General features: G+C 56.1%; 3 protein-coding genes and 1 long non-coding RNA gene across 12 annotated transcripts in view; 2 read left to right on the top strand and 2 right to left on the bottom strand.

Moving 5' to 3' along the window:
• Positions 1 to 4,641, bottom strand: part of LOC132342432 (uncharacterized) — a 10,103-nt gene extending 5,462 nt beyond the window's left edge. For 2 of the 3 annotated variants that reach the window (XR_009490797.1, XR_009490798.1), the window contains exons 1-2: positions 4,501 to 4,641; positions 1,749 to 4,390 (exon numbers count right to left, since the gene is read on the bottom strand). This is a non-coding gene — a long non-coding RNA (uncharacterized lncRNA). The remainder of the gene's footprint in view (positions 1 to 1,748; positions 4,391 to 4,500) is intronic. The other variant, XR_009490799.1, reaches the window with a different exon arrangement.
• The window catches only part of REN (renin), an 11,036-nt gene extending 4,928 nt beyond the window's left edge, over positions 1 to 6,108 (top strand). For 2 of the 4 annotated variants that reach the window (XM_059875215.1, XM_059875214.1), the window contains exons 3-9: positions 163 to 286; positions 805 to 923; positions 1,723 to 1,919; positions 4,148 to 4,267; positions 4,640 to 4,784; positions 5,069 to 5,167; positions 5,762 to 6,108. In XM_059875215.1, coding sequence (XP_059731198.1) covers positions 163 to 286; positions 805 to 923; positions 1,723 to 1,919; positions 4,148 to 4,267; positions 4,640 to 4,784; positions 5,069 to 5,167; positions 5,762 to 5,923 — 966 coding nt within the window. In that variant the 3' untranslated portion in view covers positions 5,924 to 6,108. The remainder of the gene's footprint in view (positions 1 to 162; positions 287 to 804; positions 924 to 1,722; positions 1,920 to 4,147; positions 4,268 to 4,639; positions 4,785 to 5,068; positions 5,168 to 5,761) is intronic. The other 2 variants (NM_001206509.1, XM_024976001.2) reach the window with 2 other exon arrangements.
• Positions 6,109 to 7,970: 1,862 nt separating this feature from the next.
• ETNK2 (ethanolamine kinase 2) lies at positions 7,971 to 26,344 on the top strand. Of its 3 annotated transcripts, none has more exons than XM_024976618.2 (8): positions 7,971 to 8,173; positions 9,857 to 10,116; positions 12,938 to 13,060; positions 17,839 to 17,981; positions 18,524 to 18,607; positions 21,355 to 21,500; positions 23,042 to 23,115; positions 24,711 to 26,344. In XM_024976618.2, the coding sequence occupies exons 1-8, from the start codon at positions 8,006 to 8,008 to the stop codon at positions 24,781 to 24,783; spliced, it is 1,071 nt and encodes a 356-aa protein (XP_024832386.1). In that variant the 5' UTR covers positions 7,971 to 8,005; the 3' UTR covers positions 24,784 to 26,344. The 3 variants fall into 3 exon arrangements, with proteins under 3 accessions (XP_024832386.1, XP_059731616.1, XP_024832387.1); XM_024976619.2 differs by lacking the exon at positions 7,971 to 8,173 and adding an exon at positions 8,826 to 9,624; XM_059875633.1 differs by lacking the exon at positions 12,938 to 13,060.
• Positions 26,345 to 29,689: 3,345 nt separating this feature from the next.
• SOX13 (SRY-box transcription factor 13) lies at positions 29,690 to 60,605 on the bottom strand. Of its 2 annotated transcripts, none has more exons than XM_005216694.5 (14): positions 59,615 to 60,605; positions 42,505 to 42,703; positions 41,083 to 41,224; positions 40,854 to 40,940; positions 39,571 to 39,743; positions 38,886 to 38,954; positions 38,375 to 38,489; positions 35,824 to 35,909; positions 35,504 to 35,666; positions 35,036 to 35,145; positions 34,815 to 34,911; positions 33,534 to 33,677; positions 32,506 to 32,722; positions 29,690 to 31,481 (listed from the first exon to the last, which is right to left on the bottom strand). In XM_005216694.5, exons 1-14 carry the CDS (start codon positions 59,734 to 59,736, stop codon positions 31,205 to 31,207), a joined length of 2,001 nt encoding a protein of 666 aa, XP_005216751.1. In that variant the 5' UTR covers positions 59,737 to 60,605; the 3' UTR covers positions 29,690 to 31,204. The 2 variants fall into 2 exon arrangements, with proteins under 2 accessions (XP_005216751.1, XP_005216752.1); XM_005216695.5 differs by having other exon boundaries at positions 38,375 to 38,486.
• Positions 60,606 to 67,881: the final 7,276 nt, after the last annotated feature.

Raw genomic sequence — 67,881 nt, 5'->3', positions numbered from 1 at the left:
TCATGAAACACTGCTAAGCCTCTGACTCCATCCCTGCTGAAAATGGAAGCCCAGAGAGGCTACGTGGTCTGCCTCATCTCACCCCAAGTTCCAAAGAGCGTATCAGGCAAGACCCCAAGGCTCCCCAAGCCCTTCAGGCCACCTCTCTCCTTTGCCCTGCAGACCCAATACTACGGTGAGATCGGCATCGGCACCCCACCGCAGACCTTCAAAGTCGTCTTTGACACAGGCTCCGCCAACCTCTGGGTGCCGTCCACCAAGTGCAGCCCCCTCTACACGGCCTGTGGTGAGACCAGGGGCCTGGGTGCCTCCCCACGCCGCTCCCCTGTCAGGCCTCAGCCCCAGCTCAGTACCTCCTGATGCCCCCTGAGCTTCCTCCTGTCTGCCTCTGTGCCCCCTGCCCCTGAGAGGAGAGGAGAGAATGTCTCCCATTGTTCTGACATGACCACCAAGTAAAAAGCAGGCTCCAGAAGGACTGAATTCTCAGACCCATTCAGAGCATGGGCTCTGTCCTCCTTAACCTCAGGGAACCACTGAGTGCTTCTGGGGACCAGAGTCCTCTCGCCATCCTAGGATCAGCAATTACTTTAAGACACTTCATCTGAGACAAAATTCTCAGAGACATGAGCACATTACAGGGGCCCAAGAAATACAGACCTTGATTGATTAACCACATTTTTCAAGCCTCCCAACTCAGGGCCGCCCCGTCTTTGCACTCAGGCCTCAACACACGGGCCCCACCCAGCACCTGCCTCCAACCCCTTCCCTGTGTTTCTCGGCCTTGAGCCTTTGTCTTCCCGCCAGAGATTCACAGCCTCTACGACTCCCTGGAATCCTCCAGCTATGTGGAGAATGGGACGGAGTTCACCATCCACTATGGATCCGGGAAGGTCAAAGGTTTCCTGAGCCAGGACCTGGTGACTGTAAGTGAGGCTGTCTCAGGTCATCTGCCCTCCTAGTCCCCAGACCTCCTCTGCCACCCTAGCGCCCGCGGTTGGGGATGGTGCAGCCCAGCCCACCTTGGAGGAGCACCCTCCTCTGCGACTGCTCCCTGGAGCTGCAAGCACCTGGGGCAGAGCAGAGCTGAATTCTGGGCACTACCCAAGTGATCTGTGAGGGCCTCTGCAGCTACGGCATTCGTGGAGTTTGTCCTGAGCCCAGTCTCCAATCGAGGAACCTGCTTGGGGTCATCCGGCTCTGACTGAGCTCTTAACCAGACCCTAGACTGAAATCCCGAGTCAGGGTCAGGGTCAAGGGTACCATCAGCCTTATGGTCAGGATCATTTTGGAGTTAGGCACAGGTTCTAAGCTCACAGCTGAATTCAGAGTTTGGAATTAGGGTCAGTCCTGGTTCACACTGTCACTTGGTCTGTGTCTGACCCGCCTCCATCTCTAGGCTTCTCCATTCCCTGCTCTGGCAGAGTTAGGGTAGGGGTACCCATGGAACTGGGAGGAAATCAGTGTGAGCCCATGAAATAGGGGAAAGGGGGCGTGAAGGGCAGGCCTGACTGTGGTGCTGCCTTCTGCCTCTGCCCCTCCTTGTCCCTCTGGACCCCCAGCCCAGACGTGTGTTAGGAGGGCTGCTGTGCACGTGGGGTTGATGAAGTGGTCACACCCTGGCGCGGTGTGTCCCTGGGGCCCTTCGTGCAGAGGCCTGGACCGGACTCTGGCCAGGGGATGGGCCCCGGGCTTGGTCTCCCCTGGTGCTTCGTCCTTCCACAGGTGGGTGGGATCACAGTCACACAGACCTTTGGCGAGGTCACGGAGCTGCCCCTGCTGCCCTTCATGCTGGCCAAATTTGACGGCGTCCTGGGCATGGGCTTCCCCGCCCAGGCCGTTGGCGGCGTCACGCCGGTCTTTGACCACATCCTCGCCCAGCGGGTGCTGACGGACGACGTCTTCTCCGTCTACTACAGCAGGTGGGCCAGCCGGGGCGGGGCCGGGGCGGGGCCGGGGCAAGAGGAGGCGGTCCGAGCAGGACTGTGCTGTGTTCAGGATCAGCCGGTGTTCACTCCATATCCAGAGGGATACGATCCAACATGGAAGCCAGCGCTTAAATGAAAAGGAAATAAAGTCAGGCACTCAAATCCTCAGTCGTACTGTACCTTTCAAGTACTCAGTGGCCACAGTGACTAACGGCTCCCACACTGGACTGTACAAGTACAGCACGTTTCCATCTTGGCAGACGAGTCTTTTACTTACAGTTTAGTTCAGCAGTGCTCTAGAGCAAGAGAAGAAAGCAGAGTGGGGGTGATGGGAAGTGAGGCATTGCCATGACCGCTGGACCTCCTGTGAGGGCCTGGCTCCTCTCATGTGGACTGCTGACTTTATTCATTAGTCCCTTCACTTATCTGCTCAGTCCCTAACTCCAATCACTGGACACGGACATGACAAGCACTGTGCAAGGCTCTAGGGGTACAACCATGAACGCAGTGTACAAGACAGAGTTCCAGCCCTCACAGAGCTTACAGTCCAGCAGGGAAGACAAGAAACATTACAATATGATGAGCAAAACAGGGGACACGAGGTTGAAACCCTGTGCTTTCAACTCCAGGCCAAACTTGCATGCAGCATAGCCAGGCTTGGGGAAGCGGCCACCAGCTGTGGAGCAGAGCTGTGATATGCCCTGAGCTGCTGGGCACGAGCTGGAGACAGGGGGTCAGGCGTGAGAACTGCAGGCCAGAAGCAATGAGGACAGAGGGGAAGGTCAGCGCCCAGAAACATCGCACAGATAAACGGAAAGGAGTGTCTGGTTTGGCGAGAGAAAGAGAGTGGCTGAGAAAAGGCCACCAACTGGCGGGCAGGGCAGTCTTGGGAGGAGCTGCTGCAGAAGTCGGGCAAGGGCTTCCGTAGGCAGTGCAGAGGCAGGTGCGGGTGTCAGGAAGGGAAAGGCCCACCCTGAGAAGTCTGCCTGGGGACGGACGCAGACACAGCTGCGCAGAGAAGCAGGGAGAGACATGCAGGTGTTTGTAAATGCTGGAGGGTGCCCGAGGACGGGCAGGTGGGAAAAGCAGCCAGCAGAAGGTGAGCAACGGAGAAGGCGGGAAAAGAGGAGACAATTGAGGGCAGGAGCCGAGAGGCCACGGGATGGAGGGGAATCCCAGCAAAGAGGCCTTGTTGAGGAGAGACCTGCCTCTTCCTTTACTCTGGGATGAGAAGGAGGAAACGTCCAGAGAGATCATGAAGTGTTGGGAGAGATGTAAGGGGAACTTGTCTAGCCCAGGTGCACATGTGCTGGATTTATAATGATGCAATTAATGCACTCGCACCAATAACGTGTGTGACCTACGTGCTTCAACGTGCACACACACATGCCTCCTACTAAGAGTGCTGGGAAACCCCATCTCTCTCTCTTAAATACACACACACACACACACATATCCACACACATAGGAAACCATCCCTAAGGTAGACCCTCACTTGTGGGAGGCATCATGCCATCTGGAGGAGAGGAAAGCAAGAGGCATCAGCTTCGGATGGGGCACCAGAGGTCCTGGCTCCAGTCCCCCACTCACTGCCAGGGTGGCTTCAGTGACTTACCTCCTGGTGATTCCACTGCCTGTAGGGTAAAAAGAGTGTGTAATACCACCTTGCCAAACAACGGGCTGGTGGGGCTCATCTGAAACAAAAGCTTCCTTTCTGCTGTCTCTTTCTCTGCAGAGATTCCAAGTAAGGAGATGGAAAGCCCTCACTTGGCCCTGACCCTCCAGAACGCCTGGCCCAGAATCACACATGCCATCTGCCCCAAACTCAATGTAGCGGGCCAGGCGCCACTGATGCCCAAGCTCCCCACCCACCCCCACCTTCCTCATGCCCCTGCCCACCACCCAAGCAGCTCCCCGGGGTCCATCCCAGGTCCCCCACTGCTCAGGCCCCAGTGAGGTGGGAGCGATCTGCGTCTTGCACGCATTCTGCCCTGTCCTGTCTGCTCCTCTGTGACCTCTCTGGGGAGGCTTTACTGGGTGCTGCTGCTGGGCCACCCTGGAACCCCCAGACTGAGCTTTGGGGACGGGCAGAGGTGAAGCGGCCTCCATGTCGCGCCCCAGCCTTGCCGCCGACCCTGAGCCTGGGCCCAGCCTCCCTGGTGGCCGGGGTTACTGAGTCCTGGAGGCTGTGGGTGTCCACGCTACTCTAATCTTCCCTTTAGGAATTCCCACTTGCTAGGGGGCGAGATCGTGCTGGGAGGCAGTGACCCCCAGTATTACCAAGAGAATTTCCACTACGTGAGCATCAGCAAGCCTGGCTCCTGGCAGATAAGAATGAAAGGGTCAGGACCTTCCACCCTCTTCCCTCTGAAAGTGCTGCTGCTGCTGTGGGTGGGCCTGCAAGGGGGCCGGGCTGCCGTCCTGCCCTCTCTCCGAATGCAGCCCTTGCTCTCTGCTTGCTTGGTCTGGGGAAGGGACATGGAGATGATGGGTCAGGGGGAGGGGGCAACAAGAAGAGGCGGAGGGTCACTAAGCCATGTGCTGGGGTGGGCAGCATTCTCCTCTTCCAGCTCACGTGTCACGCATCCCTCTCCGCGTCACCGGACCTCCAGCATGGCCTCTTATCACCTGCCCGCACTCAGGAAAGCTGTGCAGCTTGGTGGTGCCCCTCAGCCTTCTGTCCAGCTGTCTGTCTGACGCTGTGGCCTCCCCAGGGTGTCTGTGAGGTCGACTACCTTGCTCTGTGAGGAGGGCTGCATGGTCATAGTGGATACTGGTGCATCTTACATCTCGGGCCCCACCAGCTCCCTGAGACTGCTCATGGAAGCCTTGGGGGCCAAGGAGCTGAGCATAGATAAAGTAAGGAGCTGGGGGGCGGGCACCAGGGAGGAGGGCTCACCAACTGGCCCAGGCCCCCAGATCACCCCAGGATGCTTTGGTTCTGAAGGGGACCGTTTCTGGCCTTCCCCTCCTGCCTCTCACACTCTTCCACATGTGGCCCGGGCCCTGGGAGGGGGGGCTTGGGAAGCTGGGGGCTGTGCCCACCCCTCTCCGGCAGAGGGGCCAGGCCACAAGCACAGGGTTGCGTCTCCTGGGGTACCTCCCACACTCAAAGGGGCTCCTGTGACCCTACCCGCTGCCAGTATGTCGTGAACTGTAACCAGATGCCCACACTCCCCGACATCTCCTTCCACCTTGGAGGCAAAGCCTACACACTCACCAGTGCGGACTATGTGTTACAGGTGAGGCTCCAGTCTGCTCCTTGGTGGCAGGGAGGAAGAGGGGGCAGGGGCCCTCAAAAACAGACATGTCATTATGCACAGATTACCTGCTAGACCAGCGGTTCTCAAACTTGGCTGCACATTAGGGTTACCTGGGAGCTTTTAGAAATCCCAGTAACAAGCCACATTCCCATACCAACTGATACCTCTGGGGGTAACTGGGCAACCATGTTTACCAAACTCCCCAGGTAATTGCAGCGTGCAGCCAGATTTGGAAATCACTGTGCTCATCTCCTGATCTCCATTCTGATCAAATGTCCCCAGTAATGCTATCTGCTTTTTATACTCAGTATGTTTAGAGGTGTTAATAGTTTGTCTAGGACCAGAAGCTCTGCCAGACTGTGAGCTCCTGAAGGCAGCGCTGTGCCCGATGCGTTGTTAGCAGCATCTGGCTTAGTGCCTGCCTCTGGGAGGGGTGTGACCCATGATGGCTCAAAGGGCCAAGATGTGATGGAGGCCCAGTGCAGATGGGGCACAGGTGGGCAGATGCTGCTGAGGAGTCTGGCAAGGTGGTTATGTGCCAGGCAGTGGAGGAACCCTTCTACTTCCTGCCAGGATCCCTACAATAATGATGATCTGTGCACACTGGCCCTCCATGGTATGGACATCCCACCACCCACTGGACCAGTCTGGGTCCTGGGTGCCACCTTCATCCGCAAGTTCTACACGGAGTTTGATCGGCGTAACAATCGCATCGGCTTTGCCCTGGCCCGCTGAGGCCCTCTGCTGCCCTGCCCTGGCCCGGAACTAGAGCACTCTCTGGGACCACCCCCCAACCCCTGCCTGCGCCCTCACTCAGCGGGGTGGAACTCCCCCCCAGATGTGTGCCCTGCCCCCAGCACTGGCTCTTCCCTTCTTTGAGGACCACAGAATAAAGACTTCATGTTCCCAACCCCACTGCACCTGGGTTCTCAAGGATTTGAAACAGGGAAGAACAGTGTGTGATCTCGTGCAGACAGAACGTGACACAATGAGAAGCTCACAAGCACACAAGCACAGGTTCCTGCACGCAGGGCTGATGCCACCCGTGCAATGTCGGCAGGGTTCGGATGGAGTTGCTCACACTGCCCTGGGCGGGAAGTTTGCAGAGAGCCAGCCCCTGGGGAACCAAAGCTAACGCTGTGGCAGACCATAGACAGAAAGACACCCCAGGCTCATGGAGCTTAGCCGCCAACTCAGGCTCCGTGCCTCCTCACACAGCCATGTAACATGCCATCGAAGGCACTGACACCTAAAACATAGAACCACAGAGGTCTGCCTAATACTCCCTTTGTACATGAGGATAAACTGAGCCTCAGAGAGTGACAGCATTTGGCCAGGGTTGCTCAGTGACATGTGAAAAACCACAACTAGAAGGCTGCCCATCGGACTCAGACCTTGGGCGCTTCCCACCTTCCCACATACAGGTGACCTCCACAGGTTCAGAGCTTCCGCCACCCCGGTACGGGCCCAGGTGCACAAGCACACAGATCTTCCACATCACAAGACCTGGGGCTCAGGTCGAGGTCTGCTCCCACTCCGACGCCTTGGACTGTCTGTGGGAGACGTGTAGCTCGGGGAATAAGACACCGTATCCGCCCGAATGAAGCCACTGACACTGTCCCTCTTCGTGACAGCTGCTCACCCCTCTTTTGACTGAAAGGAGTGAGGCACAGAGGGGCTCACCCAGGCCCCAGCAAACCTCATACCTCGAGAATTACCACCTGTTGGGATTGTATTGGAACCCCAGGACCTCTCCCTGGCAGCATTCCCACATCTGTGACATCCCTGTGCAGAGCCAGGAGCATGACTCTCTGAGTCTTCTTGCCTGCTTAGCTGTATTTCCTTGCTGCAGGAAGGCTTGGAGTCACGGTCCTTTCCCAACATCCTGGATTCCGTGACCTTAAGTAGCACACCCCCCCCATCCCCAACATCTTCTAGTCCTATTCTATAAGACAGCCATATACGGCTGTTTACATTAGACATAAAATTAAACTAAATGTCACACTAGCCCCATTTCAGTCGCTGGACAATTACATGTGGCTGGTAGCCACAGCCCTGGACAAGACAGAAACAGAACACTCATCAGCCCAGAAGTTCTGCGGGGCAGAGCGGGATTCTGGGCAGCGATGAGGACAGGGGCCTTGCGGTTGGGAGGTTCCCGAAGAAGTGAAAGGGGCCACGTGGGGAAACAGGCACTTTCCTGGGTGGCGCCGCGAGCGCTCTCCCAAGCCGGCTGGTGACTGAGGTCCCCACGGGCACGGCCGCCCACAAAATGCATCTCCCCAGTCCCCTCGCCATCCCAAAAGGCCTACTCCAGCGGAGCCTCTTGCAGGAGTCCAGGGACTGGGGGCTCAGGTGGTGCCGCCCAAGCTGACCACCTGGGGGCGGCGGAACCTCCACACCTCCGGGCGGACTCGGGGCGCGGGGGGCGCTTTCCCCGGGCCCCGTCCCGGTTATCCGGGGGCGCGGCCTCCGGCGGGGCTGGAGGGAGGAGGCCTCTCGCGGCCTCGGAAATCGGGGAGCGAACCGGAGCTGCCCCATCCGCGCGCGGGCAGCCAAGGGTGCAGGAGGCGGTGCCGCCCCGGCCGGCGGCACGTGACGTCGCGGCCGCAGGCGCCCGGCCCCGCCCCCGCCGCGCCCGCGCCCCGGCCCGCGCCGCGCTCCGGCCCCGCCCCCGCCGCACCCCGGCCCCGCCCCCGCCGCGCCCCCGTCCGCGCGGCGCTCCGGGGGCGGGGCTGCAGGGGCCGGCCGTGGCCCGGCTGCCCGGCCCGCCCTCCTACCTGAGGGCCGGGGCCACCCCCGCGGCGCGCATGGGGCATGGAGGCGGCGGCCGGCGCCGGCCGCGGGGCGCCCCCGGGACCCCCGAGAGCCGCCGCCGTCCCATGTTTCGGCATTTCGGTGGACCAGGACGACATCCTCCCGGGCGCCCTGCGCCTCATCCGGGAGCTGCGGCCGCGCTGGAAGCCCGAACGAGTCCGGACCAAGGTAAGCCGAGCAGGCGGGCCGCCGGGGACGCGGCCCCGCGGGGCTGCAGCTGGGCTGCCCGCGCGTCTGGCCAGGCATCCCTTCGGGTGTGGGTCTCAGGGGTGCGCGCCGCTGCTGCACGCGAGGGGGTGCGCCGGCGGCGTGCCTGGGTCCTTCTTTCTCTGTCTCGGTCCCTGAGCACAGCCAGGCTCCCCGCTCTCTCGGCCCTGCACACGCACCCCTCCTCTCGGGGCCCGGGCGCGCCAGAGGGCCACCTGCCCACTGTCAGCGCGCCGCGCGTGCGGGCCCCACCCCCGGGCGCTGTGCGCGCGTGTCCCCCCTGCCCAGAAGCCGGTGCCCACCCGGCTCTGAAAGCTGCGGAGGCAGGAACTTTTAAGGGCGCCCCCCACACTCTCACGTCTCACATCAGTGCCCCCGCTGCAGCCCAGAGTGGGAGCGAAGTCTGCGGGCTCTGAGCTGCTCCTGCTGCTCCCAAGGAGCCACCCTGTGGAACTCGAGCTAGCCCCCAGCCCCGCGCCCGGTGGAAAGCCTCTCTACTGCCTTGAGCTCTGGCTCAGCACCCCCTACACAGGGCACCTCCCTGTTCCGCTGGGCACAGGCGTAGGGACACAGACGCGGGCAGTCTCTCCCTGAGCAGCCCCAGGCTGACTCCCCAGCAGACCTCGGGAGAGGGTCCTCAGCTGCCCCAGCCTGTCCGGGAGCTGCCTGTGGGGGCTGCTGCCTTGAGTGGGGACCTGCGGCTTGTACTAGAGCAGCAGGGGCTCCGCGCTGCTGGGGCTGCCGGTGGGGAGAGGGAGGTTCAGGACCTGGGAAGGCTTACAGACCCTTTCGGGAGAGGGGGAGGGGTAACCTTTTCACAGTAAAAGACCACCTTGGTGTAAAATTGTCAGGCCATCAAGCAGGCCTGAGGTTAATTCTAGCACTGGCCTAACATGTTGCCTTCCAGTCCCTCCATTCTCTGCGCCTCAGCTTCCCCACCTTTTCTTGCTTCAGATGTCCCCTAAGGCCCCTTCCACCCCTCTCACTCTGTACCCCATAAACTCCGTGGTTCATTCCCCCTTGTCACCCTGCTCAGAGAACCTGCTCTCCCAGCCCAGGATCTTCTGTCTGTCTCTCCTGGCCATAAGGAGCTGTGACCACCTGGCCCTGGGGCGGGTGCCAATCTCAGTACCCTCCTGTACTGCTGCCGCTGGGTGGGGCAAGAGGGATGGCAAGGGGCCCTCGGTCTGGCAGGCAGAGAGATAAGAGGTGAGTCAGGTCAGGCTGCCCCCATCCTGGGCAACTCCTTGCCCCCTCTGTGGCACTCTGGCCCATGGAGGTTTCTTTTAGGGCCTGATAGGACCTGGGGGTAGGGAGTGGTGGGGCAGGCTTCTGCCCACTAAGTGGTGTGAAAATTCTTCAGCAGCCAAATCCCATTCACCAGAGGCAGACCCAGGAGAAGTGTGTCTGGGGTGAGCCCAAGCTCCTGTTTCTTTCTTGAACTCTCTGGTCTGTCTCAAGCGTTGGGAAAGGGTGGAGGGTTAAGAGCAATGCTGAGCTCTTCACTAAATGAGAGGGCTAAAGGATGTGGGTACTGTGTGATTGCGCTCAGCATTCAAACCAGCAGCACCTGCTGGAGCTGGGGCAGCACGGGGTGCCTTGCCTGCCCCACACACCCCTGCACTGCCCTCTCCCCTGTGCCAGCGCTTCACTGACGGCATCACCAACAAGCTGGTGGCCTGCTACGTGGAGGAGGACATGCGGGACTGTGTGCTGGTCCGAGTCTATGGGGAGCGGACGGAGCTGCTGGTGGACCGTGAGAGCGAGGTCCGGAACTTCCAGCTGCTGCGGGCTCACGGCTGTGCACCGAAACTCTACTGCACCTTCCAGAATGGTCTGTGCTATGAGTACATGAGGGGCGTGGCCCTGGGGCCAGAGCACATCCGTGAGCCCCGACTCTTCAGGTAAGGAGGGCACCCGGGGTACTGTTCATCTCCAGGATTCCACAGGCCCTGGGCTTTGAAGTCGTTGGCCAGCTTCCCTGGTGGAGCCGAGTCCGTGAAAGAGTCTTAAGATCTATGAACTCCTTGAAATTGCATGAAACGTGTGTGTGTGCCTTGCTCTGTGGAGAGCAGCTGTCGTTTTGTCTCGATATTCAGTGAGGTCTGCTAAAAAGATGTGTTCTTGGGGAGGCAAGTGAGAATTTTGCTGAACGTGAAACCAAAGGGGATCTGCTTCCTGGCCCATGCCTCAGTCCTCTGCCCACCCCACATCTGACCGGGAAACATCGCGTAGCCTTGGAAGTGAAACCTGAGCCAAATCCCCAGAGCGCTCAAGGTTTCCTGCTTCCCTCCTCCTGCCAAGAGCCCAGGGACTCCTGGAGAACAGGCCTTACCCGGGCTGAGTGTGGCTGTCCCCTCCCAGAAGGTGCCAGCCCTCTCCCCATACGAGCTCTTTCTGTTCTTCCTGACAGGGTGGGAGCCCAGGTTCGGAGACTGCTGAGGCTTCCTTCCAGAGATTCCTAAGCACCTATACCCCTTAGGGATCACCTCCTATTCAATGCCTGGATGTGTAGGACCCAGGAACTAGACTTAACCTGTGGATGCTTCTGTTGGGGGTCTGGAAGGGGGAGAACAAAAGAAGAGCCCTCTGATGCTCTCCTCTTACCATGCTGGGCAGGGAGGTTGGGCAGGATTCTCCTTCTTGCCACGCCCACGGGCAGGGCGCTCAGACCGCAGGGAGGCTTGAGGCAGGCTGAAATTTACCCCAGACACCCCCGATAGCAGCACAGGGGTCTGCTTGAGATCCGTGGGATCTGTCCTGTCTCCCCTAAGGGGAAGAAGCTTTTCAGCTCTCGAGGGGAAACAGGAAAGCCCACTTAGGGAGTAGACCAAGAAGCATCTTTGCTCCGTCATCTTGAGGTTACCCAGCTAACCCCAAGTTAGTTAGTGCCCCTGCCCCATTTGCAGCGAAGCCCTAGCAGGCCCTCTGGGGACGTGGAAGAAGGGACTCTGAGAGCACTGCCTTTCGGGCTGGTTGGGCCCCAGGATATTCACGTGCAGTTGCGTGTGTGGGGTGGGTAAGGATGGAATGTGCACCCCCGTGAGAGGGTTTTCTCAGGCTGCAGGTCCATACGCACCCAGCTGGAGACATGAGGTCAGAGTGGGCTGCAGCGGGGCGGACCCCATCCTGACTCCTCCCATAGTCCCCCCCCAGCTCCCCCTCAGCCTTGTGCCAAGAAGTTCACAGATCCTCCCCACCCCCGTTCTCCCACGGATACTGCCCGGCATCCTCCCGTGGAAACAGTTACCACTGTCAGGAATATTGCAGATGGATTTAGGTTTGATAAGAAGAAGAACTTTACACTTAGGGGAGAGTCAGAACTTGGGATAGAGGCAGGAAGCAGACGCTTCCTCCATGATTCCCAGGATGGACCATTGTCCTTTTGGTGAAGGTGGATCTCTGGGGGAAAGGCAGGGGGGAGGCGCAGGAGCTACTTCCCCAGGTGTCCCTGAACCTCACCTCCCAACCTCCGCGTGATGCTTTCATGCTCTGCAGCATAAAAATGCTGTGTTAAGGTTACTTTCTTTGCTATTCCAGACAACAACCCTGTTGATATTCAGGAAAACGCTCTGTTTAGGCTCTTTGCTTTGGAATCTTCCCTGGAGTAGGGGAGCCCCGGGTTTCAGGTCTGCATCCCCACCTTGCCCAGGCTCTGGTGGGCTCACTCCTGCCCTAGGGCCTCTCTCTCGCCCCTGAGAGGACAGGCTTCCTCTCTCACCCACTTGGCTGCTACCTCGCCTCCTGCCCCTCCACCCTTTAAAGGTGAGAGCCTTGGGGGCTTCTCGGGGAGCCCCTGGTCTGTCCAGCTCTCCTGGTGGGTGATGGCTGCTCCTTGCCAGGACCTGGCAAGTGGAGGGGTTGTCCCTAGAACAACTTAGTAACAAGGTTTCAAACAGCCAATGCTCTTGTTGTCTTTCCCAGCGATTATTATTTGAGCAGCAGGCAGGGGCGAAGGAAGCTTGAATGTTGGAGGCTCGCAGCTGGGTGGGGGTGGGGCTGCAGGAGGGGGAGCTGGCAGGGGGCGGGGGAGCCCGCGGGGGTGAGGGCCTCAGACGCTGGGCTCCTTATCAGGGCCTTCCCTCTCTGAGCAACCCGTCCTCTGTCCACTCCCGCCCTCTCTCAGCAACCTCCCCAGCTCTGCTTTCTCCCCTCCCACCACCCCCTGCTTCCCTCCTGGGACCTTGGATAATGTCCACGGGAGAACTTGAAAATAGAACGCTGGTTTGTTTTGCGTCCTTGGCACCCAGCCGCCAGCATCGCCTCCTTGCTGCAGAGGAAGGGGCTGCCCAGGGCCGGCCTGCCTCCCTCCCCACCTTGGCCAGGCTGATAAGAGATGTGCACTGCTCCTCTGCTTGGCATCACCACCCTGATTCCTTGGGGCCGGGCATCTACCTCATTCTGATGGCATGGGTCTGAGTCTAGATGGGCGGGGTGGGGCGGTGGGAGGGGTTCCGCCCCCACGCCCAGGTGACCCCTCTGTCCTCGGGGTTTGCCGTGGTTACTCAACCTTGTGGTGGGGCAAGGTCCTTGACCTGTGGCCACAGCTCACTGCTTTGCCCTTTCGCTCCCTGATGCTGTCCCAGCTGCTGGGCTGAAGGCCTTATCTTTTTCACGTCCTGAAGGTCCCAAGACTTTCCTTCTGCAGGACCCAGAGCTCCTGACTTGTGATAGTCCCACACTGGCCCCACTCTCAGACTCTGCCCTCCCTCTTTTCTGCTGCAGGCTAATCGCCTTAGAAATGGCCAAGATCCACACCATCCATGCCAACGGCAGCCTGCCTAAGCCCACCCTCTGGCACAAGATACACAATTACTTCGCCCTCGTGAAGAACGAGATCAACCCCAGGTACGAGTATCTCAGAGAGCCCGAGGCTTCCGCTGTCGCTGCAGCCTTAGCATGGCCCCCGGCCCAGCCTGCTCGACAGAAGGTTTAGCTTCAGTCCCGATTCCTGGGCCTCTCTCTCCACGCAGAGTGCGGCCAGTCCGTGAAATCTCAGGAACTTGTTCCCACAGTTTTGTCCTTATGAGCTTATTTCTCCTTCAGTTTTTGGTTATGGCAGGTACTAGGGTTGAGGACAATGTTTCCCCATTTCACTTGAAGGATACTGAGCTCAGAGACGAGGCTTTTCCTGGGGTCCCAGGGCTAGTCCGAGGCAGGGCTCTTGTTTCTGCAGGACCCTTTCTCCCTGAGCTGGCTCCGAGCCCTGGGAAGGGATGGCCTGGCCCTCTTGAGAGAACAGTATGGGGCTCAGCTCACCAGCTGACAAGCCCTTGGGACGTCAAGATTCCTGCTACTTGCCCGGACACCTCTTGCCCCCACACGGCTCCAGGACCCCACTCCCCCACCTTGTTCAAACTGACAGCTGCTGCTACCTCACTGCTCTTCCCAGGGAGGGCGTGCTCTGCCCCTCCTGACACTGCCTTTTCCCGGGTGAGATGGAGTTCCCTGGACCTTTCCTTATGCTCTCTGGCCAGCAACCTGAGATCCTTCTAGCCTTCAGATCCCTGATTCCCCAGCCTACCCTTGAACAGGTAGACTGAAGTCATCCCTGCCCCTGGAAAAGGCAATGGCACCCCACTCCAGTACTCTTGCCTGGAAAATCCCATGGACGGAGGAGCCTGGTAGGCTGCAGTCCATGGGGTCACTAGGAGTCAGACACGACTGAGCGACTTCACTTTCACTTTTCACTTTGTGCATTGGAGAAGGAAATGGCAACCCACTCCAGTGTTCTTGCCTGGAGAATCCCAGTGACAGGGGAGCCTGGTGGGCTGCCGTCTATGGGGTTGCACAGGGTTGGACACAACTGAAGCTACTTAGCAGCAGCAGCATCCCTGCCCCCTCAAAAGGCCATAGTGCGTCTCCGATCTCTCCATGTTCCCCACTGAGGTTGAGCATCACTCTTTTCCAAATGTTCATAGGGGCAGGGTACAGAAGAGGTCTGATGGAAGGGTGTCATGTCCCCTCTGAGATAAGACAGTAATTATCCATCCCTGTCACACGCATGCACTCATGACCGTATCGGGGTCTTCCCTCTCACTGATTATTAAGCACCACTTGGGGACTGTTTGTCTCGGATGGCCCGTGTTCACACCTTCCACGTCAGTGTCTCTGGGACAAGAACCGCCTTCCCTCTAGGAAGGGACTAGGACTTGTTCTAGGACTTGAGCAGCACACAGAGAGCAAGACCCTCTGATCAGCCAGCCTCCCACTTTCACTTGGCAGATGGAAAAACTGAAGCCCAGAGGAGAGATGGGCTTGCCCACCTGATCAATGGCCATTCAAGGACTGGAGCCCAGGCTCGATGTTCAGGCACGACTCTTGTTCCTGCTGCTTCTTTTGACTGTACTGTCACTGTGTAATCTTAAGAGGGTGACCTTGTTGAGAGGGGCGTGCTCTTTGAAGAAGAGCTGGCCGAATTCTTTTTCTTTCATCACACCTTTGACTTTGGGCAAATCAAGCTGCTTAAGTTGAGCCTCTTTAGGGGATGGACCCTGCCCTAAGCTGGGTCTAACCTGCCACAAGCAGGACAGCGACGAACAATCACTTGGATGAGACTTGGAAGCACTTGAGTTCCCGTCGTTGCCTAATAACCCTGACTTAGGGTTCATCTCACAAACACTGATTGGACTTTAAAACAATAAAAATACCTGAGGGAGAAGTGGCCCTGCCCTCAAGGAGCTTAGAAGTCATCCATGTAAATAGGACCCGCCTGTGCAGCGTATGTGAGCATGAGAGGGAGCATCAGGGAACGTCTTCTTGGCAGAGGTAGATGGCAGCGATGAGAAGGGAGGCCTCCGGCTGGAGGAGAGGCTTGTTTATGGATGATGAGTGGATGAGGTGGCTGGAGCCAGTCTTAGGAGGGACTGGGGGCAGGTCGTGGGAGATGGGACCGCAGAGGGGAGTTGGAGCTAGATTGTGAGGGGCCTTCATGGTGGGTAAAGGAGCCCAGATTAATTTAGCAGGCAGTGGAGAGTCACTGTGAAAGTGTTAGACACCTTCACCTTGTAAGGAGCTCATTGTAAAGGGCAGACTTGGGTGGGAGTTGGGGGCTTTGAGGCAGGGAGGCCAGTGGGGGGAGTGTTGTAATCTGATGGGCAACATCTAAGCCTCGGGTCCCTAAGCTGGAGCATGAGGTCCCCCTGGGTTCTTGCATGTGTAGATTCTGAGCCTAACCCTGGAGGTTGATTGGGAGGTCTTACATGAGACCCTGGGAATCTGCATGTTGACAGGCTCCCTGGGTGTTCTGGGCGGGGGATCAGGGAGCTGCCTTCCGAGGAACATTGCCATGGCAGCTTTCCGGGGAGACGGAGGACAGGGGGACGAGGCAGGCCCGGCGGGATGGGCATGGTGGTCTGGTGCCAGGTGGGGGCCTGGAGGGGCCCAGCGTGGTGGGGACGGGCTGATCACTGCTCAGGGGGCAGCAGGAGGCGGTGTGCATGGCTTGATTGGTACATACGTGTGAACACTTAGAAAGCCCTTTCTCCAGGGAGACAGTACCCCACCCCCCCACACCAGCGCACCTGGATCTGAGAGCTCGGTGGACATCCCCAGGTTTCCCTGAGGGGGCCCCCAGCCCTGTCACCCGCTCCCACTGCCTCTGAGGGACAGAGGAGTCGGAGGAGCTGTCTGCTCGGGGGGTGGGAGTTTCTGTGACGCGGCAGTGGTTACTGCTCTGCCATCCGCTCAGCCTTGAGAGACGTCAGGGCTGAAGGCAGCAAAGCTGGCGCTCTTTCCGGAGCTCAGCAGAGGGAAGCAGGGCAGCGCACGGAGGAGGCAGGTCTGGGCTGCTCCTGCAGTATAACGAGCAGCGTGGCCTTGGGGTGGCCAGTGGAGGGTCAGACAGGGGTCAGGGCCTGGGCGGCTGGCATCGTGGATGGCAGAGACAGGCTTCTCAGGCTAAGACCTGGGCAAGCCAAAGGAAGCTCCTAATGCTTATCTTGGGATGGTCAGTTCAAGGCGGGAGGCGGGAAGGAATCTGGGAAGAAAAGGGAGCCTCTAAGGAAAGCCAAGATTGAAATGCACTTTGTGCAGGCCTGTCGACACAGAGACATTGCTGCGAGAGTGAGGGGCGGCCTCCCCAGCCCGGCCCCTAACGGACCCGCAGACTCAGAGTGGGCAGTGCAGAGCCTGAGGGCGCTGACACCCTCTCAGGGCAGAGGCTCGGCTTGGGTTTGGATTCTTGCACACGCCAAGGACTGCTCTCCTTAGGTGAGGGAGTAGAGTGTCCAGGTGTGTAAGACTCTGGAGGTGGGAGGAAGCCTCTGCCCTGAGCCTCTGTTTCCCCCTGGAGCTGGACTGGAGGCCTCAGATGCTCTTTAGCTCTGACCCTCTTAAAGCCTGGGGGAAGCCTCCTGCTCGTCCTTTTACAGGGCTGTGTGAAGGTGCCTCAGCCACTTGAATACTCTACATTCTGGCTTCTGGGCTGGGTGAGGGCCAGTGGGGCATCCTATGGGAGAGTCAACGAGGACACGTCTCATTCTCAGCCTCCTGCATGTATCCCAGCTGCCCTGGACAAGAAAGCAAATAGGAGTCACATGAATGGAGATAAAACCCCAGAACCACCAGTGGGTGGAGGGGAGGAGGCTAGGTGTTTAAGGGCTCTGCTAACTATTTAGTTTTGCAGTGTACACAGACCTGAGTGCTTTGCAGGACCAAAGTTCAGGACACTGGTGCCAGAGCACCCGCATCAGCCTCCCCATGGCCTCTGAGAGCCTCGTTGACTGACCCGTTCATTCATTCATCAACGTGTGTCTTTAGCAGAAGTGCTTCCCATGGGCCGCAGGGTGGGGTGGGCTGAGGGACAGGTGGGTCGCGCATCCACAGGTATACATCTTCACTCCTACTCTGGACTTGCCCTCACACACGCAGGGGGCCGGGGCAGGGTCACACACCCACAGTTCAAGCAGGAAGAGGTGAGTTACTGAGGCGCAAGAGAAGTGTCTTTCTACCGAGAGGCCCTCGTTTTGCCTTGGCCTTGTAGACGTGGGGCTAAGAAGCATTTTTTTTGGCTTTCTTATGTGGACCCGAGTGGTCTCTCTGTGCAGTGGGAAGCTAGTCGAAATGCTCTCGGGTCCTTTCTGACCATGTCAGCAGCTGCCAGGGCAGGAGGGAGACACACCCAGACGTCTCTCTGCCTGCTCAAGAGGGCCTCAGTGCTCCAGCCACTTCCAGGGCTCCGTCCCTCGCCCACGGGAGGAGTTCTGGGCTCTTCTTTAAGGGAGCTACATCTCGCCCTCAGAACTGTTCTGAGGAGGTCTGTTGCATCTCTCCCCTGCCGCCCTTCTCCTTTCTGGGATAACTGAGTTTGGATGTTTGTTCTCTCCTCCCTGACGCCTCCTGAGCCTCTCCTATCTCCTGCTGCCTTTGAAGAAGCAGGACACTGTTCACTCAGGGACTTGTATGCTTCGCAAAGTGCTCCCGTGCCCATGTGTTAAACAGCTTCTCAGAGTAACCACAGAAAGTCAGAAGGACAGGAAAGCCTTAGTGCCCTTTTACACGCGACTGAAGTGAGGGCTCGAAAGGCCGACCGCCTGTCCAGGGTCCCTGTGCAGTGAGAGGCGGGCTGGGGGCCGGGCCCGCCCGCCCTCAGCCCCTCACCGGCCGCCTTTCTTGCCGCCGTGCAGCCTGTCCGCGGACGTCCCTGAGGTCGGCGTGCTGGAGCGGGAGCTGGTCTGGCTGAAGGAGCACCTGCCTCCGCTGGACTCCCCGGTGGTGTTCTGTCACAACGACCTGCTCTGCAAAAACATCATCTACGACAGCAGCAAAGGTACTGTGTCCGGCCCGGGGCGGCAGGGCTGCCGCGGCCCCGTCAGCAGCTGCAGGGCGACCCTCCTCAGGCTGGCACTGGGCAAGCAAAGGGAGACCGTCTGCTGTGGGTCTCAAGTTGATTAGTAGGAGAGAAGTGAGAAAGAAACAAATTCCTGGTTAGAAAACTTCACCGCAAAAGAACTCAAAATTACGGTTTGTGGAGCCATCCTCCCTGACAGTGAGGACGCCCCGGCTGCCCTGAGCCTTCACGGAGAGCAACCTCCCTGAGTTCCTGACCACAGCTTCGCCCCCACAGAGGCCTTAGCCTTGTTTTCTGGTCCTCAGCTGAGGGCCCAGCTGGGTGAGAGGGGGAGCTGGAGCTGGGCAAATGGACAGACGGAAGGAAGCAGCTTAGAAGGTGGCCACTGAGACGCTGGGTTAGGCTGGGTTGCTGCAGAGCCCGTGAGCGTCAGCGGGGGCACTCCTGAGTCTGGAACAGCCTGACTAAACCCTGTGTCCAGCTCTGGGGCCAACCCTCCCTGCCTTTCCTCTACCTCACAGGTCATGTACGGTTCATTGACTATGAATATGCTGGCTACAACTACCAAGCTTTTGACATTGGCAACCATTTCAATGAGTTTGCAGGTGAGAAGGGTGTTGCTCTTCAGCCTATGTCCAAGACGTCCTTGAGATGGGGGGCCAGGTCTGGGGGAACTGCGGGAGGGGGTTCGGTTTATGGGGAAGGGAGGCTGGACACGCCTGTCCTCAAGATATCACAACTCAGCGGAGGGGCGGGCACAGCCTGCTTGAGGAGGCCCCAGGTCTCAAGGTAGGGTGGGGAGTGGGCGGGTCCGTATACACAGCGAGCCCCTGCTAGCCCGTGTGGCACTTTGGTACACATTCGGAAAACATGCCCTCTGTGGGATCCCTGAGGACGCTCAGCTTGACGGGTAAGATAGAAAGAGATCCCTTCCTCTGGGCAGACATAGCCCACCCGCTGCTCCAGCGAAGCTTGATGTCAGCTGCCAGTCACCCCCGTCTGGGCTGCTTTGGGCCCAGTGCAGCCCATGTAAATGGGGGCCCTGCAGGCAGAGAAGGCAGAAGCAGCAAGTAGCTATTGGCCTGGTGGCCCGATGAGATTAACTGTGGTGGAACTGGTTCAAAGTGTGTACCCCAACATGACTCCCCCAGTTCACTTTTTGGCTTTGTTGCTGACTAGCTGTATGACCCTTAAGGCAAGTTCCTTACATTCTCTGTGCCTCTCTAAGATGGAGAAGATAGCGCCTGCTTCATGGTTTTGATGCGTGACACACACACCAGCGTGGCACACACTAAGCCCCAAGCCTGCTGGCATCAGTCAGGGGAGCGCTCAAGGGAGGCTGGAGCAGCTTGGAAGAGGTTAGATGAGGGGTATGCCCCGGTGTAGGCTGTCCTTCCATAAAGGCAGGTGTGTACAATGGAATCGTTTGTGTAGAAGAAGCAGGGCAGGTTTTTCCAGCTTGGGGGCTTAATTGTTAAACAATTTGATGGGGCTAAAGAGGTGACTGGTGGTTGAAGGTGGGCACTGGGGTGGGAGGGACATCCCCAGGCTGGCAGTGTGGGGTGCTGGGGTGATGTGACCAGTCCCCGTGGCTTCGGAGAGGGAAGGCACCCGCTCCAGCCAACCGGGCCAATTCTTCCCCTTCTGGAATCCCAGGTGACCAGGGCTGTCAAGCTCTGTACCTGAGGGTGTGACTCCCCGGGGTGCCACCAGCAGCACCCAGAAACCCACAGGGTGGTGGGGCCTCAGCTGGACAGAGCAGCTGAACTGTGGGGTGTGGCCTGGAGCAGAGGCTGGCACCGCTGAGCACTGGGCCTGTGATTGCTCGGTTGCCAAACCCACCAGCCTTTCCAAAGGGGTAACTGTCAAGCATCTTAAGTCCTTCTCACCCACCACACAGAGCAGAGTCCAGCTGGACTTTCTCCAAGGGGCCAAGATCGTATCCTGCTTCCAAGTTGAGAATGAAGGCCAGGAACCTAGGATGGGGGGATGGGGAGAGCAGTGGAGGAGAGGCACCTCCTGGGTTCTTAGGAGCAGGGAGTGTACAGGGAGACCCTGCTAGGAAGGGGAGCTAAGAACCAGACTCTAACTGGCTTTGTGACCTTGAACAACTGTCTTCTCTCTGGGCCTTCGAGTGTAGGTCTGTGCCAGCAGCTTCTTTTCCAGCCGTACTCTTGGGGGCCCAGAAGACTGTGTGTTTCTCCAGGAACACAAGGAAGCTTGGGAAAGATAGGGAGAAAAGAGAGGGAGGAGGAGACAAGGGAAAGTAGCCCAGTCCTGGTCCTGTCTTTAACAAACCGCTTCTTCCTGTGCCGGCTCTGCAGTCAGCCTCTCTGCCACCGTGCCCGGGATGTGGCTGGTGTGTATTGGGCTGGCAGCTTGAGGACTCAAGAAAGGGCAGAACTAGAAGGCATTGAGGCTGCTTAGCTCAGGGCTCCCAAGCATGGCTGTGTGTCCACATCATCTGGAGAGCGGGACAGGGGGGGTCCCTGGCAGTCTGTATCTTTGCCAAGCACTCCAGGTGATGTTTTTAGGCAACTGGTTCAACACTGGTTGCCTAAAAAGGAGGCGGGGCTTCAGATATTGATACACTGCATCCAGTTCCTCTGCTTTATAAATAAGATTCAGGCCGCTGAAAAGGAAGGGCTTGTTCAAAGTTAACTGGAGGTTAGCGTCAGATCTGGGAGAAGGCACTGGCACCCCACTCCAGGACTCTTGCCTGGAAAATCCCATGGATGGAGGAGCCTGGTAGGCTGCAGTCCATGGAGTCACGAAGAGTCGGACAGGACTGAACGACTTCACTTTCACTTTTCTCTTTCATGCATTGGAGAAGGAAATGGCAACCCACTCCAGTGTTCTTGCCTGGAGAATCCCAGGGACGGGGGAGCCTGGTGGGCTGCCATCTATGGGGTCTCACAGAGTCGGACACGACTGAAGTGACTTAGCAGCAGCAGCAGCAGCAGCGTCAGATCTAAGACAACTAGACTCCTGATTCGGGGCTTTGGCCCAGCGCCTCCTATGTGCTGTGGTTTTGTGTAGGGTTCAGGGATGCAGTGGTGCTGTCTTAGGGGGACCCCCGTCACTTGCAGGACAGTGCCTTGCCCCTCAACAAATCTGCCTCCCTCTGTCCTTTCCTCCGGCTCAGCTGAAAGCAGTGCCCTCAGCTGGGATGGGGGTCGGCTCTCCATACATTAGAGTTTTTTGGTGGTCAAAGCAGCAGGTTTCTTTGGCACAGCCCCCCAGGGCAAAGGAGATGGAGGTTTTGAGGGCAGCGGGGAACACCTGCTGAGCTGGAGGAGACCCCCAGTGGGCCCGTCTCCCAGCAGCTTCTGAGCGGCCGCGTCGCCCTCAGGTGTGAACGAGGTCGATTACTCTCGGTACCCGGCGCGCGAGACCCAGCTGCTGTGGCTGCGCTACTACCTGCAGGCCCAGAACGGGACAGCTGTGACCCCCAGAGAGGTGGAGAGGCTCTACGTGCAAGTCAACAAGTTTGCTCTGGTGAGTGCTGGGGGCAGGGAGGGAGGAGCCGGGAGGAGGACTCACCCTCAGCTCCTTGCCCTCACAGCCCTGTGATCAGAGGAAGCAGAGCCCAGGGTCAGGGCTGAGGTCCAGAGCATTCCAGCCTTGAGGCGGAGTCTGGGAAGAGCCATCTTGGACTTAATACTAAGATGCCCTGTTCTCTGCTTTCCACCCATTCATTCCATCAAGTCCAGGTTCTCTCTCCTTCCTGGAGAACTATTTCCAAGGAAGATCCCCGCTTCCTGTTTTAGCAGTTCTCTCATTTGGACAAGTTCTTTCTAGTGTCTAACCTTAGCCTTTCATGCTACAATTAAATGCATCCCATTTTTTTTTTTTTTTTTTTTTTTTAGCCTTTGGAAAAAGTAGAGAGTGTCAGTTCTAAAAAATCCTCCTTGTTGACTGTCCCCGCTGACTTACTCAGAACTCTGTCAGCCTTTCCCATCAGGCTCTTTCTTCTGAAATTACTGTGCTGTCAGTTCTGTTTTGAGCACTGCTTACCCGAGGTACATGCTTCATCCGGTCTCCACTGATAGTGCCAAGGGGATTGCTAGCTAGCCTTTCTAATGTCAGTCATGCATGAGCAAGAAGACACATCAGCTGACCTGAGCTTCACAATGCATTATAGAGCGTAAATAAAATCTTTAATCTCATGTAATTTTGAATCGCCTATTCTATTTCCTTATTGGTATAAAAGTGATTCTTGTCAGGTTCTTCCTCCTCTTTAAAAATATTTATTTTATTGAAGCATAGTTGATTTACAATGTTATGTTAATTTCTGCTGTACAACCAAGTGACTCTTTTTAAGGTTCTTCGCCCATGCCTTCCTTTGGCTAAATTTTTAGTAACCATTCCTACTTGCTAATTGATCTAAGTCGAGACAAGAGAGGTACTGCAGAGCCAACCGCAGAGTGGGCAGGACTCGGGGTGGAGAGGGAGATCATGGGAGCGGGCCCTGGCCTGGGCCACCCGGCAGCAGGGACCCCAGCGCTCTGGCTTCTGGAGCCTGGGGTGGCCTGGGCAGCAGATGGACCCCTGCTCGGTGGCCTGGCTCCTGTCTGTGTTTATTTCCTAGCCCACCCACCTCATGATAGGAGAGAGGGCAGTGTAGAGGCCTTCCTGTGACTCGATCTCTGATGCCCTTGTGGCCAGGGCACTGTGGACGGGGTGCCAGCCCCCCACTAGCAAGCAGGCCTGAGCTCTGCCTTTGGGATTTCTCTTCCTAGGGGTTTTCCTGGGTAGCGGGGAGGCCAGGGCTGGAGTTCAGGTCCAGCTGAAGCTGGGGAACAAGCTGAAGGTCTGTGTAAGCCTGAGGGCAGGGAGAACCTACCCTGCTTGCCTTCTGCTAGCACGAGTGGAGGCCCCGAGCGCCATGCAGTGACCCCGGACTCCCCCCCACCCGTGTGTTTCTGCCAGCGTGTTGGCTCTGTGTGTCTTCCACGGCGACTGTGTCCTTCCAGCTGTCAGGGTCCATGACAGGTTTGGGGGGCTCACCACACTGATCTTCTCTGACCTGTTTTCAGGCATCTCACTTCCTCTGGGCACTCTGGGCCCTCATCCAGAACCAGTTCTCCACCATCGACTTTGATTTCCTCAGGTGAGTGCGGGGAGCAAGCTGGGAGTTACTGGGGGAACAGGGGTGGGGGGTGGGGGGAGGAAGAGCCTTGAGCCCAGGGTGTGGGAGTGAAGGACACCCCGAACAGACCGCCCAGGATGCGTGCTTCTGCTCCGTTCACCGCCCCCATTCCCGCCAGCCCTCCCGAGGAGGGCTGCTGCTGCCTGGACGCCTGCAGAGTACATGTGCCCAGGACCCCTCTCTAAGGGGTCAGAAGCCTCTCACCCCGCCTCCTGCCGAGCTGCTTCCTCCTCCTCTGTTGTAGCCTGCTGTCTGCTCCACTGGCTGGCTCTTCCCCACACAGCCTGGCGCTGATGGAAATTGCTGGAAACTAGTCTAAGATCATGAGTGCAACCCTCATTTGATAGCAGAAGGGACAGAGGTCCAGAGGGTGGATGTCTGGCAAGGTCGTTCAGTGGCTGGTGCTCCATGCATGGGGTCCTGGACCCAAGTGCTCCTTTAAGGGCCCCTAGTGACCCATCAGGGGCTGTCCTGAGAGTGTAGTGAGTACTGACCACTCAGGTGGCCCTGACGTGTGAGATGTGGCCCCGAAGGACCAGGAATCATTTTGCCTTCCATTCTGGTCCAGTCTCTGTCTTTATCGTCCCTACCCACCCTCAGCTGAAAAGGAATCACAATGCTGGCTTCAAAGTGTTCCCCCAAATTAGAAAAATGCAAGTCGAACCCCCAGTCACCCCTGCCTCACACCCACTAGGATGGCTGCTTTTAAAATACACAGAAAATAACACGTGTTGGTGAGGACGTGGAGGCATGGGAACCCTGGGCTCTGCTGTTGGGACCGTGAAATGGTGTAACTTCTGTGCAGAAGAATACGGTCCTTCCTCCAAGAGTGAACGTAGAATTACTGTATGATCCAGCAGCCTTAACTGCTGGGTCTGTGTACTCAAAAGAAGTGAGAGCAGGGTCTCAAACAGATATTTGCAGAACCGTGTTCACAGTAGCATTATTCACAGTAACCAACAGGTGAAAGCAACCCCAAGGGTCCATTGATGGGTGAGGGGATAAGCAAAACGCGGTCTGTACACACAGGGAATGGTATTCAGCCTCTGAAGAGGAAGGAAATTATGCCACATAATACAACACAGATGAACCTTAGGAGCATTGTGCTAAGTGAAATAAGCCAGTCACAAGAAGACGAATGCTGTGTGATCCCACTTAGATGAGCTAACTAAATAGTCACATCCGTAGGGACGGAAGTAGAATGGTGGGTGCTGGGGGCCGGGCACTTGCTGTGTCGGGGAGAGTCCAGGTTTACAGAATGGCAAGTCCTGGAGCTCTGTTGCTCAACAAGGCGAACATACTAACCACACTGAGCTGTAAAGAATCAACAAACAAACATGTCTGGGGAGAAGCTGCTCCAGTCTGATCTAAGAAAAAAAAAATTATAGTTGAAGTCAAAACAAAATGAACAAAAAACCCCAACCTGGGCTGGGGTCCATTTATCCAGACCTAGATGGGCTGAGCTGGTGAGAAATTGTCCCCATGGTGTGAGTGCCCCCAACAGGGCTCACCTGGCCTCCCTTCTCACGCAAGTTCCCTTTCCTGTGTTCTGGCAGGTATGCAGTGATCCGATTCAACCAGTATTTCAAGGTGAAGCCTCAAGTGGCGGCCCTGGAGATGCCAAAGTGACCACCCTTCCCAGTCCTCCCCCGTCTGCCTGGCCAGACCTGCTCTCCAGGGCCCGGCTCTGCTCTGGGGTCTGCACCTTGGACAAGGTGGGCAAGGGGCCGGGGGGTGTCCCTGAAGAGCGCTCTGCCCCTGTCCCCAGCCCTGAGAGATGCTTCTGGTGACCGATTTTGTTTGGATGGGCTGGTAGAACCCAGCCCTGAGGGTCCTCTCCACCTCGCCAGACTTGGTAATGGGGAGTGCCTGAAGCCAGGCAGGGCTGGGACTGCAGCCACCCTGGGAGGCCCAGTCTTCCCACCCCGGCCATCCTGAGTCTGGGCTCAGACCTCAACCATCCTGGGAGGCCCAGCCTTCCCATCCCGGCCATCCTGAGTCTGGGCTCAGACCTCAACCACCCTGGGAGGCCCAGCCTTCCCATCCCGGCCATCCTGAGTCTGGGCTCAGACCTCAACCATCCTGGGAGGCCCAGCCTTCCCATCCTGGCCATCCTGAGTCTGGGCTGGGACTCAACCACCCTGGGAGGCCCAGCTTTCCCATCCCAGCCATCCTGAGTCTGGGCTGGAACTCAACCGCCCTGGGAAGCCCAGCCTTCCCATCCCAGCCATCCTGGAGTCAGGGCTGCCCTGGGAAGCCCAGCCTTCCCATCCCAGCTATCCTGAGTCTGGGCTGGGATCAATCACCTTGGGAAGCCCAGCCTTCCCATCCCAGGCCATCCTGAGTCTGGGCTCAGACCTCAACCACCCTGGGAGGCCCAGCCTTCCCACCCCGGCCATCCCGAGTCTGGGCTGCCTTCGTGTGTTTGACCTTCCTGGCCTGGGGAAAGGGGAGGGTGGAAGGGCTCCTTTCTACCTCCAGGGCCCCGAGCCTCCAGCCTGTCTACCCCTGCGTGCCCCATGTGGGAGGTGCTGGGTCCAGACGAGTATCCTGCCAACTCTGACCGATGGATGTATGGATGCTGGGGGAGGCGTCTAGAGTCAGGTTTGATGGCTCCCCCAGCAGCCGCCTCCTCTGAGATCCCTCCCTTTCTCCAAAGCAGATCCAGCCAGATAAACCCTTCCCATCCTGAGGACACGTGCTTTTCCCCCAGTGCCCCTTCTGCCCCAGGCCTGTGCTCGGTCCCTCTGCCACCTGCCGGGAGGAAAGGGAGGGGATGAGCCGAAGGCTTGCTAGGGTTCACGCTGCCTCAGCTGGAGGGGCCGCAGCCCAGAGTGGGCGGCTGCACGGTGGCCAGCATCCTGTCCCCTCCCTCCTTGCCCTCCAGACCCTCACTTCCCGGGAACAGTCTTCTGTCCTGAGGTTGACCCACGGTCTTCCCCCTGGGGAGTGCCTAGTGGGAGTCGGAGGGCGGGGGCCACGGATGGCCAGGGCTCGCCCGGTGTGCAGGGGCCTGGGTGGGATCGGCTGTGAAGGTGCTTGGGAGCTGCTTCCCCAGCTCCCAGTGGCCTCTCCCTCCTCCTTCACTGCCTTTCGGGTCCTCCTGGCTCTGGCTGATAAAATGATTCATTTGTAAATGATCATCATTTCCTGCATTAAAATGGTCACGTATGGGCCAACCTGACAGCCACTAGTGAGGATTTGACCTGGATCCCGTGATGTGCTCTGTGGTGGCGTGGAGGGGGTGTGGCCCCTCCTCTCTGGGGTCCTTCGGGGTGCACTTCTGGCACCACGTGCCTGGTTCAGAATTGGTGGTCTCACAGCTCCGCTGCTTTTGAAGTTGACCCTGAGGGGGCGGAGCCTAGAGGGAAGTAGGCGTGGATGCCTGCCCAAGTGATGGGCCAGAAGACCCCACACGCAAGTGCTCAGGACTTCCTTGGTGCTCGCTCGCCGCTAGCTGTTAAGAGTTGAGCGGGGAGTTGCTGAGAGCAGGCCAGGGTGACTTCTGGATCCACACTGTCGCCTCAGTAGGCCAGAGGGAGAGAGAACAGAAGCTCAGAGCTGGGTGGGCACCTCCGAGCAGCCCAGGCTGCACTCCGAGGGCCAGCCTTGAGGCCCCCAGAAGTACCTGGTGCCCTTAGGAGTAGCACCTGCAGCAGCAGCGGCTGCCTGCCAGGGGGACTCTGGCTTGTGCTTGCAGAAGTACCCGTGAGCTGTGGCAACCTCTGGAGTCGAGCTGGCGCTGGAAGCTGGGGCCTTGTTCAAGGTCCTGACCCAGGATCTTGGTCCAGGTGGCCAGGCCCCTGGCGGGCAGCAGTGTCACACCTAGGAGGGATGTTAGTGGAGGACGTGGTGAAGCCCTGCCCCAGCAGAGGGCGGGTGCCAGGGCTGGGCACCTCGGACCTCTGGGGATCATCTCTGGGGCCAGGGGTCATGGGCACTGCCTTCCTGGGGACTGAATGGCAGTGCCAACCCTCCCTGTTCCCCTCAGATCATCCACCTCTGGAGCTGAGGGAGCCACTATGAAGGCAGCTTTGTTCTCAGACTCCTGGGGCCTTGGTGTCCACTTCCCAGGTGGCTCAGTGGTAAAGAATCCGCCTGCCAGTGCAGGAGATGCAGGAAATGTGGGTTTGATCCCTGGGTGGGGAAGATCCTCAGCAGGAAATGGCAACCCACTCCAGTGTTCTTGCCTGGGAAATCCCTTGGACAGAGGAGCCTGCAGTCCACAGGGTCACAAAGAGTTGGGTACAATTGAGTGACTGAGCACAGTGCACCCTGATGGACTGGAATGGTGTGGTACAGTGGTGAGCAGGCAGTGGCTGGCACAGAGCCCCCAGTATCCTGTATCCCCCTGGCCGGGCCACCATCTGTACCAGAGTTCATCTGAGTCTCTATTCCACTTTCTCCTTGAGAAATGATTCTCATCCCTCCAGTTCCCTAGGGGGTGGGCTGGGTGATGGGAGGTTTGGGCACACCGCTCCCAAACAAAACCTGGAGTCTCACCGTGTCTCCTTGCGCTGCCCCTGGCACTGACCAGCTCCCCTGTCCACAGGGCTTAGCACCAGGCCTTCCAGACTCTGGGGTGGCCTGGGATGCTCCCTCAGGCCCCTTCCTGACACCGAGCAGGTGTTCCGGGCAAAGCACTCCCGGGCACACGTTCATCTCTGCTCTGCCCCTTACCCTCCAGAGAGGCACCCAGGGGGCAGAGAACAAGGTGTGCCCCAGCTTCCTAGGAGTGTCCAGGCACTTCCCAGCCATCTGACCCTGTGCTGCCTCTCCTGGGGCCAGCAGGCGGGGCTTCAGGGCCCCAACCATAGGTTCCCGGGCATGGTTTTCCTGCCCTTAGAGGATGTGGGTGTGCGACTCTGTCCGTAGTTGGGAGCAGGACAGGACAAGGGTTGCTGGAGTGGGAGCTGGGTAGTATTGGCCTCAGGCTCCAGAGACCACGGGGGCCCTGGGAGTAGGGAAGTGAGGGGAGCTCAGGATTGGCTGCGGGTAAGGGTGAGCCTTGCTGGGCATGTGCTGACGACTGTCCAGTTTGGATTGGAACAGTGAGGGGCAGTTGGTGGGGGACGGACAGTGAGGTGGAAATGAGCGACTCTCCCGTGTGGCCACTAGGGGGCGGGCGCCACAGTCAGCCTTCCCAAGGTCTGCCTGTCACTGCCCTGCTGGTGACCTGGGGCGGGAGGGCAGGAGAGAGGAGGCTCCAAGCTCTGGGAGTCTGGGCTGGGCAAAACCAGCGAAGGCTGGCAGCCAGGATGCTCCCTAGATCAAAAGACCGGGGCCCTAATTCTTGGCTTTGTGGCCCCGGAATCACCGTATCTACCTTCTCTCACCACTAGCCATCTCTAACTTAGAAATCCGTTTTCCAGCATTCAAGAACTCTCCTGTTTGGGGAAGCTCACTACCACTTTTGGCCATCTTTGTCAACAAGTTTTTTATGTTAAGCCAAAAACGCAGGCCCTTGAGACTTTCATCAAAAGGCCAGGCTAGTGCTACCTTGGGGGCTGTGTCAAATACCTGTGTTGCCCAGCTGACAGCCTTAAAGAGAGCAATCTTGTTCTTTCCACCCTACCCTAACCTCCTCTTTGCTGGACCAAACACCCCTGGCCCTCCCAACCATTCCTTGAAAGTCATGTCCATCCACCGGGCTCCCTCCAACCCTCTGAATAGGATGCCTGCCTCTGGGCCCCTCCAGTGAGAGAATGGCCTTTTCTGTTGAAGGGCCTCAGGCTGCCACGACGCACCTGAGATGGGGAATGTGGTGCACACTGGCTCCTCACCTCCCTGGTCAGCACACACTTCTGTTAATCCAACCCAAGTCTAACTGACACAGCACTGTTCTGCTTTGCTGCCCCAATTTCATATTAATGGGATTAATATTTCAGCTACAGGAATTGGTCTTTTCATCAGCTCTTCTTGCACTTGGAGCGTTTCAGTATCTAGCTCTTTTAGGGACTGTTACTTCCCTTACTGTGATACATAGATATTTGGAATCCTCATTTCAGAGTGTAAGGTCACAGAGCCCTGAAGTACATAAATAGAGACCCTGCTTCGTTAATCAGTATCCTGGGGGGCTCATGGTGTCTACGTGAGCCCTTTTGTGGAATGAGAGTCCGTACTTTTATTAGGTTTTCAAAGGGCTCCTTCTCCAAGAGAGGAAAAGAGCCCTGGCTAAGGCACAGCATCCTTGTTTCTCAGATGAGGGTAATGAGGCATGCAGGGGAGACGACGTCCCCCCAGCACACACACAGGACCACACGGCCAGTTCTGGGGAGAGCTTCCTGAGTTCCTGCCTCTTACCACGGTGCTCCTAACACTGCGTTCTCTTCTTCGGACGTGAGGGGGCGCCGTGGTGAGGCTGGGCTCCCCTCCTTGAAGCAGAGGTGGCCATCGCGTGTCGGCTCTGGGGGGCGTCTAGCCTGGCCTCCTTGGCCTGGGATGTCTCCTCCTCGGCTCCACGGGGCTGCCACCAGGGGCAGTGGTGCCGGGCTGGGGCTAACCCTAACCCTAACCCATCCAGGCAAGGGCCAGATTCTGAGACGGTCTGTCTTTATTATATCAACAAAACACAAAAAATCCCCCCAAGTGTAAACAGGAGAAATGTGCTGGTTAAGTTACTAATCATTATCTTATTATTAACAAAATAAAGCACTATCTATGTTTACAGTCATAAAAAAAAGAAACAGCTGGAGAAAAGCTGGGCGTGGGGCAGGAGCAGGGGGAAGACGGGGGAACAGACAGAAGCGCCACATCTGTCCCTGTGGGGTGTGGGTTCCCTCCCCACCCTGCCCAGGGCTCTTCCGGACCTTTGGAGTCAGGTGCCATCAGGATTTGATTTTCTTGGGGAAAGCCTCTGTGAAAGGGACCAGGACCCGGGCAAGCTCTTGGTGTGGCGTGGGGCAGGGGAGGGGGCGGCAGGCGGGGGGCAGGGGAAGAGGACGAAGCCCCCTAGAACACGGAGCCCGCCCACCTCCGGCTCCAGAGGGGCGTGGAGCCCCGCGGCCTCAAGAGCCCTCCCAGTTTCCTGCCGCTTACAGAAGGGGCACCGCCAGGGCTCTGCCCCGCTCCTGGCACTCAGGTTGGGACGGGGCTGAGGCAGCAGGACAGGGCCCTCTGGAGGCTAGTACGTCCCCAGCCGCGGGAGCTGGAAGTGGCTCCAGGGGTCAGGGAGGCAGTGACGGAGTGGGCAGGAGCAGGGGGGTGCCCGGGGACCCGGGGCAGACTGGGGCCTGCAGAGACCCAGTGGGTGCCAGAGGGGCAAGGGCGGGCACTGGGGAAGGGAGAGACCCAAACAGGCCCTGCAAAGAGGCAAGGACAGAAACGCAGTAAGGACGCACAGAGCCTGAGACGCCTAGACTGACGTGGAGAGGTAGCAATTCGGGGACAAAGAGAGGCACAGAGCCCCCCAGAGAAGCAAGAGCGGCACCAGGAGACACCCGCGGGAGCTCAGCGGCGGCCCCGGCACTCAATAAATACCTCATGCGATGCGAGAACAGACGAAAACACACGCACACACGCACACATGCGCACACACACGTGCACACGCAGCAGCCAGAGACACGAAAGGCTTGGCAGAAGGTAAAGACGGCAAGGACAGCCAGACCTTTGTGCACAAAGTGATCCTGGTGGTCCCAGGAGCCATCTGGGGTACTTTGGTGGTGATGCTGGGGTGCAGATTGGTCCCACGGTTGCTGGTCCAGCCAGAACAAGAATGGAAGTGAAAGACTGCGGCCCTAGAGGAACAGGTCTGTAGCTGCCATACCCCCAGGATGGGCAGACCTCCAGGAGGGGCGGTCACACAGTGCCCCCTGGCCACGAGCCCCAAGCACCCCAGTGGAGCTCGGCGAGCCCAGCCCATCACCACCGAGGCCACCAGCACCTCACTGTGCCCACAGTGGGTGTGCGGAGGGGTCATCTCCCATGGCGCAGGCATCTGCGCACGCACAGCTGTGCCCATCTTCCGGCAGGCCCGAGTCCAAGTACCAGTGGGTGGGGTGGCTGTGCCCAGGTCTCCGCAGGGAGGAGGGCCAGGCCCGGGCCGCCGGGATCAGTCCGTGAGCACCACCAGCTCCCCGTCGCTCTTCTCCTCGCCCTCCGAGTCCTCGTCCTCGCTGTACCGGTACACCTCACCGTCAGCCGCTGAGTGCCTGTCCTCTGTGCCCTCGCCCTCCTCCCTGAGGCTGCAGGTGTTGACGATGACCGGCATGTTCGGGTCCAGGCCGCGGGGCACACAGTGCTCCACCAGGGGCTGTGCCAGGGGCACGCCTGCCACCCGCGGGTACAGGACTTCTGAGGGGCTCATCTGCACCTGGCTGGTCTGCTGGCTGCGGGCGGAGGACAAGCGCGGTTACAGGTGTTCCTGACTTCGACCCCAAGCCCACTCTCCTCTGGGCCTCCTCAGGGCACGTCCTCCTACTCCCACCCTTCTGGCTCCAAGACACACACACCTGCTCCCTGGTGCTTTTCTGATGGCAAATTTACAGACCTGCCCCCGCCCACCCCCAGCCCATGCAGCCCCAGAGCCACACGTTCAGATATTCCTAGAGGATTGTGTGTGAATTCAGTTTGGGAAAGCAGTATATTTCGTATGCCCCAGTGAGTTTCCTATTTAAAGGAATCCACTGGGATGCCTGCTTTGGTCAAGTCACGAATCCTCTGTATGATCTTTAGTACCCCTGAATTTTTCGAGTTTGTCAAAAATGGGATCCACAGGCACATTTCTCTAGACACCTGCTAGTCCCCAGTCACAAATCTATATCCTGAGCCACCAGGGACTCACCAGTCACAGTCATCCCTGCAGCCACACGCACACACACAGCCAAAAGACAGCCCACACTAACCCGTCGCTCACACACACACACACACACACACACACACACACACACACACAGCTCTCCTGGAAGCCCACACTAACCCCTGTTGCTCACTCTCACACACACACATGCACAGCTCCCCTGGAAGCCCACACTAATCCCTGTTGCTCACTCTCACACACATACACACACGCACAGCTCCCCTGGAAGCCCACACTAACCCCTGTCGCTCACACACACACACACACACACACACACACACACACAAATGCACACAGATCCCTGGAAGCCCACACTAACCCCAGTCGCTCACTCTCACACACACATGTGCACGCGCAGCCGCAGCCACGGGCGGGCCGCTCACGGGGTCATGTAGGAAGCCCACACTAACCCCTGTCGCTCACTCACACACACACACACACACACGCACAGCTCCCCTGGAAGCCCACACTAACCCCTGTCACTCTCTCTCTCTCTCTCTGACACACACACACGCACGCACGCACGCGCGCGCAGCCGCGGACAGGCCGCTCACGGGGTCGCGTAGCTCTGGCGGGCATCCTGGCGCCGCGTCCTCATCAGAGCCTTGTACTCGCCCACCCGCAGCCGCTTGCCCTCCACGATGCAGGTGCGCTTGGGCCGCGGCTTGTACTTGTAGTCTGGGTACTTCTCCAGGTGCTGCCTGCTCAGTCTGGCCTGCTCCTCGTAGTAAGGCTGTTTCTCCTGGTTGCTCATGGACTTCCAGCGGGAGCCTGGCCCAGACCCAGGGCAGGCGGTCAGCGCTGGGCTCTGCTGACACGGCCCGCCCCCTGCGGACACTGGAAGCCCCACGAAGGTTTTGGGTCCCAGATACATGTGCAATCATATATACACAGCAAGGGCCTGGCCCAGTGTGGGAGCTCCACGGATAATGAGCAAATGAATGAGGTTGGCAGGTGGAAGGATACCCAATTGCTAGCTTAAGACACAGCCCCCACCCACATTTCAAACTACCTGGCACTCTGGGAAGCCTCTGGTCTGCATGATTTGCATAAGTAAAAGAGTAGCCCCCCAGGCCCTCAACAATAACCAGAGGCCTAAACTGGAGGAGCTGAGGCTTGAAAACAGCTGCTTTTTTGAACCCCACCTGCCCTGCCCTCCATTTCTCCTTGGCCCCCAAAGAGGATGTATACTTTCAAAACCCTTTCTACTGACAACCCAAGAATACGTCTCTCTTGCTTCCTGCCAGAGCCAGCTCCAAGGGTCTGGGCAAAGAGGAGGACAATGTTAGGGAGAGATAGGAGAGGGGGAGCTAGAGAATGTGCACACATACACTCTCTCCCCCAAGTTCATGGGTGCAGAAGAGCCCCACCGTGGTACAAGACTCCAGGACCCCCCGGCCCTGCTTCCTGTCTGGTTCCCGAACACCGGCAGACTCTGGTGGAGTTCACCGTGGCTTGGGCCCTCACCCAGTGAGGCCCAGTTAGACCCAGCTGACTCCTGCAGCCATCCTGCTGGACTACGGCTCCGAGGGCCCATACCCTGGCCCCCAACCCCCAGCCCTGAGACCCCACTGGCCCTCACCGAGAATCTTGCTGATGCTGGAGTTGTGCATGTCTGGGAAGGCTTGGAGGATCTTCCTTCTCTCGTCCTTGGCCCACACCATGAAGGCGTTCATGGGCCGCTTGATGTGACTGCTGTTCCGGGACTCAGGGAAGTGGCGGGAGCCTGGGGAGCAGGGGAGGAATCAGCCTGGATGGGGAGCCCGCCTGTGGCAAGGAGAGTCCCCCAGGGCAGCCAGCGTGGGGTAAGGAGAGTCCCCCAGGGCAGCCAGCGTGGGGTAAGGAGAGTCCCCCAGGGCAGCCAGCGTGGGGTAAGGAGAGTCCTCCAGGGCAGTTAGCGTGGGGTAAGGAGAGTCCTCCAGGGCAGCCAGTGTGGGGTAAGGAGTGTCCTCCAGGGCAGTTAGTGTAGCGTAAGGAGAGTCCCCCAGGGCAGCCAGCGTGGGGTAAGGAGAGTCCCCCAGGGCAGCCAGCGTGGGGTAAGGAGTGTCCTCCAGGGTAGACAGTGTGGAGTAAGGAGAGTCCCCCAGGGCAGACAGCGTGGGGTAAGGAGTGTCCTCCAGGGTAGACAGTGTGGGGTAAGGAGAATCCTCCAGGGCAGTTAGTGTAGGGTAAGGAGAGTCCCCCAGGGTAGCCAGCGTGGGGTAAGGAGAGTCCTCCAGGGCAGTTAACGTGGGGTAAGGAGTGTCCCCCAGGGCAGCCAGCGTGGGGTAAGGAGAGTCACCCAGGGCAGCCAGTGTGGGGTAAGGAGAGTCCTCCAGGGCAGACAGTGTTGGATAAGGAGAGTCCCCCAGGGCAGACAGCGTGGGGTAAGGAGTGTCCTCCAGGGCAGACAGTGTGGGGTAAGGAGAGTCCCCTAGGGCAGCCAGCGTGGGGTAAGGAGTGTCCTCCAGGGTAGACAGTGTGGGGTACGGAGTGTCCTCCAGGACAGCCAGTGTGGGGTAAGGAGAGTCCTCCAGGGCAGCTAGTGTGGGTAAGGAGTGTCCTCCAGGGCAGTTAGTGTGGGGTAAGGAGAGTCCCCCAGGGCAGCCAGCGTGGGGTAAGGAGAGTCCCCCAGGGCAGCCAGTGTGGGGTAAGGAGAGTCCTCCAGGGCTGGCAGAAGGACTTCCCTTCTGTCACCACCAGGGGTCACTGAAGCCTCCTGCAGCAGCCAGGGAAGACCGGCAGGGGCCTAGGGACAAGAGACAGACAAGGGAGGGACCCGTAAGGGGACTCCACAGACCGCCTAGGGGAGAAGGGGTTGCAGACAGACACCCCAGGTCTGCCCTGGCCCTGGTGGGGAGCAGGAATGGCCACAGATCCTCACCGTCCATGTCACAGCCCAGCATGGCTTCTTCCAGTGGGTGCACACAGCTGTCCTCCAGCCGCTCCTTGGCTGGAGATGTGTCCACGCTAATGAGGTCCTGGGGAGACAGGGAACTCATACATCAGCCCCCTCTGCACACCCCACTCCCTGCCCTGCTTTCCCTTCAGTAGCCTCGGCCTCTGTGTCCCCCTGGCTCCCCGGGTGCAGGGGAGGGGCCCTACCTTACGGAAGGGGGCACTGGGGGAAGTGTCTAAGGCTCCGCTGTGGCCGTGCAGCAGCTGTCGGGCATCCTGGATGGCTTTGGTGACAGCGTCCCCTTCACCGAGGAAGCCTGGGGAGAGGGTGGGGAAAGGAGCAGAGGGGTGACTGAGCGAGGTCATGTCTTACGACCCATGGGGTGATGCACCGTCCTCCCCTCTGCTGCCCTGCACACCCCCAAGGGCGCCATTGACCTGGAGTCCTGGTGCCCACAGACAGACGGGAGAAAGGCCTAGATCCCTGATGGTGGGGGGTGCTGCCCAGTCAGATTCGGGGGGGAGAGCAGGAAGGGTCTCTGGGACGCCGAGTGCTGAAACTCAAGGGGGCTAAAAGGAGCGAGTCTAACCCCTGGTCATAGAAACTGTCACGGACCTGTTCAGATCCCACCCTCTTCACTCTCCCTTAGCACTGAAAGGCGTGGGGGGGCTTACCCAAAGGCAGGCTAGGGGGATTGGCCTGCAGGTCCAGCGTGGGGGCCCCGTGGCTTGGGGGACGCGGTCCGCAGTTGCTCAGCTTCAGGTTGGGGGAGCTGGAGGAATTAGGCAGCTCCGAAGCCTTGGGCTTGGCCGTGAGGTTCAGCGGTTGGGAGGGTTCCTGAGGGAGGCGCTGAGGGTCAGCAACTCAAGAGGGGCCAGGGGCACGTGGGCCAGAGCGGAGCGGAGGAGACAAGGAGGCGGGAAACGAGGGTAGAAGTAGGGGAACACAAAGGAGCCCCCATCCCCGAGGGAGCCGGGCCGGTGGGGGGCGGTACCTGCAGGGGGTGGTGGGCTGGCAAGGCCCCAGGCCTCTTCACCACTGGGGCGGGGGGGCTGTGCAGTAGCTGCAGCGGATACTCCACTATGGAAAAGGCGGCAAGGAGAAAAGTCCTGTGTGAGCACAGAACAGCAGACACCCTGCTTGACGAGGTCCCAGCAGCTCAAAGCGGGCGGAGGCTCGGAGAAGGCCCAGCTTGCTTCCAACCACTGCCTCCCAGGCCCAGAGTGCTGCCGAGGCCTCCTGTGCCCACCCCCAACCCCGTTTCTTCACCCTGTTCCTGCCCTTCCCAACTCACTGACTATGGAGTTCCCACCCAACAGCAAGATGAGCTCTACTCCTACGGATTTTGTACCTACTACAGGCTGGGGGGCTTTCCCAGGTGGTGCTAGTGGTAAAGAGCCTGCCTGCCAGTGCAGGAGACTTAAGAGACGCAGGTTTGATCTCTGGATTGGGAAGATCCCCTGGAGGAGGGCATAGCAACCCACTCCAGTGTTCTTGCCTGGAATTCCATGGAGAGAGGAACCTGGTGGGCTACGGTCTATAGGGTCGCAAGAGCTGGACATGACTGAAGTTACTTAGCACACGTGCATGCACGTGCAGGCTACAAAAGCAGCTACCTGGTTTGTAGTCTGTCTTATGTGCATTAGCAAGAGAATCCCTAGTGTGTGGCAAATTAATAGGTACTCAGTTTACATCATCCCATTTTACAGATAAAGAAACTGAGACCAGGAAAAATGACACAGGTGCTCATACAGCTAATGAGTGGAGCACTGAGATCTGAACCCAGGTCTTACCCTCTACAGGCACTAGCTCTCTTCTGCCTAGCTGGGCTCATTCTCCCTCAAGGAGGCCCAGCCTCACTGACTTGACAATTGAGATGGAGAGATGAGCCATGGAGATAAGCCTCTGCCGACATGATCGGTGGTGATACGGGCTGTGTGCGTGGCGTGCCAGACAACTCTGTTCAGCTGGGGAGACCGGAGCAGGCCTCCCAGGGGGAGGGGAGGTGTCAGTGGGTGGGCAGGTGCAGCGGAGGCGGGCGGGTGCCAAAGCAGAAGGTGGCAAGTGAGGGTGGCATGCATGGATCAGCGGGGCTCGTGGCCTGTGAAGGCCGAGCCTGGGAATTTGGACCCTGTTCTACGGGCCGTAGAACTAACGCTCGCAAGCTGGCAGCGCAGCTGGTGGCCACAGGGCTCCCTGCCCACTAGGATCTGGGAGCAGATGAAGCAGGTGGTAGCCTGGCCAGTGCAGGTCTCCCAAAATGTATTTCCTGTCTCCCTTTTCCACGAGGCTGTGGTCCCATCCCGGCACAGGCTCTGCCCTCCCCAGCCCTGCAGCTCAGCCCGTGAACACCTGGAGGTGCTGTGGTTTTGTGCAACCCGCCCTCCCCTTCACCCCGCTCCACCCCCAGTTCCCATGCCTTCACCCCAGAAAGCTGTCCTCAAAGCAGGGCCTGACTTTCCAGGCCTTTATGTTTTCCCTGCCTCCACCCTGAATCGGGGGGCTGACCCAGGAATTGTGCCTGCAGCCCAAAGGTCTTGGTGCTGGACCCACACTGGATTTCCTCTGCCGTCTCTCAGGCGGAACGGGAACATCACCCAAAGGGAGCTGACTTAAAACCTGCTCCCCCTCCTGGACCAGTGACGGGCAGCACCTCCGCCTGCCCCCAGGGCCGCTCATAAGGACTCCGTGCTCACAGCTCCCTCGCCGCCTCCATCCCACGCTGCCTTCATTCGGGCTGTTACCCCCATCTCAAGAATCCCCCCAACAGCCCCCGACCTGGTCTCAACTCCACCTGGTACCCACCCTGTTCCCCACCACCCACAGCCAGTGACAACGCAGCCTCTACTGAAACGTCCAGGCGCATCCCACATCCTACAGATAAATTCCAGAGTCTATGCTCAGCCCTGCTGCCCTCCCTAGGCGTGTCCCACTTGCTGCCTCCCACTTGCTGCCGTCTCACTCCGACACCCCACTGGGCTTCCGGCCCCAGGATCCAGGCCCTGGCCCTCCACCCTCCGTTCCCAGCTTCATGCTCATAAGTCTGCACCCCCAGGACCCAAGTGAGCACCGCAAGAAGCCCTCCCAGGTACTCTGCTGTCTCCCTCCTGGGACCATAAATTCCTTGAGCTCAGAGTCCACATTTTATCACCTCATGGCTGTCCAGCAACTCATCAGCACCGGACGCATGGTTGGTGCTCTGTTCTGTGGTCACCAAGTCCCGTGACGGGGCAGAGCAAAGCAGGAGTGTGAATTCGGGAGATGTATAAGTAAGTTAACGTTCAAGTATTAATATTCTGGTACAGGAAGTGTCCCAGAACTGCGAGACTAGACCTAGATTGGCAACATCCTTAGTCTGGAAAGCACTTCATGGTTATGTGCTATTTCTTTTCATTCTCCCAGTGAAATTCAGAAAGAAGGGATTATTTTTCGACTAGACAGATCCCAAACTTAGACCCAGAAAGGTGACACTGCAAACCGATGGACGACTGCGATCCCGGGGCTCCTTCCCTGACCTCAGGCCGGCCCTCCCCGCCCGCACTCACCTGGCTTGCAGGGGATGGGCTGAATAGGCAGAGCCAGCTGGGAGTCGGGGGTAACGGGCAGAGGTTGGTGGCTTGGGGGGAAGGCTGGAATCATGACGTAAGGCATGTTGACCTGCTGAGGGCAAAGAAACACTGGGTAAGTCCCTGGGGGTCCCAACCAGTTACCCAGGTGTGGTCAGGCCTGGAAACAGAGGGTGGACCAGGGGAAGAGAGACATGGGCTGAGGGCAGTTTTCAAAAGGATCCATCTGACCCCACATCCACTCTGTGGGCCCCTGTCTGCTCCCTCAGATCCCCGCTGGGAGGAAGATATTCTGGGCCCTGCCCTTGAAACGGGGGACAAAAAACAAGGGAAGGGGCTAGAGCAAACATGAGCCCCCGTGCTTAGGGTCATGCTTCAGTGGTTCTGCTCAATCCACAGCCACTGTCTTTCCCTGTTCACAAAACCTGTGCACACTGGTGTCAGCCCCTCAGCCTCCAGCCCTCCCAGAGCCCAGCCCTCCCCCCTTTACCTGGATCTGCTGCTGAAGGAGGTTGATTTTGTGCTGCTGCTGAATCAGCTGTTGCTGCTGCTTAGCGATCTAGCAGAAGGAAAGAGGAGGCAATGGGAGTGTGGACATTAGGCTCCAGGATCCCACTTCCCATAAGCCTTTGCAGCCCCATCCATACATAGCCTGCCTTCCACACCAGTGGACAGACAGGCAGGATAGCTGGACAGGTAAGAAGCCAGCCGGCCAGCCCTCAGGATTTACTCTCCCTTTGCAGAGCTCGCCCTTAGAGACCAGACAGGGAGGGTGGGCAGGAAGCAGCTGGTTGCTTTCGCTCAGAGCTCCCCCAGCAACCTCCACCCTGGTCCTCTTGCAAGGACTGATGAACCCCAGAGGCGGGAATCCCAGCCCCTTCCTGTGGCCCCCTCCCCACCCGCCCGCAGCCTCAGCCTGCACCAGCCAGGCCTGCCCCACGCTCCCTGCTGTGTCCTGAAGGTGCCTGCCCTGGGAAGCAGGGTCCCCCATGCTCTCCGCTGTGCCCTGAAGGTGCCCGCCCTGGGGAGCAGGGCCCACCATGCTCCCTACTGTGCTCTGAGGGTGCCCGCCCCACGCTCCCTGCTGTGCCCTGAGGGTGCCCACCCCAGGGAGCAGGGCCCACCATGCTCCCTGCTATGCTCTGAGGGTGCCCGCCCCGGGGAGCAGGGCCCACCTGCTCCTGCTGCTGCCGGGCCAGCTCCATCTGCTGCTGCTGCTTCTCCAGGAGCATCGCGGCCATGTTCTTCTGCTCTGAGTGCGCTGTCAGGAGCTGGTCCCGCAGGGCGGACAGCTGGTGGATCATGACCAGAAGCTGCAGCTCCTTCTCCGCCAGGCTCTCCTTGGTCCCTGCTCCACAGGGAAAGAGCCATTGTTGATAATTTTTGTCTGTTCATCTGTCCACCAGTTCATCTGTAGGACACTGAGCAATTGCTATCCCCCAGGGCCGTGCCAGGGACTGGACCACAGAGAAGACTGGAACATGATCCTTGCCCTGGAGCAGGCTCCTCATCTAGTCAGCTGACCACTGGTCGCTCTGGAAGTTCCCCACCATCAGCTGCTCTTCCAGGCCCTGGAAATGCTGATGGTGGGATGTCTCAGGCCTGGCCCACCCCTGGGGTGTCCTCAAGAACCCAGCGCCATAGGGCCAGGTGGATAACTGTCCCGCAGGAGAGTCCAGAGGGACACGGGTAGGCTTTGGAGCAAGAGAGATCTGGGTTCAAATTCCGCTATTAACCCATTCCCCCCCAGGAGCTGTTGGGCAAGCGACCAACTTCTTTGCATTTTATGGTTTTTTGAATCTATAAATAAGCACCGTGATTGTCACCTCACAGGGCTGCTGTGAGGGTAATGGGAACTGAATGTAAAGCTCAGTCGTGGATCTGGTACACGGCCCTCAGCTAGCGATGTCTAACTTGTCTCCAGTGCGGCTCATATCAGATACAGCAGTTACTCCTAAGTGCCAGGATACAGACCATTTGCATCAGAATTACTCAGGGAACCTTTGAAATATACAGATGCCTAGGTCCCTATCCTTTGTGAGTCTTGAATCTGGGGATCTGCATTATTTTAAAGTTTCCTCTCGGAAAATTAAACCACCACACTGGGAGTGAACCTAAGCAAACACACTTTATTGTACTGAGTGAGGTCCTGATGACCTAGAATTAATTTCCAGCAGTGAGAGGGAACATTCCATTTCATAGTGAGATATGGGAAGTGGCAATGACATGCCCCAGGTCACAAGGGTCCCAGGGGACTTGATTCCCACCAGGCCTCTGCTGCACGGAAATAGGTCCAGCGCTTGGGTGGAGAATGGTGCTGACCCCTAGGGCCAGGCAGCAGCCAGAGGGGCACAGGTCATGTGTGAGGGAGTCAAGAACCCCAGAAATTGCCCTGCAGGCCTAGAGAAGGGAAGGGGGTTCAGATGTCTCCCCCTTGCCCACCCACATGGGCCTTCACCTTTGACATCTTTGGTTTCCACAGAGCTCCTTCCCAGGAACTTCTCCTTCCAGCCACTGGACAGCAACTTCTCGATGGCCGGCACAACTGGAAAACACCAGAAGGCTGAGAAGCACCGTCCTAAGACCGCCCCACCAGGCCCCATCTCTAACTTGGGCAGAAGGCTGAGAAGCACCATCCTAAGACCGCCCCACCAGGCCCCCATCTCTAACTTGGGCAGACGTCTCACCTTCTTTTAAGTTTCTGTTGAAGTCCAGCTTCTCCTGGCTTCCAGAAGCAGCCTCGGAACCTCCTGGTCTCCTGGGTTCTGGGGACTCACTGTTCTCCAGGGAGCTGCTGTCCTGCGAGACACACTGAATGTCCCTGTCACCCTAAGACAAGAGGGACAGGAGGGGGGTGGCGCTGAGCACTCCAGGGATGTATGCCCTGGGGAACCCCAGAATCTACCCAGCTCCCAGCCTTCAGTAGGGCCCTCTCTCCCCACCTCCCGACCTTTGCTCTGACTCGGCTTAATCGATTTCGTGAAAAGAACAAAAGGTTTTAAGACAAGAGATCTGGGCTCACTGACTCACAATGTGCTTAATCCCATATGAGTTCCTGAACTTCTATGAACCTGACCTCCCTCTTCTGAAAATGGAAATACTTATACCTCCTTTTGACATAGGATTGTAGCTGGGATCAAAGGAGTTAAGGAATGTGAATGAGGTTTGCCATTGCAGAGGCAAAGGCCAAAAGTCAGCTATTAATTATTCCTCCCTTGCATGCACTACACTCCAGCCTGGCTGGTTACTTTGAGGGTCCCCACTCCCATTCTCTTTCAGACATTGCCCACTTTCTCCTCTTCTCATCTGAGTCTTCTCCATTCTTTAAGGCTCAGCTTAAAGTCTTATTCCTCCAGGAAGTCCTCCTTGATTCACTACCCCTACTTCCAGCCCCCTTTCGCCTACTCCTCCTGGCTGGATCCCTCCTCAGAGCCCTAAAACTCTCCTCATTTTCACTCATTTGCCTTTTTTTTTTTTTTTTAATTTAAATTTATTTATTTTCTCATTTGCCTCTGATTACATATTTCCTTTTACATCTCTTAAATGGAATCATGGAATTGTTAAGAGCTGAAAGAATCATCACCACTCATATAGTTCAGCTCCTTCATTTTAAGGATGAGGAATCATATTGTCTTTAATAGTGATTTAAACTCTGGTTTGGGTAATAAGACTGATTTTCTTGAATCAGCAGTAGATTTCAAAGTAGTAGATGTCTACTACTAGACAAAGCTAGTAGATTAGCTTTAAGCCAGACTGTAAATGTGTGTATCTTACTTCTCAACTAGTCCTCAAGGGTAAGGACCAGTCACACAGAGGCGAGCAGTTAGTATCAGGTGAGTGAAGACAGATGTGAGTCCATGTCCTGCTCAGACAGGTAGCCTGACCCACCCACCCACCCGTCTGCCTGCCCCTTGCTAGGCTGGTGGTGCCTGGCCCATCCGCCGGGGGGATGGGCACACGCACAGGAGCCGCAGAGGCAGGCTGGGGACTCTGACCCAGGAGCCCCTGGTGATGCCTGGCCCATCCACCAGGGGGATGGGCACACACATAGGAGCCGCAGAGGCAGGCTGGGGACCCTGACCTAGGGGACCCAAGAGAGTGCTGGGCACCTGGGTTGGAGCTTGCGGGTCAGCACCATTCTGGGGGGTGCGGGCTGGGTCTCCAGGCTGCGATTCAGCTGCAGTCGCCGAGCCTTGGGGGTCCTCGTAACAGGGCTCCTTCTTCCCCTCTGCCTTGACAGTACAGTTCACCATGGTGCCCACTTCATCCAGGACCAGCTGGGCAGAGCCGGGGCTCCTCATAGACATCCTGAGGGAGGAGGGGCAGAGTCGGGACGAGGACCTGAGCCCCCAGGCAGTGACTGCTGCTCCAGCCCCAAACAGGTACACTCATACAAAAGACCAGCTCCACTTGGAACTCACTGTGACCGGAAAAGATTCTGGTCTGCCCCCACCCCTGCCTTTTTCTTTTAATAGAAAGGCCTAGAGGAGACTGGGCCGCCTTCTGTTGTACCCTGCTTGTTGTAGCGTTGGGACTAGCGGGCTGATGGGTTCCACCAAGAAGGCTAGAAACTTAACTGGCTGTTTCCAAGCCCAGTAAAACCAAGATCATATATACAGTATGTGTCTGTGTATGTTTAAGTACGTATTTGTAATTATCAAAATTTAAAAATCAAGAGATAGCACATAAAAATCTGGGCTTGGACTCTCTTGAATTTAGCCTGGGGCAATAACTGGGATTGAGTAGCAGTTACTCTTTATGAAGAGGCCAGATTGTTTCCCTCTCCACCACTCACCAGGGGCTTCCCTGGTGGCTCACACAGTAAAGAATCCATCTGCAATGCAGGAGACATGGATTCAATCCCTGGGTTGGGAAGTTCCCCTGGAGAAGGGAATGGCAACCCACTCCAGTATTCTTGCCTGGAGAATCCCATGGACAGAGGAGCCTGGAGGGCTACGGTCCATGGAGTTGTAAAGAGTCGGACACGACTGAGCGACTTTCACTTTCACACTCCCTCCTTCTCCCCTAAAGTGAAACCAAGTATTGACTACCCTATACACTTGTTCTTTGTTTTCCTTATAGAAGAGGCAAGATAAAAGTGAACTATTTGCAACTATTCCTTGAATCCATCTATCTATTTACCAAAAGTGAGGTGAGTTGAAGTGACCTAAGAGATGAGTAGCTTTCCGAGAAATATTTTCTTGTATCTGGTTGCTGCTGCTGCTGCTGCTAAGTCGCTTCAGTCGTGTCTGACTCTGTGTGACCCCATAGACGGCAGCCCAGTAGGCTCCTCTGTCCCTGGGATTCTCCAGGCAAGAACACTGGAGTGGGTTGCCATTTTCCCTCTCCAGCGCATGAAAGTGAAAAGTGAAAGTGAAGTCGCTCAGTCGAGCCCGTGGACTGCAGCCCACCAGGGTCCTCCGTCCATGGGATTTTCCAGGCAATAGTACTGGAGTGGGGTGCCATTGCTTCTACCCATTTCCCTTGTTCCTTACAGAACTGGTCTAATTGTAGAACAGTATTATACTTAAGAGATCTGGTTAGAGTCTCAATTAGAGTCTGGCCCCCTCTGGGCCTCTGCAATCCCCGGTGTAATGAAAGCAGAGACTGAATTTCCTACTTCTGTTGCTGACACCATGCCGTGTGGGATCACCAACTAGCTGAGCAGGATCCTGGGAGTCGTTTTCGGTGGTCACGCCAGGCTCAAGGCCAGAGCAGCAAATGCCCAGAGCTCACCTGCTCCCCCTCCAAAGTCAGAGAGACAAGACCAGCTGGGACATACAGCAGGTTCCAAGAAGGCATGGGTCTTGCCTCAGCTACTCCAGGAGCTGCTGAGTCATCTTGGGCAAGTTACTTAACCTTTCCATACCTGTTTTCTCATCTGTAAAATGGACAGTGTGAAGTGATGAATTGATATTTACAAGGTGTTCAGAAGCGTGCTTGGTGCCTTTGTTAGAGCACAGCCGGTTGGAATGCAGCACAGGGAGGCAGCCGGCATAGCCTGAGGGCTAGTTTGAAAGGTGAAGTCATGGGTCAGGCACAAATCAGGATTTCTGTGGGTGAGGCCATGAATCTGTTTTAACAAGCCCTCCTGGTGATTCTGATACATAGTAGTTTGAAAAGCTGTGTTACTTTTTAAAAAATTTGTTTACCCGGGCATTACATTTTTAGGAGGGGAACCTAAGGCAAAAATTATATATAGTAAAACATCCCTCAAATTAAATTGCAGGTGCAGCATATTTGTATATTACATCACCTCTGTATAAAATGCTTCTTATAAGGAATGATGCGATGTGCTACATACGACAGATGTACACATGCACAGTATTTCACTTCAAATAACTGAAAGCATTCCAGTCGAATAAGATGTATCTGCTCGATCTGATGCCATCCTGCAGACCAGACCAGACCAGACTCTCTTGCCACTTTCAAAGGGCAAGGTGCCCTGGGGGCTTGGTGTGGGGCCCAGGAAGGGCAGGGTGAGGAGAAAGGAGAAGAGACCCCCGCGCGGCCCAGCAGGGCCCTGGGGTGCGTCTGGGTCCCGCCCCGCGCGGCCCGGCCAGCAGCCAGGAAGCCGGCGCTCGGCCCACCCGGGCGGGGAGGGGCGCGGGGGAGGGGCGCGATCCTGAAGCCGAGGGCCGCAATTACATAACAAACAACCCGGGGCTCAAGCTGTGAATTAATCAAACCGCTGAAAATAAAACCTTCCTCTCAGGAACTTCAGACAAAAGAAATGAAAACAACCAGGCTGGCTGGAAAATAAAAGACAGCAGCGCTGAAAGGGGGACAAAAGGAAATCAGACAATAGGGTGTTGGACAAAGGCAATAAAGCCAAAGGAAGTGTGACAGGCGAACAATGCGGGGCCGCGGGCTTCTGATCCCCGGCCGGCTCCGCGCCCCCCCGCGCCCCGCCCGGGCCGGGGTCTTGGGGGGTTCTCTCCGGGCACCCTCAGGGTGCTGCCCCACGCGGCCCAGCTTCCCGGCGGCACCCGGGGGGGCCCCAGCGCCCGCCGCCCCCCAGAGCTCGGTCCCGCTGTGGACCACCCTCCCCCTGCCCCCGCCGCGGAAGGCCGAGGCAGAGGAGGTGATGCTCGGTCCTAAGGAACCCCAGGGACCCCGGGACCCCGGCCACCCCCTGCTGAGCACCTGAACCGCGGCGGGTCCCGGTGGAAACATGCAGAGTACAAACTACACCCTCGTTTTGGAAGGGCTAGGACGAAAACATAATGTAAAATAGCTCATTGGTTATTGATTACTCGTTCAAATATAAGTTTGGACACTTTGGGGTTAAATACAACACATCGTTAAAATTCGTCTCACCTGTTTCTTTGTGCACTTCTTACTGTAGCTAGGGAAAACGTGTGTAAGTGTAGCTCACCTTATGTTTCTGTTCGACCCTGCTGCACTAACAGCTCTTCCCTTTGACCTTGATGGCCTTTTCTACCCACTCTTAACTCCCAAGAGTACACCCAACTGGGTACTGGGATTATTTTTGTTTTGGGGGGGGGGTGCTCCCAACAGTCCGTCCCAGCTTCTGACACAGAGCCTGGTAACAAAGAAAATGGCTCTTGGCGACCAGTCAAGCTAGCTTGGAGGTGTCAGTCTGTTCACCAGGGCATGGTACTCCCCCTCCCCAACCCCCCATTACCTGCCAGATCCTGCTAGCAGCCCAGAAAAGGGCCCTTCATTTCCACAGGCGTCTGTCTCCACTGCAGGCACTGGCCCTGGCTCTCCATTGGTCCCCTCCATGGATTCATTGGTTTATGGAGAAGCAACAGCCCAGGGTTGATGCAGAGTGCAGCCTTTGGGGTTTAACAATCTGGATTCAAATCTCTGCCCTGCCACCAACTGACTTGTGTTACCGTGGGAATCTAACGAACTCTGAGCCTTCGCCTCCTAATCCATATAATGGGTTAATAATCCATCTCTCACAGGTGTCCATGGACATTAAATAATACAGGGTGAGCATCCATTAGGTGCCATATAGCCCAGGATGCTCCTAGAGCCAGGTGGTTGAGAGAGAAGGCTCTGGGGCAGACACACCTGAGTCCATTTGAATCCTAAATTTGCTTAATTGATTGCTGTGTAACCACGGGCACTTGACATAACCTCTCTAAATCTCAATTTCCTCCTCAGTGAAATGGGAACAAAACTCCCAACATGAAGAGATTGAAGTGAAAGCCGCTCAGTTGTGTCCGACCTTGCAACCCTGCAAGGGAAGGCAGAGCAGCAGTGCTGTTCTGTGTTGAAACCCCATGGACTGTAGTCCGTGGAATTGTCCAGGCCAGGACTCTGGAGTGGGTAGCCCTTCCCTTCTTCAGGGGATCTTCCCAACCCACAGATCGAACCTAGGTCTCCTGCATTGCAGGCAGATCCTTCACCAGCTGAGCCACAAGAGAAGACCAAAGCTGAAGAGATTAGCCTTCCATTAACACTCCAGACCCTATAAGATGTGCCTGTTTTACATTCTCTTGGCACCCTGAACTTGTGACTTCAAAGTACTTTTCACAGTTGGGAATGATACCTTCACCTGTTTTATTTCTGACTGGCCCACTAGCCTGAGAACCCATCCAACCCCACACTGTGAAAATAAGCTTAGTTTTGCTCATCAGTATAGCTGCAGTCTAGCACAGTGCCTGGTACATATAGGTGCTCAATAAACATTTGTACAACACTCAGAGTATAATACAGCTCAGCAGCATAGGACAAGGCAGATCTGAATGCCTAAGTGACAACTACTATACTCATCATCATCAGATGGATGCTGCTGTCTGGGGCTAATTTCCCACACCCCCACCTCCCACAGCCAGTTATCCTCAGCTGCATCTTTCTTGCTGCTAAGCTCTTCCTGTGAATGACCCCAATCCCCTAGTAGCAAGGCAAGTCCACTTCCTTTTGTTCTTACCTTGGGACAGTAAGAAACATTTTCCAAACATTATGAATTTAAAGACCCCGTGGAGTCTTCCCTTAAGTCTTTTCCAGAGACTTAAAAAAAAAAAAAAATTCCCTTATTACCCCTTCCCTACAAAGCATGCTCCATGCTTCAATCATATATACATGATTTTTCAGGAGGTTTTAAGGTCAGCGGTCACAGCCTCCCTTTTCCCCAGATGCCCAGAAGTCAGACTCTTCTGGTGCTCAGGAGATGTGGATTACTGGCCTCCCCCAGTTCCCACCCAGGTTCTGGTCAGAGGCCACCCTGGTAGGGCTCTCACTAGGGTAGAAGCGCTTCTGTGTTCCCAATCTCCTCCTTCTCGCCCAGTCTTACTCATATTTTATAAATGGAGAAACTGAGGCCCAGAAAGGTCAGGTTCACCTGGCTTGTTTGGGCATACTGATTTAGGAATACAGTCAGAGGACCTTCAACCAGCTGGGGCACGGAGCAGCATTCCTGCTCTGCCTTCCCTTCCCTTCCGGGGAACCTACCCCACAGGCCCTCCGCCACCCTCTCCTGGGTTTAACCTCACCTGAGCATCTTGAGAAGTGAAGGCCCCTAGGGGGAGAGGGCTCCGGCCAGCCCCACTCTGGATGCCGCAGAGTCTTGAGTCTCTGAGCTGACTCCAAATCCCGCGCCCAGGACAAGGCAGCGGATGCCTGCCCCCCACAGAGGGATGAGGGCGCAGAGCCCAGTTCTGGAGTCTGCAACCAGGCACACTCCAGGGGCTAAGCTCCTCTTTCTCCTGCCTACAGTCAACCCTCTCCCAGCCCCTCTGACCCCCTCCCACCCTAGGCACACAAAAACTAAGCCCCTTTCTACCCCCAAACAAATCACCAGCCACTTCCTCTCCCAATCAGACAACAACCAGCCCAGCCAGATTGGAATCAAAGGACTTTTTACTCTCAGACCTTCCTCCCTCCATAACAACAGCCCTCCCCTCCCCACATCTAGATACAGATAAAGATAGAGATAAATTCCAGTCATCGGAGCATGACGGGTGACTCAGACCCAGGGCTACAGGAAGGCAGACCCTCCTAGGAGGGTCAGTGACGACACTTCCCCGCTGGGCACACACCTGACCCTCTACTGAGACCCCCGCCCCTGCGTGGGTGGTGCAGAGGGCACTGCCAGGGAGGAAGCATGTGGCCGGGAGTGGCAGGGCCAAGGGAACAGGTCCCAGAGGAACATCACTTCCTTTCAGGGCCCCTGAGAGTTGAGAGCCCTGGGCAGCCCTGAACAATGGCCCGAGGCGTGGGTGCCCAGCACGGTGCCCAGTGCCACATCCTGCCATTCTTCTCCCAGGCCGCACCCTGCCACCCTTCCTGGCTACGCCCGATCCTATCTCTGCTGTTTACTCAGAGCTGGGGGCTGGGCTGGCCACAGGCTTGAAACAAAGCTTTCCTGCGAGGCTCTCCCTCTCTTCGGCCTCTGTGGGCCCTGGGGGTCAACAGGTCCATGGTGTGGCCCTGTCTAGCCCAGACCAGGTGGAGACAATGGCCTATACCCCCCGTCCCTGGGCTGTTTCTGAGCTGACCAAGGTAATACATCACCTAGCAGAGCAGCCAAGACTAGCTAGACTGAGGCGCGCCGAGCCCCCGGGAGCCCCTGTCCTAGCCTGTAAGAGGAGTCAGCCCCCTACATCACCGGCACAGAAATCGAGCTCCAGACAGAGCTTTGGCATCTGCCAAGATTCAGGTGACCCCCAAAGGACTTAAAAGGCTGGGAGAAATGGGCGGTGCCGTTCCCACCCAGAGCCTCCTCTGAGTCTCTTCAGAGACAGAAGAGGCAGCGTGAAAGGGCCGCTGAGATTCCCAGGAGGAAGGGGCTGCCCCACCGACCTGGGTAAAGCCAAGGAAGTAGACAGTGTTTCCTGGAGGCCCTCATCTGGGGCCCTCCTGCTTCGGGACCTGAGGCTGTCTCCAGCCCCTCCCGAGCCCCATCAGCAGCTGGGCCACAGGGCTGGGGCAGCTGCAGCGCTGACCTCCGCTCCCAGCACCAGATCCAGGCCCCCCGCCTGGATGAGGGCGCGCGCGTCTGCTCCTTCGCACAAGCAGGGTCCCGTCCAGGGCCCGCGTGCAGTCCGGGCCGACCAGCCTCAGCAGAGACCTGTCTTGTGGGGTAGCCCCAAGTGTTAACCATGGGGAGAGGAGGAAAAAGAGCAAGCCGTGCCAGAACACCACCCGGCTGAGGGCACTGGGCAAGCCCTCACCTCTCCTTCTCCTGACCCACCCAAGGCCCAGTGGAGGCATCTGAACTCAGCCAGCACTAATGCCCAGATCCATGTCTTCTCATCTGCTGGCTGTGCCCTGGCTCCCTCTAACCCAGGTAACGGGATCCGGTCCCGCAAAGATCAAGCCACCACTGTCTTTGCCACTTACAAGATTCCAGTTGTTTCTTGAGTCATGGCCAAGGAAGAATTAACCAAAAAAATCCCAAAGTCACTTTGGAAACTTGAGGGGAAGATTCAGTCTCTCAAAACTTTAGTTTCTTCACACGTAAAACAGAGATTCCAATACCTACTTTGTAATTAGAAGGTAATCATAAGCTTAGAGAATCTGGTACAGAATATATGTCCAGGGAAGTGTTGACAGGATACCATCTTGACCCAGAAAGTTGGCATACAAATAATCAGAAAATACACGTGGCCTCATCCTCTCCTCCCTGGGATGTACCTCCTTGTAAAAAACTGAAAGTTGCTCAGTCTCCTTGCAACCCTGTGGACAATATAACCCAACAGGCTCCTCTGTCCATGGGATTCTCCAGGCAAGAGTACTGAAGCGGGTTGCCATTTCCTTCTCCAGGGGATCTTCCCGACCCAGGGATCGAACCAGAGTCTCCTGCATTGCAGGCTGATTCTTTACCATTTGAGCCACCAGGGAAGCCCCTCTACCTCCCTAAGGCTCCATAAAAAGATATAATTTGAGAAAAGGTTCGGGGGCTTCCAGAGGGATTTGAACACCCCGCTTCTCGGCTTGGGCAGACAACGGAGGGACAGAGTGGCTGGCGGCACTGCAGTCGGCGGCCGGGGCCCGTGAGCTGCACTGGGATGCACTGGTCTCACCTTTGGGCGCCCTGCTCAGGTCTGTGGCTTTCCCCACCCCAGGGTTTCTGGGTGGGACCCCACCTGCGCCTTGAGAAAACCTAATCGCCATCATCTCCCCAAAGACAAGCTCATCATCGGAAACCCCAACTGAGCAGCCAGCGTTCATTCTTCCAGTGAACAAAGTGTTCCGTTCTATTTCTCTGCAAAGGCCATGTTTCCTCTCCCATTATCTACCCCATCGGCCCACCGGCAGCCAACACTGCTGCGGAAGATTTCTCCTGTCTGTCATGTTCATGGTCCCCTTTATATTTGTGAATTGTTGCTTTTTCTTGGCTTTGGCTCCTTCTCAAAAGGGCAGGGGAGCAAGGCGAGGAGAACAGCTTCAAGTGTCCGATTTAATGCTCATCAAGCAATCTCCAAAGCAGCCAGCCTGCACCCCAGTCCGCCTGGGACCCCAACTTCGAGCACCAGCACCCTTTGGAAACTGAGCAGGACCATTTCAACTAAGAAAAGAGAGAAATCTGGCAAAGTGGTGGGATGAGATAGGAATCTTGACATCTGGAGCCCGAGGTGGTAATAACAATAGTGGGGACATTCACATTCAAAGTATTTAACAACTGAATGATGGGCCCTAACCTGTGAGATGGGACTCCTGGGACAGTCAGATGAGTTGGCGGGTGCCCCCCACACATAACTGGTTGCCACTCCAATGTGCACCCCTCTGATCATAGTTAACATTTCCTAAGTATTTACTATGTGCTGAGTATTATTTTAGTCACTTTTATTTATAGCAATTTATTTCATTTTCACAATAACCATCTGAGATAGTTGGTATTATGATCTCCATTTTACAGATGGAGAAACTGAGGCACAGAGGTGGTTTGGGTCCAGGAGGTCTAGCATCAGAATCTTCCTCTCAACCAGACAACAGGAATCAGGCACACAATAAGCCAGGGGCCATCAGCAGGCATTAATTAGCTCTTTTAATACTTTCCTGAGCCCTGTGAAATAGTTACTATTATCATCTCTGTTTTAACTACTGAGGACACAAAGCCTTAAGGAGGCTGCCAAAGGTCATGGCCAATGAGTGGTGAGCAAAACACTGGCCCAGAGACTGGCTGTCGAGCACTTTCTTTAAAGCGCTGGATTATGCTGGTTTCTCTCCCACGTGTTCGAGGTCCTAAGAGCCATGGGAAATCACCCACTGGAGGCTGAGTCGCCCACCCCTCGACCCTAACCTCTGCAGGGCCACCGCTGCTCTCATGACGGGGGTCAAGGGGTCCAGGCAGGTCCCAGCTCAGCTGAAGTGAGAAAAGTCAAAGGCAAATGCCACATGCAGACATCAAATGATTCAAAACCAGGGTCCTAATGTCATGAGTTCAGGGCGGCAGCGGAGGGCGCAGAGATGCCCCCGTCCCTGACCTCCCCCAGCGATCACCTCGCCGGGGTCCTGACCTTCCTTCCTTGCCCTCTGTCCCCACACCTCCACACCTTAGCGTCCCACCATCAGCCTGAGCAGAGCTGTATGCTTCACAGACCACTCAACACATGTGCCAAATGAAGAGCGGCCATCATCTTATTATCAATCTTTTTTCTGACTATAAAAGGAATATGTACTCAATAGATATGTACAATAGATAATCTGAAAAATTTAGAATAACATAAAGACAAAAAAATTAAAGTCGCCCACTTCACATTAATCCAGAGGTGGCAGCAGCTGATAACGCTTGGGCATATTTCCATTAAATCTTTTTCCTGTGTCTAGTTTTCTTTTTCATCATTAAGCTCATAAAGAAGTTTTACACTATTCCCCTCCATATACATGTAATATCAGAGGAAGCTTTCCTGTTACTAAAAACTGGAAATTATTTAAAATTCTTCAGGGAATTCCATGGTAGTCCAGTGGTTAGGACTCTGCGCTTTCACTGTGAGGGCCTGCCTTGGATCCCTGGTTGGGGAACTAAAATCCCACAAGCCATGCAGTGTGGCAAAACAGAAAGAAAATTCGTTATGAAGTCACTTGTAATTGTTGCACATCTCTGCAGTGGCTGTACTGTAATTTACCCAATGCCCGGGGTTAAAACAATCCAACTCTTTAAATCTCAATATCACTGAAAGCCCCTTCTCCCCCTGAAGGTCATTCACCCTCCAGACACTTTTGATGGGCCAAGGCTGTTCTGCTCCTGTGACAGAAGGCAGGGAAAGGGCCCTGACAATCGCCAGGAAGAGCAAGGTAGGAGAAGGGCCTCACCTGCTTCCTCTTTTTCTTTACTTTTCTTTTTTTCCTGAAGTCTAGTTGACTTGCAATGTTGTGTTAGCTCCCGGTGTTCAGCAACGTGATTCAGTTACACATATACATTCTTTTCCAGATTCTTTTCCCTTATAGGTTATTACAAAATACTGAGAAGAGTTCTCTGTGGTACACAGTAGGTTCTTACTGGCTTTATTTTATATACAGTTGAGTGTATCCGTTAATCCCAACCTCCTAATCTATAAACCCTCCCGTCGTCTGCCTCCTCTTGAGGAGCAGAAGTACAGGATGGAGGCTGTGACACAGACCCAGAAACATGGGCCCGGGCCTAGCTGCTCTGCAATGCGGAGGACCTGTCTTAGTGCTTCCTGGGGCCTGACTTCCCCTTCAAAAGATGGAGAATCACAGTGAGATGCCATGTCACACCCATTATGATGGCTACTAGTTTAAAAAAAAAGAAAAAAAAAAATGTTGGCAAGGATGCAGACAATTTCTGGTGGGAATGTAAAATTTTACAGCTGCTAGGGAAAACAGTACGGTGGTTTCCTAAGAGCTGAAGCATAGAATAACCATACGATGCAGCAATTCTCCTTCTGGGTGTATAACCAAAGGATGTGAGGCAGGGCCGCGAAGGGACGCTGCTCACCCGTGCTTTTACAACACTGTTCACGACAGCCAAAAGGTGGGAACAACCCAAGTGTCTGTGGAAGAGTGAATGGATACAATAAAACGTGGCATAGATAAGAACAGAATATCATCATCCTTAAAAAGGAGATCTGACACATGCTACAATGTGGAGGAAACTTGAAAATGTTAAATGTAATAAGCCTAAGTGAAATACAAAACGACTAATATTTCTTGATTCTGCTTGTATGAGGTACTTACAATAGTAAATTTATAGAGACAGAAAGTAAAATAGACGTTATTAGGGGCTGGGGAGAGGGGCTAAGGGGGAGTTATTATTTAACAAGTACAGAGTTTTAGTTTGGGGGAGGCAAACTTCTGGAGATAGACAGCAGGGGCAGTTGCACAATGCAAATGTACTTAATGCTTCCAAACTATGCAATTAAAAACTATTAAAACGGTCAATTTCATCAATATGTAAGTTACCACACACACAAAAAAAGATGGAGAACATGAAACTGCTAATAATTTACAGTTTCATGGCACCTTTAATCTTGCAGACAGGCATAAAACAGACTCACGGACTGGGGACTCAGGTCTGGCCAGGTATCGGGGCTGTGCAGCCTGGAGACCAGCTGCCTCGGAGAGCCCCTTGCGCGCAAAGCCATCATTAACATCATTAATTGAAGTGTCCATAAGGGCCAGAGCCAGACAGATTGGGACCTGCCCCACCAGTTAGCAGGCTTTCCCTTCAGTGCCTCCCTCGCCTCTAGGTACAATTAAAGGCTTTTCCCTGCCACTCAGAGACAGGTGTATTAAGAATTCCTCAGTGGGCTGCCGTCTATGGGATCACACAGAGTCGGACACGACTCAAGTGACTTAGCAGCAGCAGTGGGGAGGGGAAGGGTCTCGGGGCAGGAAGGCGGGGATGGAGGAAGAGATTTTGCTCACTTCCTTTAAGTCAGCTCCTTGCTTTCCTGGAAATCCTTTCCTCAATTGTCCTTCTTGGGGTGGCAGTCTCAAGGAAAGTGCTGGGTGACGCCTGGCTTCCAGAACAGCTCTCCCCATCCCCGACTTGCTGAGCAGCCCTGGGCAGTCTACTCTACAGCTCTCGACCTCCTTGAGGTCCATCTAGGGAGGACACAGGGACAATAACTCAAACACATGCTTTCAAATAGGTCTGAGCTAACAGAGGGGGTGACTGGGGTGGGGGCCGCCTGGGGAGAGGAGGGAATGGAGAAGCCTTCCCAGTGTTCAGAGTCACCACTTACGTCAGAGACGCTGGCTTCTGTGGGCCACCTTGATCTTCCTTCTCCTCTTTAGTGAATCACAGGCGGGGACCAAAGTCCCATCCAGCCAGGAGGGTCATTTGATAGTTTCATTCTCTATTACTGGTGCCTTTACAGGTAAAAAAACTAGCCCAGCTCCCACTTACCCAAGAACACATCACAGGGCTTCCAATGTCTCTAAGCGCTGCCGGGGCCCCAGGGCCTGAGTGAGAGGGTAGGCCCTGCTGATGGCCGTCCACCGCAGGGGAACCTTAGGGACTGTCTGTGGAGACTGGGAAGAGCCACTGGCACCTGTCTGTCTTTGTCCAGCGAAGAAGGGAGATGAGCGTCCCCACCCAGCCCTTAGAGCTGCTTTCCTTCCCTTCCCCCACAGCCCGCGCCCTGACCCGGGGTGAGGGTCAGTGACGGGGTCACTAGAGGTGCCCAGCTCAAAACCTGCCCTCGCTTAGGAAGGAATTTAACCCTCTCCCTGCTGGCTCATGACTAGTCACCCTAACAGATCTACCTGCTCGGAGGGGAAAAGTCACTGCAGAGAGGATCACACAGACCCACGTGATAACTCTGAGTGCACGGTGGAAGTGAACCCTGGATTTGGAGGCCAGAGGTCTGAGCTGGAGCCCCAGCTCTGCCACAAAAATCAAGGTACAATCCTAGGTAAGTCCTAATTTTCTGAGCCTCAGTTTTCCTATCTATAAATTGGCAGTCAACATACACATTGTGTGGCTTGGAGCCTCAGCATAGTGATTTTCTAAATGTCAAAATGCTTCACACACTTGATGGTTTAGAAACCCCCCTACAACTGTTAGGGGTTTGGACACCTGGAACTCACTGTGGGGCCTGGGACACACCACCCAAACTTGCAAGGTCTCAGTTTTTCCATTTGCTCATGGGATAAATGATTATTTCTTCTCTCAGAGATAAAACTTTAAGTCGGGGAGGGCTCCAAGGTCTTTGATGCTGCAGAAATACAGGTGCAGCTAAGGCCCTGGTTCCCACCTTCAGGCCGCAGCCCGCATCAGCAGAAAGACAGTGGCAGCCCCTGCCACGTTTCTGAGTGAGCACCAGCTAAGCACCTCACAGGCATTTTTGGTAGCAACAAAACCCGTTTTATAATTGAGGCACCTGAAGCTAAAGGGTGGAAGCCAAATCCCACAGAAGGTCCACCTGCCTCCAATCCAAAACCACAGCACAAGGACTCTGGAGAAAAGGCAGCTTCCCCGCAGGTGCACCCAAACCAATCAGCCCTGTCTGCTGCAGGGTGCTGGGGGACAGCCTCCACTTCCTGCTGGGTTCCTGCAGGAGCTCTGGAGTGCCCAGAGTCCAAAGGTTAGTTAAAGGCGGTCTGTTACTATGAATTATAAAAATTCACCAGCAGTTGGTTGGGTCTGGTGAATGCAGTGGTTTCATGCTTTCAAGCGATTCAGACTTACAAGCGAATTTCACCAGTTTTGCAAAAGTCCATTCTACTTGGTGTGGAACTGTCACCCTTAGTGACCCGATCAAGGGACAACACCGGGTAAAGGACAAGAGGCAGTACCCGCTGAGCCAAACTATCATTTATGCTCCACCTGGCGACACCCTGCCTGCAGGTGGTGGGTGAGAAAGTTCACTGTCTTTTCTGGGCTGCCCTCCAGCGCCGGCACAGTGAGGTCCACACGCTGGGGTCCACACCCGAGCCCACCTCCACCCCACACCCTACCCCTGCTCCAAGGTCCGGGATCACCTGGGTTAGCAGCTCTTGCCCTTGTTTCTTTGGGCTACAGGAGTGTATGGGTCACTCCTGTAGCACAATAATCACAGCAATAGTAACAGCAGCAAATGCCTGGATAAGAACTCCACCCCCACAGCCCCCCATAGCAGACAGTGTCTGAATTTTCCAGGTAACCCTTTTTATTCAATCTTCTAAGTACCAGGTATGATTGTCAGCAGCAATTTATAATTCCTGAAGCTGAAGCACAGATTGGCTAAGTAACTTGGCCAGGGTCACGTGGCACATCTGTACACATCTGAAGGAAGAATTTGATGGGGGGCTGAGAGAGGTGTCACAGCTGACGGAGTCTGTTCACCACACTCTCCCTTTCCCAAATCGCATGTAAGCCATGCTCATGACCCAAGGGAGGAGCTGCCCCCACATCCAGACAGTCTGCAGGAGAGCTGCACCATCATCCCAACACCACCACCATGATGGCCATGATACTAACATCAGCTCCCACTAACTGGAATCTAGTATACTCCAGACACTGTAATATATAACATCACTTCATTGAATCCTTTTAAACTTGGGAGGTAGGTATTATTCTTTTCCCACTTTGTAGGTGAAAAAACTAAGCTCAAAGAAAGTTCTAGTATTTACCAGAAATCTTCCAGCTCAGAAGAAGCAGAGATAGGATGCAAAGAGGGATCTGTCTAACTCCACCTTGCACCCAGCCTCTGAAACCAAGCCCACAGAGACAAAAATGTCTTCAAGAGTCCTGATACGGAACTTCTCTGGTTGCCCGGTGGCTAAGACTCCGAGCTCCCAATGCAGGGGGCCCAAGTTCGGTATCTGGTCAGGAAGCTAGATCCCACATGCCACAACTAAGACCCAGAGTAGCCACATAAATAAATAAATAAAAATTTAAAACAAATATTAAAAAAGAAAAGAAAAAGAGTTCTGGGGCCCTGGCCCACTCAGCTAAAAGCTCTGTTCTCACAACGCAGCTGGTTCCAATGCTCCTGTCTTACCTCCTGAGACAGATTACTGCTTCCTGGTGGGTAGGGTTTGGTCTCCTCCCCACCCCCACCCAGTGCCTTCACATGATGAGGTATGGAGTAAAGCTTATGCAGGTCAAGAAGCAACAGTTAGAACAGGACAAGGAACAACATACTGGTTCCAAATTGGGAAAGGAGTATGTCAAGGCTGTATATTGTCATCCTGCTTTATTAACTTATATGCAGAGTACATCATGCGAAATGCCAGACTGATGAAGCACAAACTGGAATCAAGATTGCCAGGAGGAATATCAATAACCTCTGATATGCAGATAACACCACCCTTATGGCAGAAAGTGAAGAAGAACTAAAGAGCCTCTTGATGAAAGTGAAAGAGGAGAGTGAAAAAGCTGGCTTAAAACTCAACATTCAGAAAACTAAGATCATGGCATCCGGTCCCATCACTTCATGGCAAATAGATGGGGAAACAATGGAAACAGTGACAGACTTTATTTTCTTGGGCTCCAAAATCACTGCAGATGGTGACTGCAGCCATGAAATTAAAAGATGCTTGCTTCTTAGAAGGAAAGCTATGGGCAACCTAGGGAACATATTAAAAAGCAGAGACATTTCTTTGCCAACAAAGGTCTAGTCAAAGCTATGGTTTTTCCAGTAGTCATGTATGGATGTGAGTTGGGCCATAAAGAAAGCCAAGAGCCGAAGAATTGATGCTTTTGAATTGTGGTGTTGGAGAAGACTCTTGAGAGTCCTTTGGACTGCAAGGAGATCAAACCAGTCCATCCTAAAGGAAATCAGTTCTGAATATTCATTGGAAGGACTGATGCTGAAGTGGAAGCTCCAATACTTTGGCGACCTGATGTGAAGAACTGACTCATTTGAAAAGACCCAGATGGTGGGAAAGGTTGAAGGTGAGAGGAGAAGGGGACGACAGAGGATGAGATGGTTGGATGGCATCAGTGACTCGATGGACATGAGTTTGAGCAAACTCTGGGAGTTGGTGATGGACAGGGAAGCCACAAGACTGAGCGACTGAACTGAATTGAAAACTTATCCATACTCTGAATATCTTAGTTGTTAAAAAATATATCAAACCATTGCCTTTAAAAAAGACATCTAGAGATTAACGTTCATCAAGCCTGAACAAAATGAGTTTGCTCATTTATGGAGAAATGGCACATCTCAGAAAGTTGGCTGCACTCACTCACCCGTGGGACTGAAGCCTGGGTGAGTGTGGTCATGAGACCAGGAGAAGGAACATCCCCTCCGCAGGCTGCCAGGCTCGGTCCCGATCCTGGGAGCCCAGAGCCCTGCGGGGGAAGGAGAGTTGTCTCTGTTACCAGGTGGTTCAGCACAATTTGAAAGCAGCAAAAATGTCTTTGAATGGAAAGAAAAAGCACAGGGTTCTGCAGGAATTTTGTTGCAGAACAGAGAGGTTTCGGCTTCAATGAATGAGCCACCCATTCTGACGTTCTCTGCTTCCTCACTGTCAACCAAGTCTCGGCTCCTTGGCCTGCATTCAAGATTCCCTCTGACCTTGAAGATCTCTTCCAAACTGCTCTCTAAGCTCACCCCCCACCCTGTTTCTACCCCAGCAGGGTTCCTCAACCTCTTGGCTGGTAGCTTAGTCGCTGTTGTTCCACGGCACCTGGCACGGAGGCGCCTTACTAACATCTGTCTTAGCAGGGGATGGAGGTTGCTAGTGGAGCCCCAAGTCTCGTGCTCGGCCCAGAGCGTGTGTTCCACAGCTAACAAACCTATCCATGCTGGATCAGACCTGAGTTCACGCTTTCACGGACCCCTGGCAAGAGCCTTGAGCTAGCAGGAGAAAAGGATGTCAACCCACAGAAGACAGGACAGGGAATCTGCTTCAGGACCGAGTGGCCGTCAGCTGTGTGAGGATAATAAGATAACAGTGAATCCTCACAGCTGGAAACCAGGCCAGTTCTCTCACTGCCCAGCATCTCTCTCCCCCACTACCCAACGCATTACGTTCTCACCCTTGGCTCTTTCCGGAGTCCCACAAAAGCTTCTTATCCTTCCAATGAGTCTGCCTTTCAACAACCATCTGATGGCAGCAAGCTTGGAGACATGCTTGGGATGCAAGAAATGGCTACTTGAGAGATTCGCTCTTCCGGAAGCAGACGAGGCTCCTCCCAGGCATGAAGCAGAGGCCGGGGATCAGGCAGCACTGTACCTGACCCCGAGAAGCCCCCCGCCAACCAAAGCTCTCTGCCCTTTGGCACTTCGGCCACCTGGGGGATGCGGACCCCTTGAAGAATGGCTAATGTGGCTGCTTCTAGTCAAAGCCAAACAGTTGGGAACAGAATGAAGGGAAATCACAGAAAGAATGAAACCGACTTACATGAGGAACGGATGGAGAAAGGGGGCTTGCTTCCAGGAACGGGGACTGGTGAGGAATCCAGGGAAGCGCGGAGGCCAGCCAGGAGGAGGGGGCGCCGCAGGTGCTGCTCCTGGCCTCTCCATGGTCTTCCGGGACGCCACACGACAACCTGCACACACACGGGCCCTGCGCCCGCAGAGCGCTATCTACTGCCCCGATCTCGCGGCCGCTGAGCTAAATTCCACCAGCTCAGCTCTTTTGCAGAAAGGGGGTTGCTTTGCTTGTGCACCATTCTTTCCACAAGGGTGGTCATCTTGCCCGCTGCCCCTCTTCCGGGGTCTTCTCTCACACAGCCGCTCTTCTTTCTCTGTAGGAGTGTTCCCAGGCCCTGCCGTCTCAAGAAACTACAGTGACTCTGCTCTCATCACTGTCCTGACCCCATTTCACAGAAAGCAATCAGCAACCCAAGACCCAGTGGGCCGAGGTGGGAGGGGGCTCCTTCCACTTACAGGAGCCATTTGCGGTCCCGTGGGGAGGCCGTGCAACTCAGAAGGGCATCTCTCCACATGGGGCTGGGCTCAGACTGGCCCTGCGCTAAAGCTGCCGCCAGCACAGGCTGAGGCCCTGCATGGTCTGTCCTGAAATTAGCGACCCGGGTGTTTTTCCTGTTGAGCCTCTTGCTAAGGCCCTGCAAGTCTCCCCTCAACACTGGAGAACAGAACGTGCTTGGCTGCAAACCTGGCCATCATAAATTGCTAGTAACAGACTCTCAATCTGAAAAACAACATCATAGAAGGCCTGGCCCTTCTTTTCTGCTCCTCTCATCCGCACCACAGAGGAGGCAATGGCACCCCACTCCAGTACTCTTGCCTGGAAAATCCCATGGACAGAGGAGCCTGGTAGACTGCAGTCCATGGGGTCGCTGAGGGTCGGACACGACTGAGGGACTTCACTTTCACTTTTCCCTTTCATGCATTGGAGAAGGAAATGGCAACCCACTCCAGTGTTCTTGCCTGGAGAATCCCAGGGACGGGGGAGCCTGGTGGGCTGCCATCTATGGGGTTGCACAGAATCGGACATGACTGAAGCAACTTAGCAGCAGCAGCAGCAGCATCCACACCACTATTTCCGCAAGACCAAGAAGAGAAAGAGATGCCTCCTCTGGCCACAGGGGAGAAAGCTGCTCCCCAGAGGCTCACTTTCACCTGTCTTCAGGCACAAAAGCTGGGGCCGAGGAGTCTGAACAGGAAACGTCCATTTTCCAAGGTCCCTCCTCATCGCTAAGCTCAATTTATCCTCAGATTCATTGAGCACTTGCTAAGTGCCGAACTCTGTGCACCTAACACGAAGGCGCAGAGTCCCACTCACAGGTGGGGGTCACTGGGGACCACCTCCTGTGCTCACCCCGGGGAGGGCGATCGACAGCAGGCTGCCGTGAAGCTGGCTGTCTGTCCCTCCCCGCAAGCGTTCCCTGCCCTCTGCAAAGGGGCTGGGAGAACAGAGCAGGAGTGAGGCTGGACAAGAGCAAAGAGCCAGGGGCGGACATCTTTGAAAAGAGCAACAGTAAGAGGCAAATGTGAATGTGGCTAGGTATACATTATAGAAATAGTGTTCAGTGTACTGGTTATATGCAAATTATATGTAAATATGTACACAGCCCTCAGAAGAATCCAAGTGTCGCCTCTACTTTTTCTGCCTGTCTCTTACTCAAGCTGTTTCCAGGGTTACCTAGGAAGCTACTATCTGACCACCTGGCCAGGGTACTGCAGAGTACTTTCCCAGTCCATCTTCCCGCCTTCCCCTTCGTATCAACGTCTCTCCTTGACCTCACCTCTCCAGGAAGGCTACTTGAGAAACGCTGAGTACAGAGGAGAGAGACAAAACGGAGCATGGCCAAGGTAGCAAATGAAAGGAGGGGAGGAGGATGGTGGCCTCTGCCAAGGCAACTATCCTTCCAGATCTGGGCCCAGGACGGGCTCCCTGCAGCTGTCAAGAGGCCCTCAGACCCCAGGCATTCCCTGATGCCCTTAGCCCTTTCCCATCACCAGTTCCCCCAAACCAGGGGCAGCAGGCCAGGGGCTCCTGCAAACACCCCACCATGGTTCCCACGTGCGTTGCCACGTGGCACACTGGCCCCGTGGACCAGCCTCATCTCTTCAGACCCACAGTCAGTGTCGAACTAAGAGGCCCCACCACCCTGCCTGTACATCTCAGTCTCCCAATGCACAAAGCGAGGGATGAGGCACCCTCCGCCCTTCCTAACTGACAAGGTTTCACGAGGCATCCCTGAGATGAGCCACATGGCAGGACCTGTGCGTGGAAGGCACCACCAAGAACAGATGCAGAATTGTGACTAAGTGTCTAACCCCACAACCGGATTTTGAAACTGCAACAAAAATCACCAGGGTAGCTGTCTTCATCCTCATCTGACTCTACTGCTACAGCAACACAGTTTTTCCCAGGAAGGGTACAAGTGGTCCTTCCCGAGTTGCTGATGGGAAAAGCGAGGTTCCTAGCGGTGGCGTGACAGGCCCGAGGACACAGTCTAGAGCAGGCCTTGGTCTCCTCTGGGGTCCACAGGCCTTCAGCGCCCACTGGCCCCAGAAGCACTCGCAGAGCAACGGCTAGAGGAACCTGGAGGGCCTGTGGGAGCTGCGGGAAAGGCAGGACAAGGAACCCACTGCTGCCTAGGGGGCAGCACCTGGGCCGGACTATGGGAGGTCAGCACTGCACTCGGTCCAGCAGGCCCAGCTAGCGCCCTGGGAAGGCTGCGGCTGATCCTTCTGGCCCTGGGTGTCAGGCCTGACCCAGAAAGTGGGCAGCCTGACCCGTTACCAGCTGGAAAATCAAGGAAGGAAGTAAACAGAGCACCGTTTCCCCCCTACAGATATAGAAACCTAGGCACAGGAAGGGTGATGGCACTGGCAAGACCAAGCAGAGCGCAGCCCCAACAGCTCCCATGAGGCAAATCCTGGGCAACTGCTGTGTCTCAGCACTTCCTTCCAATGGCTACAATGAGTGCCAAAAAGGACAACCCACTGCCTCAGTTTATGGGTAAGGAAAATGCAGCTCAGAGAATTTAGGTAAACGGCCCAACCTCAAGATTCAAAAAGCAAAAGCTTCCAGTCCACAACTTTCTGACTCTAAGACTCCACGGTGTTTTTACCGAACCATCCTGCTTCTCTATAAGTTGAAGAGCATTCCAGAGTGACACTGAGTGGTTCATAAGGTATTGGCGTGGGAGGAGAAAGAAAGATACCGGACCCTGGAGCAGGCTATGGATGAGCTCAAACCCCTTCACCCACGGCCAGGGCCCTCTGGAGCCTGGCCTGGCCTCCAGTGTTGAGGCTCACAGACCCTAATGCAGGTGCGAACAGGCGCCTTCACACCTCAGGGCTGCAGCTCACAGGGTGCCCATGCCTGAAAGGCTTACATTCTTGAGCAGAAAACACCCAGACCTCACTCCAAGCCCAGTTCAAATGTTGCCCCTCCTTGGACTTCCCTGGTGGCACAGTGGCTAAGAATCCACCTGCCAGTGCAGGGAACACAGGTTCGATCCCTGCTTGCGAAGATTCCACATGCCGCGAGGCCACTGGGCCGGTGCAGCGCAGCCACCAAGCTGGAGCTACAGCGCCTGTGCTCTGCTCTGCAGCAAGAGAAGCACCCTCAGCAAGAAGCCCGCGCACCACAGAAAAAAGAGCAGCCTTGCTCGCTGCAGCTAGAGAAAGCCTACGTAGAGCAACGAAGCCCCAGCGCAGTCAAAACGGAAGAAATTAATGAGTTAAATGAGGCTGCTCCTCCTTTATGAATCACTCCCTAAAGATCCTAGAAGAGCCGATTGCTCCTCCAGGGCATTCCAGAGCCCTTGGACACCCCTGGCCTCTAGTACTTGACTGGACTGCAATTATTCTTTTACCTGTCTGCAGTGGTTCCTGTCACCCTATGTTACAGATGAGGAAACTGAGACTCTGAGAGCTTTTGTTACTTGCCCAAGGCCACACAGGCCGTCTGGCTCCAGAATGCTCCTGTCCGCGAAGGCGCTGCTATTCTTCCTTGCCTCCCCCATCCTTAGTGCAGTGCCTGGCCCCTGGCATTGTCCAGTAAAGGTTTGGTTCATTAAAGATATGGAGGGATGGGGTGTTGCTGCTCCCAGCCACCTCCACTCCGAAGCCCACCTGCAGCCCTGGGGAAGCCCCCAGGATGCCCTACTTGTCACTCCACCTTCCACCACTCCTGACCTTGGCTGCCCTTCTCCTGAAAAGCTCCAGGGCCTTTGCCTCGCTCCTGTCCACTTCTTCCTGCAGTGCCCCAGCCGCTGCAAGGGTCTTTCTGTCTTTCCAACGGGAAACTGAGACTCACAGAGGCCTCACGGACAGTGGATCTATTCAGAGTCACGTGTCTTGCCCCCAGGGTAGCGCCCGATAGGGACTGGTTTTACCTCTGCCTCAAGCGAAAAATTTTAAAAAAGCAAGCCCCAGGATAGGGGAGTCTGGAGGTCAGCAGCGGCCCTCCCCTCAGCCCAGCACCCTCTGGCTGACCTGGCCACTGGTCTGGGGCGGGCCTGCGGGGAGCGGCTGCTCCCCGGGCCAGGGCGGAGGAGACAAGCGGCCTTTGTGTCTGCAGCCTCCTGAGACACCTGTTCCCCCTCCTGCCCGCCTGCGGCCGCCCTCCCTCAGGGCCGGCCAGTGTGCAGCCTTGTTTACCCCGCGGCCCTGGCAGCCAGAGTGGCCTGCTCCCAGCATGGGGCTGGGCGGCCCTGCCAGCACCTGCCCGGCCCTGCCGCCGGCCAAGCACAATCACCCCGCTGTTGACACAGTTGCTGATTTTCGGGAGGGACGGGAGGGCAGAAGCAGCAAAGGCATTTAGCGTCCGCCTGCTAATTTGCAGTTGGCCCGAGCAATCCTATACCCCATCCCTCGTCCAGCTCCCCCAACTCCTTGCCCCCCGGCTGCCTAGGAGAGATTTGAGCTTCCCGTCCCTGGGTCACTTGGGTTTCCCACCACAGGCAGCCCCACACATCTCATGCATATCAGTGCACCCCAAAACCCCCCCTGCCCATGCTGCCACACACAATCCATAGCCAAACAAGGCTGCCAGGAGCCCTCAGCTACCCTGTCTTTGAGCGCTCACTAATTGCCCTCCCCTGCAAAGTCACGATGCTCCAGGTCCTTGGTGAGGGACAGGATATCTGAAATGCCCTTGGAGACCCCAGTGGGGCCCTGGGAGATGTGGGGAGACCTGCCCTTACAACCTTCTCCCTGACTTGCTCTCGACAAGCTGTCTCCTCACCTTCCTGGTCACTATGCTTCCCCTTAAAAGAAAGAAAGAAAGAAAGTGAAGACCCTCGGTCATGTCCAACTCTTTGCGACGCCATGGACTGTAGCCCACCAGGCTTCTCCGTCCATGGGATTATCCAGGCAAGAATACTGGAGTGGGTTGCCATTTCCTTCTCCAGGGGATCTTCCCGACCCAGAGATTGAACCCGGGTCTCCCTTATTGCAGGCAGATGCTTTACCCTCCCCTTGAAAGAAAGAAAGAAAGTGAAGACACTCAGTCGTGTCCAACTCTTTGCAACGCCATGGACTGTAGCCCACCAGGCTCCTCCGTCCATGGGATTATCCAGGCAAGAATACTGGAGTGGGTTGCCATTTCCTTCTTCAGGGGATCTTCCCGACCCAGAGATCGAACCCGGGTCTCCCTCATTGCAGGCAGATGCTTTACCCTCTGAGCCACCAGGGAGCCTTCCCTGACTGCCCAGATCTGGCTGTGGTGCCCTCCTGGATGCTTGGACACTCTGCAACCCTCCCCCGGCACCTCCCAACCTTCACTTCATCAGTCAGTACCTAACCTTTACCTTCCTCAAAACTGTGAGGGCCTCACTGGTCTCTCAGCCCATGTGCAGGGCACAGCTTTGAGGCCGCTGCCCTCCCGCCTGCTGGACAGATGCATGATGGGGCAGCGCCCTTGGGCCAACCCCACCTCCACCCCAGGTTCCCACTTGGACAGTCACCTCTTGGGTTGATAGGGCCTGGTGGCCAGTTGAAAGAGCTTCAGGAACTACCTGTTAACTTGCCACCAGCACATGAATTTAGATGGGTAAATCTGATTAGCCAGTCATCTCCTAAGAGATCAAAGAGCAGGGTCTTGAAGGACAAGGGATGAATGAGTCTGATGATGGGAGAGGGAATGGGGAAGGCAGGGACACAAAGACTCAGCGGGCCAAAGGCCAGGGAAGGCACCTGGGGGAGAGGTTACTGTTGGGGGGGCAGGGACTTTCCCTCTGCCCACTTCCCTGCCCTATCTGAGAGCCTCGACTCAGGACTCGGGAAATTCGCTTCACCCTTTGGTGAACTGTCTGAACAGGATGCTGACCCCACAGGAGGGCGGCCGGAGTCAGACTCTCCAGACCCCTAAAACTGCCGGGTACACACACACCCATGCTCACGTACAGCACTTTCCTCAATTCTGGTTCCCCAAACTCCAAGTCAATCAACACCCAGAGAGAGGAAACAAATATCTAAATATCATCTCCAAATTGCCAGTCTCAAGTTGAGGAGTATGGATCTCAGGGCAGGGAGATCTGATAGCAGAGAAAGGAGCTTACCTTGTGAAAACCACAGGTGGCTGATGCTCTACATGCATCAGTTCCAAAAGAGCCAGCATGCATAGCTGTGCAGGGTGTGCGCTGCACAACTCCAAGAGCCCCGCTCACCCAGACGCGAAAGTCAGGTTCATCCCTGACTTCCTCAGACACCAAAGAGAAAAATCTCCCCTGCCACCTACCTCTACCCCAAGCAAGATGCCCTTTCTCTGCTCTCTGCCCTGTTTCTTGGCTTGGGGACCTGGGACAGCTGAGCCCTTCACCCCCACTAAGGGGAGAAGCCTTGATCTCCTGGCCTCACCAGCCCAAACGAGGGGACCCCACTGACCTCCCCAACCCTAGTCTTCTGGTGGAGAGGTGGGGCTACACTCCCCGCCCCCCCTCCAAAAATGACACAGGAGGAGACTGCGTCCCTGCAGACAGGAGAATGGTGGGTGATCGCCTCCCTGGTAGGCTAGAACTGAGCCCCCAGTGTTGGGGTGGGGGGAGGGGAGGCCTCGCTCTGGCTCCTGAGCACTGGCCCTGCCGGACTCTCTCTCCCCTTGCCTCCCTGACACCGGTCTAATGTCCCCACTGCCTTCCAGGGGCTGTTAGAGGTACTGCCTGGTTCCGCAGGGCTAGCAGACACGGGCTTACACGCGCTTACACGCTCTTTCACATACCCTCCCTCTCCACCAGCTACGGACAGGGGAGCCAAGCAAGTCAGAGAAATGGCAGGTGCTGGAGGGCCCCTCCCTTTTGCTTTCAGCGGCTCCCCACTCACTCCCCACTGGCCCCAGACCGCCTGGTTGTACCTGGAAACAAGCGTCCTTCCAGCCCCTCCCCACTAGCCTTTTATTCGTGCTTCCTTCCCCACCCCACCCCACCCTACCTTTCAAGGGATGGGCCTGGAACCAGAGCCTCGCAGGAATGGGTGAATGACTTCAGGCTCCTTCCTTGGGCTGGGGTGAGGGTGCTGAAGCAAGGCTGGGTCAGAGCGGCACACCCGGGGTACACGGGCCAGCCTGTGTGGCCAGGTAGGACTTGATTCTTTTGAGTCAGCAGGAGGGCAGCTTTAGCCAGAGCTCACTCCCTTTCCTGCCTCCTCCCAGGTGCCAGAAGTAGGAGGCCTACGGGCCAGCCACTGGGCAGCCCACTCCAGCCCACAGCCCACCGGGGAGGGGAGGGGAGGGGAGGGGGCTGGGGCGCGCGGGGCGGGGCCTGCTCAGCGGTCATCCCGAAAGGGTATCAGCCCAGTGTTACAGGCCTCTTATACTTCCAACTATTGCTTCTCCTACCATTCTCTTTCAGCAGAATATTCTACTATTGGTCAAGCCTTGATTTCCAGTCTTCCAGAGAAGAAACACGGACCACTTTTTCTGTGTCACCGTCTGGCAATTCTACATATATTTTAAATTCTTTCCGTTCTGATAACACCTATTGTTGTACTACCTTTGGAAACTACAGAAATATAGGAATAAGAAAATATAAGCCACAATTAAAACAGAAGTCAAAAAAAGACAAAAACAAAACAGAAGTCAAGAAAGGATGGAGGTCTGGGGTGGGCTACTCCCAGCTACTGGCGCTTGGCTCGCTGTGCGCTTTGACTCTGACTGGTCACTGACCCTCGTCTTGGCCTTACAAGGAAATCCCCCAACCCTGGCTGCTCCTTCAAAAGGCTGCACCTGGATCCCCAGGGCACCCACCT

This window comes from Bos taurus, chromosome 16, assembly GCF_002263795.3.
Source record: "Bos taurus isolate L1 Dominette 01449 registration number 42190680 breed Hereford chromosome 16, ARS-UCD2.0, whole genome shotgun sequence".
Taxonomy (NCBI): Eukaryota; Metazoa; Chordata; class Mammalia; order Artiodactyla; family Bovidae; genus Bos; species Bos taurus.
Note: the sequence above shows the minus strand (reverse complement) of the source record. Positions and strands in the feature narration are given on the sequence as shown.

Excerpts from the sequence above, each read along its gene's own strand:
- SOX13 (XM_005216694.5), bottom strand. The coding sequence starts at position 59,736 with ATGGAGAGGCCAGGAGCAGCACCTGCGGCGCCCCCTCCTCCTGGCTGG. Across the intron at positions 40,941-41,082 it reads CAACAGAAACTTAAAAGAAG|TTGTGCCGGCCATCGAGAAG; the intron begins GTGAGACGTCTG and ends GGTGTTTTCCAG. Across the intron at positions 31,482-32,505 it reads CGCCAGAGCTACGCGACCCC|CCAGCAGACCAGCCAGGTGC; the intron begins GTGAGCGGCCTG and ends CTCCGCCCGCAG.
- ETNK2 (XM_024976618.2), top strand. The coding sequence starts at position 8,006 with ATGGAGGCGGCGGCCGGCGCCGGCCGCGGGGCGCCCCCGGGACCCCCG. Across the intron at positions 10,117-12,937 it reads CGTGAGCCCCGACTCTTCAG|GCTAATCGCCTTAGAAATGG; the intron begins GTAAGGAGGGCA and ends TTTCTGCTGCAG. Across the intron at positions 18,608-21,354 it reads CCATTTCAATGAGTTTGCAG|GTGTGAACGAGGTCGATTAC; the intron begins GTGAGAAGGGTG and ends CGTCGCCCTCAG.